General features: G+C 39.7%; 2 long non-coding RNA genes and 1 other non-coding gene across 3 annotated transcripts; 2 read left to right on the top strand and 1 right to left on the bottom strand.

The window, feature by feature from the left end:
• Window positions 1-3,776: 3,776 nt before the first annotated feature.
• Window positions 3,777-7,416, top strand: LOC129643280 (uncharacterized). The gene is made up of 3 exons (XR_008710215.1): window positions 3,777-4,038; window positions 4,494-4,568; window positions 5,630-7,416. It is a non-coding gene; the product is annotated as an uncharacterized LOC129643280 (long non-coding RNA).
• A 5,821-nt stretch (window positions 7,417-13,237) lies between these two features.
• On the top strand, window positions 13,238-42,702 carry LOC129643281 (uncharacterized). The gene is made up of 5 exons (XR_008710216.1): window positions 13,238-13,389; window positions 35,454-35,571; window positions 37,376-37,426; window positions 38,472-38,865; window positions 42,255-42,702. It is a non-coding gene; the product is annotated as an uncharacterized LOC129643281 (long non-coding RNA).
• A 1,090-nt stretch (window positions 42,703-43,792) lies between these two features.
• Window positions 43,793-43,939, bottom strand: LOC129645185 (small nucleolar RNA SNORA81). Its single transcript, XR_008711272.1, has one exon. It is a non-coding gene; the product is annotated as a small nucleolar RNA SNORA81 (small nucleolar RNA).
• Between the last annotated feature and the right edge of the window lie 27,118 nt (window positions 43,940-71,057).

Genomic DNA, 71,057 nt, shown 5'->3' with positions numbered 1-71,057 from the left:
GGCATACATAGGCATCAGAAGAGGGCAGAAAGAGTACCCTCCTGCTAGTCTTCAGTTGGATGTTATATAGTCACTAGCAGTCTGTTAATGAAAGAAAGGAATGTCTTAAAACTCAGAATGGCACCAGGCCCCTCACCCATAAGATGCATTTTGGGATAATCTTGGCACAAATGGTTCATCCTGGGCCATAAAATGATTAACTTGAATTTTGTAGAAGGACAGATTACCATACAAATAGTTTCGTTTATATAGATTAGGGGAACAATATCTGAGTATAACATACTGGTTTGTCAAGTAGATTCTGAGCCATGAAGCAGAACTGGCTTGAAGACAGAGTTTGGGGTAAATGCATAGCACATTAACATAGCTTAAGACAACATTTCCATAAGAAAAATGCATTGGTTATCTCTAGGTTTGAGAGTAACTTCAGGTAAAAACAGGTATCATTATGGCAACACAGTATTTTAAGAGAAACTTCCTTTTAAATTGGTATACAGAAGAAAAGAAATATCGCTAGTTTGTTTCCTCCTGCCGCTTAAGAGATAGAAAAATGTCTGACGCTTGCAGGCCATTTCCTCCGTTTGGAGACCCCTGGCCTTCCTGCCTGTTACCCTCTCAGTAGTCTCTTTCTGTTTTAACCAAGGTCCCAAACAAGCAAAAGTAAGCAATATGCTGCTTGAGGACACATTCACAAGTGATCCAGCTACCAGGAAAACAAAGGATTGTACTTATCTAACACTAGGTGAAAACATATATTAACTTTCTTTTTTCATCAATCAGTATATATGTTAGTAGTCTTTCCCCGTCAAGTAATGTGGCCTCCTATTGTTATTATTATCAGTTGTAGAGTATTCCTTCAGGGCTTCCTAGGTGATGCTAGTGTTAAAAACTCACCTGTCAGTGCAGGAGATGCAAGAGACACAGGCTGAATCCCTGGATTGGAAAGATCCTTAGCCTGGATGTATCACTGTTTATCTAACTCCCCCCAAAATAGCGAACATTTAAATAGTGTTCATTTTTTTTTACATGTATGTGTTTCAAAAACAAACAAATATAAAATCAGGAAAGGATATTTATCACAGTGCTAGGAGTGATGATCTCTGGGCAGTTGGATTGGAAATAGCTTTATTTTTTATGGAATGCTTTTTGAATTTTAATAGCAAATACATATTTTTATTTAATAAAACTTATAAACAAATCAATAAACATAGTGACATCCTTTGATTCAACAACTTCACCCAGAGGCTATCAAAAATTCTTCTCTGTAAGTTAAACAAACAAAACACAACATCTGCTTGAAGTAATTCATATTGTTGATGATGTACTAATATCATTTAGTCATAGACTTGATCAAATAGACAGGGGGATAGAATTTCATATACCCCTGGATTATTATGTGGTCATGAAAATTTATTTCAGAATGTGTAACAGCATGAAAAAGAAATCTACAGGGGTCAGGATTTCCATTAAATAATTATATTGGCCAGGTATTGTCAAAAATTTTTGGTGGAGAACCATGTAGTAAATATATTAGTCTTGTGAGCCATATTGTCTTTGTTATGGTTACTCACCTCTGCCTTTGAGGGCACAAGCAGCCTCAAATGAATGAGTATGACCTTAGGGCCCTCGTTTGTAGACTCACTCAAGTTGATCAGTGCATTTATTTAAAATTTTCTTTAATATTAAAAAAATAGTTTGGCCAAAGAATTCCTTCAGTATTTTTAAAGTAAAAGACACATTTCTCATTTTCACCAGGAAGTTTATTCAATAATGTATTCACCATTTTGTTCCATTACCTTCTTCCATTTTCCAGGCAACTTCATAATCCCATATTCTCAAAACTTTTAATCTTTTTGAGAAGAGAACTGTTCTAGGTGCTTTTTACAGTCTTCCAAGGAATTGAAAAATTTTCCCTGAAGCAAACATTGTAAAGACCAAATTGAAGGGACATCTAAAGCAGCAGTGTCTGGTGAATATGGCAGATGAATCAGAACTTCCCAGCCAAGATGTAACAGTTTTTGCCTTAGTCATCAAACATGCAATCTTGCATTATCCTGATGGAAGATTGTGTGTTTTCTGTTGACTAATTCAGGACACTTTTCATCGAGTGTTGTCTTCAGTTGGTCTAATTGGGAGCCTTGTTGGAATTAATCATTTGGTTTTCTGAAAGAAGCTTATTATAGAGGACTCCCTTCCCATTCCACCATATCACCCAATATCGCCTTCTTTGGATGAAGACTGGCCTTTGGTGTTGTTGATGGGTTCTTTTCCCTTGCCCCATGATCTCTTCTGTTCCACATTATTGTACAGAATCCCCTTTTTATCGCCTGTCACAATTTGTTTTTTAAAATGGGATTTTTGTTACATTTAAGAAGAGAATCACATGCAGAGACAAGAAGATTCTTTTTGCTTAACTTATGTGGAACCCAAAAATCAAAACGATTAACATAACTAAGCTGGTTTGGATATTGGAGTATGTTGGTTATCTCTGTATGGTATAACGTAGATTGTTCTCAATATCTCGATTTGATTGCTATCAACTAACTGATCTACTGGATCACAGAACATTGTCCAGCTAGAAATTTGAGCACAAAACTTCACAAACCACTTTTGACACATTCAATTAATCACAGCACCTTCTCCATACACTGCACAAATCTTTTTTTGCTTCTCAGTTGCATTTTTACCTTTCTTGAAATAATAAAATATATAAAGCATGATATGCTGAAAATGTTGCTTTTTTTCTTCCATCTTTATTATTAACATGGCTACACAAAAATTCACCAGTTTTGGTTATTTTTTTTTAATGCACACTGATATGACAGCTGTCTTAATACAGTCTAACAAAATTGTTTCTAATGAAATTAAAGACAACTAAGGACTGCTGGGAGCCAGCATATTGCGTATTGCATATTGAGTGCAGCACTTTCCACAGCATCATCTTTCAGGATCTGGAATAGCTCAACTAGAATTCTATCACTGCCGGGAGCAGGAGCTCCGCCCATGGCAAAGGTCATGAGGAAGGAGGCTCGGCATACACAAAGGTGGGATCGAGCCTCAGGAGTCCCCCTGAAAATTCTCGAGCATCTACCCCCAAACCAGAGTCTGCCTACTTTCTGCTTTGTGCTCTCACCAACACCTCTGACTTCACAGGGGGGCTGTCCCCCATTACCTCTCTCTGAAAAAAGAGTTAGCTTACAGCTCCAGTTAATAATTCCTGGGTGTGACAGTGTTTCAACCTACAAACTCCTTTGGATATCCTCTAGCCTGCCTGAATAGGTTTTTCCGGCTGCATGTGATTGTTCAGAGCCTCCCAACTGTGAGAGGCAGGAGATGTTCTAAACTGTCTAAACACAGATTCCTTTGAGTAGTTAAAAGATTGATTAGAAATTGTACTGGTGAAGGGTTTTTCACTTATTGGGCCAATGTTTGCTGCTAAGTCTCCATTCTCCTTACCTACTGTGTCCTTGGCAGTGTATTGATTGATATAATGGGTGTATAGAAATGTAAGTAGTAGCCTCAATGTTTGTAACGTTGGACCCTTGAGTTAATTCTTTTCTTGCTTGAGCCCCTTCACCTTTGCCCTATAGGAATGCAGCTTTGTCCAATGCTTTTTTGGAGGCTGGTGCCTGACTTTGGAATAATCACCTTTAGAGAAAAATAAGTTTCTTAAAATGTTAACAGGCCTCCTGGCCAGAAGATGATGTAAATCACCTGAACTTTTGCATATGATAAGTTTGAAAGCCTGGCTTCGATTAGAACCAGGAACTACTGTCCTTGCATGACTCCACCCCTTCCCCCATTATCCTCTATACATAACTTAAGGTATAAAAACTACTTTGGAAAATAAAGTGCAGGCCTTGTTCACCGAAACTTGGCCTCCCCATGTCGCTCTCTCTCTCTCAAATTCTGGCTGAGTCTCCATCTGGAGCACGGAACCGCCATGCTTGCTAATTATGCCTGGGCTTCTAAGATCCAATCGGGGAGGCCTCAGTGTCTCCTCTCCTTCGGGAGAATGGAAGGACGCCTGCGGCCTATGTAAGTGGTGCAAACTTCTTGTCGTGAAGTTTTATTGGTCTCCCACGTAAACCAAGCTACTCAGCCTCTTGTCTCCACTGAATTTTCCTACTGAGCTACCCTCATCCTATTACTCTTTATATCTTTGATGAAATATTTAAATAAATAGGTCGCCTATGCTGTCTCTCCTTTGAATACCCTGGATCAGCCGGGGCTGGACCCCGGCAAAGGACTATTAGAGCCATCTTACAGAGAAAAACGAATGTTTTGGCCAACCCAGTATTTAAATGAAATTATGTGAGTATATTAATATGCCTTAGACACAATGACCAGTTTTTGAAGGCTTCCTGACTGAAGATGGAAATGAAATACAATTAAGAACACTTTATACATGCCCTTAGTTTTGATTGAGTGGCTTATTTCAATGGGGCTTTAGTGCAGAAGTTTTATTACATTTGTCTTGTGTTCTTTCATAGGGGAAGAAAATATAATTGCTGTTCCTTTGGGAAGTCAAAGTGTGAGAATTACAGTGAAAGCACCTGCACATCTCTGTAAGCAAGATTTAATCTTAACATTTTTCTTCTTTTCTGAAAGCTTATTTAGTAAAGAAAATGTATGTGTGAGTGTATATATATACATACTTCTTTGTATTAATGAGTAGGTCAACATCTTAATGGTTTTGCTTATCACTTTGAAATAGTCTAGGTCTTCCCAGGTGGTTCAGTGGTAAAGAATCCACCTGCCAATGCAGGAGCCTCAGGAGACGTGGGTTTGATCCCTGGGTCAGGAATATCCCCTGGAGAAGGGAATGGCAATCCACTCCAGTATTTTTGCCAGAGAAATCCCATGGACAGAGGAGCCTGGTGGGCTACAGTCCATGGGGTTGCAAAAGAGTCAGACACAACTGAGCATACCCACTGAAATAGTCTATATCTCTAGGGAATGATATATGATCCTGATTTTTTTAGTTCTCATGTCCTAGTGGGAAGTATACCAGTTTGGGATTAATCCCCTCACAGGAGAGAAAATCAAGTTATATGTGAAACGAACTATTTTTTTATGTGGAGAGTAAACTTAGATTCAAGAGTCTTCTGGAGATCTCAACAGTTTGGGATAAAAAATAGCAAAACAAAATTTAAACAACAAAGCTGCATCAGTGAATACAACTGACAAGTACAAGCTCTGTTGATAGCACATCACAGCCTAGATCTAGAGGGCACTGAAAGTAAATACTGGTTTCCCAGAATCCTAAGAGTTTGAAACAACAAAGGGTTGGGATTGTATGTTTCTTTAGTCAAAGTTACATGGCATCTCCTCTGTCTTAGCTTTTCTGGTCTCTCAGTGGTCGTTTAGTTGCTAAGCTGTGTCTGACTCTTGTGACCCCATGGACTGTAGCCTGCCAGGCTCCTCTGTCCATGGGATTCTCCAGGCAGGAATACTGGAGTGGGTTGCCATTTCTTTCTCCAGGGGATCTTCCCCACCCAGGAATCAAACCCGGGTCTGTTGCATTGCAGGCAGAAGATTTACCAACTGAGCTATGAGGGAAGCCCTTTCTGGTCTCTTAGAACCCAAAGAAACTGAGAATAAAGAAGTTTGTATATTTCTCTCCCAGGGTTTCCTGTGGCCATGCAATGGACTTTCTTAGTCTTTTTCTGGGGAAGTTGAGTCTCTGCCAAGACTGGGTCCCTGGCCTTGAAGAAGCTCACTGTGTTCAACTCTATCTTTCTGTAAAAAGTATATAACACTAAGGAGTTATAAATATAACTATTTTAAAGCCACACAAATCAAGGTCCACTGGATTAAAAATGTGCATATTTTGCCTTTTTGTTTCTCCTGAGCCACAATCTTAGATTTTCAAGTTGTAAGAATTTCTCAGGGCCACAAGTGTCGTACATTTTCTGCAGCTTTCAAGTGTGTATGTGCATGTGTGTGTATGTGTTTGTATACTTTAGATTCAGTACTGATATTCTAACCAGCAATGTCCTTTGAGGAATGTTTATATCAAAATGTGTTTGTCACCAAGGATATAGATTAAAAATCTTAAAAAAAAAAAAAAAAAAAAAAAAAAAGAATTTCCATAGTACCTTATGGCCTAAATTAGGGAAGGAAGAGAATATATTTAGGATGGTGAGAGTAAGCCATTATTGGAAAGTCTTTTTTTTTTTTAACACTACTTTATTGTATGAATTATGACTAAAAGAGTGTGACAGATCTATTTAAAATATTAAAATGTTTACAACCATATAGTGGTCAGTTCACTCAGGGCTTTCTCTAGAATGATGCATCAAAACACTTTTAAGGCTTCTTCTTAAAATGGCTTAAAGCCCACAAGAGCTATTTCTTTTTTAAAATTTATTTATTTGGCTGTGCCAGGTCTTAGTTGTGGCATGTAGGATCTTTAGTTTTGGCCTGCGGGATCTAGTTCCCTGACCAGGGATGGAACCTGGGCCCCTGCATTGGGAGCACAGAGTCTTAGCCTCTGGGCCACCAGGGGAGTCCCAGCCCACAACTCGATGAGAATAAATCTTCATCCTTGTAAATGCCAACTTGATGTTTGAAAACAGGTGAAAATCATTTAGATCCAAATTCTGTGAATGATCATGTTGTAAAATAACATTTTGGTTCAAAACTATGAAGTACTGAATAATCATAGCAGTATAATTCATATTAGCTAAGATGTGAAAACAGCTCAAATGTCCATTAACAGATGAATGGGTAAATAAAATGTGGCATATGTAGAATATTATTTGAATATAACAAAGAATGAAGTCCCTGACATGTGCTACAATAGATGTCTCTGTGCTCAGTCATGTCTGATTCTTTTTGACCCTGTGGACTGTAGCCCGCCAGGCTCCTCTGTGCATGGGATTCTCCAGGCAAGAATACTGGAGTGGGCTACCATTTCCTACTCCAGGGGATCTTCCCTACTTAAAAATGGAACCCAAGTCTCTTATATCTCCTGCATTGGCAGGCAGGTTCTTTACGACTAGCGCCACCTGAGAAGCCTGCTACAATAGATATGATCTTTGAAAACATTGTGCTAAGTGAAAGAAGTCAGTCACAAAAGGGCCACATATTATTAATATATGATTGTCTTTATATAAAGTGTCCAGTGTAAGCAAATCTAAGCAGACATAAAGTTGGTTGCACTTGCATAGGGCGAGGCTGAGTTGGGTTGGCTGCAGGTCTGAGGACTGACTGTTAATGGATATGGGGTTTCTTTGGAGGAGTGGTGACAAAAATGTTCTAAACTTAGATTGTGGTGATGGTTTCACAATTCTGTGAATATACTGAAACCACAAAACTATATTTTAAATGAGTGAATTTTATGACATGTGAATTTTACAGCATATCAAAAAGATATTTTAGAAAATAAAAATATGCAATGACTGGGCCTGATTTTCTCATGATACTAAAGACAGTTCTTTAAAATTCAGCTCTAAAGAGAGCTTAATAAGCTCAAAAAGCAGAATAAGTAGGCAGTAAACAGGTTTAGTAAAGATGAATACTTTGAGGTAAAATACTCATTTACATACATACCTGTTCTGACATATTGAATATAACTTTAATACTCAAGACTGGTGCTGTCCCAAGAACAGAGCTCAAAAATATTCCCATTTCTCCAAAGGTGATAAGATCTCTTGCTTGGAGTATTTCTCCTTCTGAACATTCTCAAAACTGGCTCAGAAGTGTTTCTGAAAGTTACCTATCTCTGCCAGTGAAGAGAATGAACTGGCGTCATTTACAAATGAATTAGTTAGCATTTCTTAACATCTTAATATAGATGTGGCTTTATTTTCGTGATTTGTACAAGTGTTTTCTTAATTTTATTCCAAAGATATAGTCCTGAAATTAAGCTGACTTTGCAGTAATAAATCATTCTTTTTAAGATCCCTATTAAGTGCTACCCTCCAAAAGCCTACATCATTAAAAACTGAGGACACTCAGTAACATAATGTTAGTTTCTTTGCTGGGTAATTTAATTACAGAATACCCATATTGCATATTGCCTCGAGGCGATTAGAGCTTGAATTTCCAGTCCTTTTGCAAGCTTGGCCTCAGTATTATATCAAGCACACAGCTCCAGATTTCCCTAAAATTTCAAAAATGGAAATAATAAGAGGGTTACTGCAAAAGAGATTTTATTGAAGCAAAACTTCAACATGAAATATGTTGACTGGCAATAAATTGGAGAAGGCAAGATGCCATAAACAGAAAACCTCCATTATAGATTGTAAGAATTGTTTTTTTTTTGGGGGGGGGGTCCCTCTAAATGCTGTCTGATGACCATATACAGTAAGGTCCTTACATACAAACCAGTTCCATCTGAAGAGTGTTTTGTAAGTCCAATTTGTTTGTAAATCCAACAAAGTTACCCTAGGTCCCCAACTAACACAATTGACTACACTGTACCAGCTACATCTCTGCTATTTTATGCTTGCTTCTGGACATCCTGGGCTTGAAATAAAGATGCTGTACTACTGTACTTGCACACAGCACGATCACTTGTAGAGGATGCAGACATGGGACAATGTACACCAGACATGTGAACTAACTTAGTGATTGGACATGCGAACACACATTCTGATCTCTGAAAGTTTGCTACTTGAAGGTTTATATTTAGGGGACTCACTGTATAGAGACGTATAACTATAAGCATGAGCATAATGACTCATCAAAGGAAATGGATGCTGAGCGAAGTGTGCATACACTATAAAATACAACTCGAAGCATAAGTTTGATATATTTATAACCAAGGCAGCCATGCTAAATGCTCATTACATGCTTACCTGACAATACTTTGTGGCCTTCTTAGAATTTGAGACCTCTTGGGATAATTAGCATGACCCTGTCTCTTTCGAAAGAAGCCTGGACTGATACTTCTCAGGGCAATCCTTTCAGCTAGAAGCAGTTAGGAGCATTCATCATCTTTCTAGTCATTTCTTTTAAAAATTAACTAATATGGATCAAAATATGTAAAGGTACTACTGTAGACTTGAGTTGTGAAGATTTGGGGATAAAAGAGCGTCTTGGTTTCTGATCCTCTTTTTTTTTTCCTGGTATGTGATTTTATTTATTCTTGCAACAACACTAACTTCATTCTTCAGATTAAGCAGCAGAGGATAAAGGGATTTCCAATATATTTCTTTGTTAAGCCAGCTAACTAATGCCAAAGCTTGTTTGTATCTTTCTTTAAGATTCCATGTAAGCAATATCATAGGATATTTCTCTTTCATCTATTTGACTATGCATAGCATCTCTTCCTTGACTCTTCTTTGCAACCTCAGTCATTTAAGCCTGAAGAGGAGAAAGAAGACAGCAGTGGCAGCAAGAAAAGAGGCTGTCATCCTCTGCCTTTCACAGTGTGGGAGCATTTATACGTTTCCTGGGGTCTTTACCCAGCACTAGCTGTCCTACTGTAGGAACACAGAAGGTCCTTGAGAGCTCTGAGGATTGAAAGGCTGTGAGTGCAGTTCTCATGAGCTGTGGATTGCACATCACAATGTAAGCCTGCAGCACATACACCGGGTGTTGGACCTTAATTTGAAAAAATAGCACTGAAACCTGTACAGTACCATATGTAGGATGGATGACAAATGTGGGTTTGACACATGAAGAAGCGCACCCAGGGCACTCTGGGACAGCCTGGAGGGATGGGGTGGGGAGGAGGTGGGGGGTGATTCAGGATGGGGGGACACATATTTACCTATGGCCGATTCATGTTGATGTATGGCAAAAATCATCACAATATTGTCATTATCTGCCAATTTAAATAAATAAATAAATAATAACAACTTAAAAAACATATCCATAAATCAATACATTGTCTGAATTGTTGATTTTCAAAAACCCCTTTTCTGCCAATTACTTTTAAGAGGCATAGGCACTAAGGAGAAGCAAGTTTATCCCCATAAAAATGACGACTCCTGAAGAACAGCACTGGCCTCTGCTTCACTGTGAATTCATCACAGTGGCCTTGTTAATCTGAAGTGTCAGCAGTGTTGGGATCCACAAGCCATCAAAAGGTGGCTTCATCAGAGCACTTCCCTTAGCTTTATGGACCACTCATTTCTGAATCAAGTCATGCAGTTGACTTTGGGGCACCTGCTATTGACCTCCTGTTTATGCGGCCAGGGTTTGTGACCCAGAGAGTGGGAAACCTTTTGAAATAATTGGAATAAAGATATTTAATGAGAAGTGGAGGAGAGGAGTAGTTTGGGTAATTCATATGCACTTGAAAACTGGTTATGCACCTTGTATTCTCACATCTTCATCACTAAAGATCTTGGACACCATTGAAGTTAATAGAATGGGCTCAGAATCAAAAACCAAAACATCAGGGACTTCCCTGGTGGTCTGGTGGTTAAGACTCTGCATTACCAATGCAGGGACCATGGGTTCAATCCCTGGTTGGGGAACTAAGGTCCCATATGCTGTATGGCATGGCCTAAAAATAAATGAAAACAAAAGAACCATGAAATGTCATGAAAAAAAATAATTAAAGGAGGCAGAAAATGCAGTAGATACTTGCATGCATGTGTGCTAAGTCACTTCAGTCATGTCCAACTCTGTAACCTTATGCTCCTCTGTCCATTGGATTCTCCAGACAAGAATACTGGAGTGGGTTACTGTGCTCTCCTCTAGGGGATCTTCCCAACCCAAGGATCAGATCAAACCCAAGTCTCTTTTATCTCCTGTATTGGCAGGCGGATTCTTTACCACTAGCACCACGTGGGAAGCCCAAGTAGATAACTAAATAAACATTAAAAACAATGAAAACCAAATGAACAGAAATGGGTCAGAAGATAGATGTCATATTGGTCTTCCCTTCCCCCTAAATCGCCTTTCCAGATTCTGATCCCCACAGCCCCTACCCCTCGCCACCGCTGCCATAACTCTGCAGCTAGATGGAGCTTGGCAAGCTGTGATGCAGAAGGTCAGCTCAGTGGTAAAACAATCACTGCCCCAACACAGCTGCTGAATCCATTGGACACTATTTAAATTTAATCAAGTCACTTCAGGCTCAATCTCTGTCTAGAAACTTGGTGTTTTGTATGCCTTCTTCTTTGCAGCAATGGATTTTGCCCAAGTTCATTTCATGTTTTGATATTACCTGAATGCTCATGATTTTTTTCTCCTTTAATTTAATTCATCCAGTGTAGGGCGCTCTTACCATTTCTGGTTTCCCATCTCATTTTTACTGAGAACTCGCTTTATAGCATTCAGTTTTATATCTTCATTGGAACTAGGAAATGAATTTAATCTCACACTTTCCAAAAATCTACTGTGGTCATGGAGATCAGGGCCAAAGTGGTTGGGGTTTTGTGTGCCTGAGAGTAAGCTAGCATTATTCTTTGACTGCTAATGACTCCTGCAGATCAAGGAGCCCATGTCCAGTCTTTGAATTTTCCCAGAAAAGCTCCCAGCCTGCCTGTCAGGGATAATCAGGGATGTCTCCTAATGCCTGTCACACAGTCTGTCCAGACGCTTGAATTCTTGCAGCTGCTCCAGTGGCAGAGAGAAATTGGCAAAAAAAAAAAAAAAAAAAAAAAAAAAACACACACACAAAAAAACAATCAACCTGCCAAAGCACAGCAACATGTGGATTGCTGTTGCTGCTGCTAAGTCGCTTCAGTCGTGTTCGACTCTGTGCGACCCCATAGACGGCAGCCCGCCAGGCTCCCCTGTCCCTGGGATTCTCCAGGCAAGAACACCGGAGTGGGTTGCCATTTCCTTCTCTAATGCATGAAAGTGAAAGGTGAAAGTGAAGTCGCTCAGTCGTGTCTGACTCTTAGCGACCCCATGGAGTGCAGCCTACCAGGATCCTCCGTCCATGGGATTTTCCAGGCAAGAGTACTGGAGTGGGGTGCCACTGCCTTCTCCGAGCATGTGGGTTGCAGCCTCTTAAAACCAGATCATTTTGTTGCTTTTTATTAGCTTGAATGGAATTGTAGCTCTGTTGTGTCCTTTGTTCAAGGTGGTTAAAGAAGCACTGAATACCAGTGAGTCAAGAGTAGTTTTCAGAGAAGAGGACCTGAGAGATTGTCTGCTCTGACTCCTCATTTTAGAAATAGGCCATAAAAAGCCAAGGCAGTGAGTTGGGAGTAGAGCTTCAGCCAGAAATGCAGGTGAATCAGCTGCCCTAAATATGGAAACAATTATAAAATGGGAAAAAAAAAAAAAAAGGAAAAGGAAAGAAAGAAATCATTTAAATAAAGTAAGAGTGTTATTTTAGTTAAACCATCAGCAGTGTTTTGTTAGAGATCGGAAAGAACTACTGTTCATTTAAAAGCCATGTGAGGGACGTCCTTATTGATCCAGTGGTTGAGATTCTGTGTTGCCACTGCAGGGAGCACAGGTTCTGTCCCTGGTCATGGAACTAAGATCTTGCCTGCCTTGTGATACGGGCAAAAAATAAATAAATTTTGAAAAAAAGCCACTGTGACGACAGAGGTGACACATAAGAGAGATCTTTGTAGTGATGTCATAGTTCTGTGTTTTGGTTGTGGTGATGTGTGACAAAATAGCACAGGACTATAGGCACACATTGTACAGATGTCTATTTCCTAGTTTTTATATTGTATTGTCGTTGGATAAGATGTAACCATTCCATTGAGTAAAACCGAATGAATGGTATACAGGACCTCTTCATTACTTTTGCAACTTCCTGTGAATCTATAATTATTTCAAAATAAAAAAAATAATCTTAAAACAAATGCAAATTTTATTGTAGTTTATTAAAGTCTAGGCCTATGATTTGAAGGGGTGAGAAATTAGTAACATACCTTTAAGTAATAACTACATCATGAAAAAATATAGAGAGAAGTTTTCTTCTTGCTCTTATAACTCCAAAGAGTTAAGTAGACCTTACTGGAGCTAGCAATCTTGTTTGCTCCTTTTTATAGACAGCTAAAAAATCCCCTGGAGGAGGTCATGGCAACCCACTTCAGTATTCTTGCCTGGAGAATCCCATGGATAGAGGAACCTGGTTGGCCACAGTCCACAGAGCCGCACAGAGTCGGACATGACTGAAGCAACTTAGCACACACACACTAAACGCTTATATGTTTGTTTCACCAATTTGAATCAGTGTTTGTAAACTGAGTGGATGTATTGATGTGTTGATATCAGATGCAATTACATGTACTAAAATATCTTTTGAAATGAAATTCTTTTAAGATACTTTCATTAAAACTTTATTTTTAAATTTTAGTTATTGAATCAAAAACACTTCAAGGAAGCAAAGGAGAGCACAGCTTTAAGATCCCTGGAGTTTTTGTTGTAGAAAACACAACAGTGGAATTTCAGAAGGGCTCAGAGAGGCAAACCTTTAAGATTCCAGGACCTCTGATGGCGGATTTCATCTTCAAGGTAGGACGAGTCTCTTCATAAAATGTCATGCATCAGGGGCCCAGCACATCTTGAATTTGAAAAAGAACACGTTTGTTTGGTTGGCAGCCAATGACTGTTATTATACAGGGTATATGTCATTAATATTTTCACCTTGACAGTCAGTTCTTAAAAAGAACCTCTCTCAAGGTTCTGTTCCTCAACCACAATAGTTAAGAAACAAACTTCACTCTTACAGGGGAATGATTGTTTTGAATTTGTAGTCTCTGGTTGCTGTGTTCAGTTTTAAACCTCTCGATGGAGTTCGGTGAGAATGGTCTGTGGTTAAATGCTCCATGTCTTAAACCACGAGTCTTCTGTTGCTCTCCTTGCAAAGCAGAGCAGAGAAGACAGAGGCCCCTCCCTTACCTTCCTTTCCTGTTTCCTCAGTAATGTCTCATCATGAGCACTTGTCTGGCTGTCACGAGGTCCCCTCACACGTACTCTTCTTTCCTGTGACCAGGGCTCTGTGTCCCCTCTCTTGGGTAAATCGGGGGATCTTATTTCACTCAGAGGACATGAAATGCAGTGGCCAATGTATTTCCAGGTGACACAATCTGAAATTCTTCTTCTTTTTTTTTTTTTTAAATTTTATTTTATTTTTAAACTTTACATAACTGTATTAGATTCTGATACAACCGAAAATACCTAAGACATGCAGAAAGGGGTGTTTCAGAGGATGGTTTTGTCCTATCTATCCCTTTTGGGAAACTCATTCAAAATGGAAAGGGAAGAAAGACAAGCACTCCAATTGCCAGGAATATATTTACCTGTGAGAAGACCCAGTGCCTTCTAAAGAGCTGTTCCGTGTTAACTTGTCAAAGTTTCATCAAAGCATTGGTTGTGCCAGCAGAGAAAGACATTTGGAGTTGGAGGAGAGTTGCAAACTGCTGTCCTGTTTGCAAAGTCAGCCTCCAGTGTGACCAGCCAAGTGTCAGTCTGGGTGGAGTTGTTGTTTTGAAACTTTGGGTTTTAAATTGTCAACATTTAAAAAAATCAAGAGATTTTTATATTAAAATACCAGTGTTCTTTTTTTCCTGCTTCAATTTAAAAATGGGAAGGTCTGACCACCAGCTTGCGTTCTGCCATGGTGATAATTGGCTGCAGCTGGGTAACAGCTGCCTTCTCCACAGGGCGCATGTCATCACTTGCCATGGTCCACACCGGGCCCTCATGTGATCCTGATGTTAAAGGTATAGACATTTATAGACGTTTAAGTTGCCACTCCTGGATGTCACTTGCTATTCCTAGACATTGAAGTGACTTTTGTGTCAGACCCTTGAAGCATCAACCCAATGTTGTTCCTTGACAGCAGCATTGGGAAAGTCTTCTGGGGAAGCCCTAACTGTCATCTCTCTTTCCTTCTATTCTCTCTCACCCATTGTTGTACATAAATTCTGGGCTTGGGTTGCTTCTCTTAAGGTTTTCCCATTTGATGCTAAAGTAGTAAAACCCACACACACAAACACAAACATACCCTCTTAAAAAATTCTCTTTTCATTCCTACTCAGAAGATCTGTATTCCTTTCAAGTCAATTTAGAGACCTCTGACCAAGTAGGAAACATTAGTACAGTGATGGGATGAGAAAAATAGCCACAAAGGTTAAAATTTTATGGAACTGTTTGGTGAAGGTATTAACATGGAAAATGTGTTGTTTATTGACCTCATGCATAAACACACATACACACATAAACTATTTACTTCGAGTGTGTCTGTATACACACACATGTACATATATGAATATGTGTATGTCTGTGTGTATATATATTTTTTAAAGGTTTGAGAGGATATATTCCAAACTGAAAACACTGAGAAAATAGTGGCTATTTTAGAGGGTATCAGTACTTTGGGGGAGTGATCTTAGTTTTACTTATAATATTCTAAAATTTAATTCTTAGAAATACAGTCATATATTATATGTGTAGTTAAAATTGGGCTTTCCCTGGTCATCTCAGCAGTTAAAAAAAATATCCACCTGCCAATGCAGGAGACGTGGGTTCGATCCCTGGCTTGGGAAGATCCCCTGGAGAAGGAAATGACAACCCTTTCCAGTATTCTTGCCTGGGAAATCCCATGGACAGAGGGGCCTAGAGGGCATGGGATCACAAAAAAGTCAGATACAACTTAGCAACTGAAAAACAACACTCAAAAATTACTTTACACCTTTATGTCCAAATTATATATTCACCTCTTAATAGAATGCATTATAGCAGCATGTTGCCACTGTATGAATTTGTACTCAGTGTTCTATTTTCCTGTCTCTTGAGTTCTAATTTTCTCAGATTTAATAAACAATTCTGGGTTTTAACTTCAATTTCTGGAAAGCTTTTGATCTCTCTTGACTAGAAAGGTATTTTTTTAAAAATATATTATTTATCAAAGAGGGTGTTACACACAACTGTCTGACTCATGCATAAATAAAGCCTCACTTTCATGCCCAAACCATTTTCCTTCATGAATGTGGTGTACTTGGTGGGAGAGAATTTGGCAAATCAGAGATGCTGTGATGAAGCAAGAATAATTCTGATGGTTTTCCCTGACTTACAAGCTTGTCCAAATTCTGTGGGTTTCTAGGAAGTATCCTTTTCCATGGGTTACTTTTTTTTTTGGTCAGAGCACTGTAGTACTACCCATCATGTGCTGTTACTAAGATTGGGAACTCTGCTTCTATTCATCTCTCCTTGGCCTATGAGGCAATCAAGTGATGGCTCTCCTAGTGGGAGGTTAAGAATGGGTGTGAGGTCCCTGATGATGGTCAGCCTTGTATTTCACTGTATCTCTTTCCATTCCAATCAACTAAGAACAGCTGATCTTCAAAAAAAAAAAAAAAAATAGGAAGAGCTGGCTTCAACCTGAGAGAGAATGTGAAGACCAGCTCTACCCCACAGTTCAGTTCATCAGATCAGTTGCTCAGTCATGTTCAAATCTTTGTGACCCAATGGACTGCAGCATGCCAGGCTTCCCTGTCCATCACCAATTCCCAGAGTCTGCTCAAACTCATGTCCATCGAGTCAGTTCTGCCATCCAACCACCTCAGCTTCTGCTGTCCCCTTCTCCTCCTGCATTCAGTCTTTCCCAGCATCAGGATCTTTTCCAATGAGTTGGTTCTTTGCATCAGTGACCAAAGTATTGGGGTTTCAGCTTCAGCATCGGTCCTTCCAGTGAATATTCAGGACTGATTTCCTTTAGGATTGACTGGTTTGATCTTGAAGTCCAAGGGGCTCTCAAGAGTCTTCTCCAACACCACAGTTCAAAAGCATCAATTCTTCAGTGCTCAGTTTTCTTCATGGTCCAACTCTCACATCCATACATGCCTAATGGCTAAATCATGGATACATGGACCTTTCTCGGCAATAATGTCTCTGCTTTTTATATGCTGTCTAGGTTGATCATAGCTTTTTTTCCAAGGAGAGAAGAAAGCACTTTCTTTTAATTTCATGGCTGCAGTTGCCATCTGCAGTGATTTTGGAACCCAAGAAAATAAAGTCTGTCACTGTTTCCACTGTTTCTCCATCTATTTGCTGTGAAGTGAAGGGAGTGAATGCCATGATCTTAGTTTTTTGAATGGTGAGTTTTAAGCCAACTTTTTCACTTTCCTCTTTCACTTTCATCAAGAGGCTCTTCAGTTCCTCTTCACTTTCTGCCATGAGGGTGATGTCACCTGCATATCTGAGGTTATTGGTATTTCTCCCAGCAATCTTGATTCCAGCTTGTGCTTCATCCAGCCTGGAATTTCGCATGATGCACTCTGCATGGAAGTTGAATAAACAGGGTGACAATATACAGCCTTGATGTACTCCTTTCCCAAACTGGAACCAGTCTGTTGTTCCATGTCTGGTTCTAACTGTTGCTTCTTGACCTGCATGCAGATTCCTCAGGAGTCAGGTAAGGTGGTCTGGTATTCCCATCTCTTTCAGAATTTTCCACAGTTTATTGTGATCCACACAGTCAAAGGCTTTGGTGTAGTCAATAAAGCAGATGTTTTCTGGAACTCGGTTGCTTTTTTTCTATGATCCAATGGATGTTGGCAATTTGATCTCTGATTCCTCTGCCTTTTCTAATCCAGATTGAACATCTGAAAGTTCTTGGTTCACATACTGTTGAAGCCTGGCTTGGAGAATTTTGATCATTACTTTGCTAGCATGTGAGATGAGTGCAATTGTGTGGTAGTTTGAACACTCTTTGGCATTGCCTTTATTTGGGATTGGAATGAAAACTGACCTTTTCCAGTCCTGTGGCCACTGCTGAGTTTTCCAAATTTGCTGGCATATTGAGTGCAGCACTTTCACTGCATCATCTTTTTGGATTTGAAAGAGCTCAGCTAGAATTCCATCACCTCCATCAGCTCTACCCCACAGAGTGCTGTTAATAATTTCGCTCAGTCCTGGGTACACTGAAATACAAAGGCACCCTTTGCATACAGTTCCTAGATTAGACCTCATTTCATGGATGTCTCCGCTATCTCCAGGAGATAGTGAAGGACCAGGAAGCCTGTTGTGCTACTTCCATTGGGTCACAAAGTGTCAGACATACCTTAGCAACTGAACAACAGCAACAACATGGACTTTTAATAAATGGAAGGTTGAAAACAACTACATTCTGACGTGATGAGTAAAATATGAAGGCATCCATGGGATTCTGGATTATTTTGTGGCTATTGTGCCGAACTTTGAAATCTGGCAACTCACTGCACCAATGAGATGGAATTTCTTTTATTCTACTTTTTCAGAAGCTGTATTTTCATGAACTTTTCTTGGAAAAGTTCACTTTTTCTTCTTCCCAGTGGATTTCTCACTAAGTATCCTTATTTTCCTGAATGATCTATTTCTAGTGGATGATTCTTATTACTCTGTTACTGAGTCACAGTATTTTGTGTGTAAGCCCCTGAGATATTCTTATTTTGCTTCTGCAATACGCGTATGTGGCCACCACGTAGCAGTAGAGAGTCTCGAGCCTGTAGCTGATGCTGTGTGCTTTGATGGTTGGACCCTGAGGCGCTATCCTTTCAGTAAGAATTTACTAAGTATCTGTAAGTAGATGTTTGTGAATATCTGCTTTCAGTATATGTGTATGAGAATAATCTAGTGAAATAAACATAAGTGGCTTTGAGAAAGGTATCTGTTTCCATGGTTAACTATTTTAATAAAGATTGCTGGTGGCTCTTCCCCTCCTTAAAAAGTATGTCCCTCTTCAAGGAAAAAAAAAAAAGTTTTTCTCATAGTCTGAAATCTTCCTTTTTATGTTAGTTGTCTATCTGCTTTCTTCTATTTGGATATTTTGTATTTCTGTAGAAAAATATTTTCTGATTTCTTTTTTTAATGTTTTTTATTGTGGTAAAATGAAAAATGTTTTTATTTCACCATGTTTTACTGTTCAGCCCAGTGACACTAAGTACATTCCTGTTGGTTTTCAGCTGGGCAAGCCTCTGTCTCTGGTCTCCTCCAACCACAGCTCTGGATACTGTGTATGTTTTCTACTTACAGGGTCTCTTTTTTCTTTCTGGGGAGTTATGGCAGCATATCTAACTTACCCAGGGATGAGAGGGTTTGAAACTGTTTTCCTCTCTCTCAAAGAGAAGATTTTAGCCTTGCAGTGTGGTGCGGATGGTGGCTAAATTCCCATGTCCACAGGTGTTTCAAAACACAGCAGAACAGTTTTCAGAGTCGGTGCATGCATTCACTTCCTGAACCTACGGTAACAAAGAACAGTAAACTGGGTGGCTTAAACAATATGTTTGTTGATCTCACAGTTTTGGAGGCTAGAAGTCCAAAATGAAGATGTGGGCAGGACTGATCCTTGGAAGGGATATGAAAGAGAATTTGTTCATGCCTCTCTCTTTGCTTCTTGAATCCTCAGCTTTCCTACCTTTTCTTTACACCACTTTCCCTCTGTCCATGTCCACATCTGTGCCCAAATGTCTCACTTTATATAAGTGAGACAGGCTGGGACCTGGAACCTTTCACTGTGATGATTGCACCTGGACACACCTCTCATATGACAAAATGCAAATAAATTATATGGGGCTAAAAATAACTGTGCATGCACAGTTGGGGCAGATTCTGGACAAAAGATCCAAAGAGACTGAAAAGCCCAACTGCCACTTTTGAAGAGCCTGGAGCAAAACTGGGTGTCAGGAACAGAACTGGGTGTTGGGAACAAGGCAGAGTACTGAGCATGCCCCCTGCACATGCCACTACCTAAGGGATGGACAAACCACCTAAGTCACCCCTCCAGTCTGACCCCCTGAACACACCCCTACCCTCACCCCATTTAAGGATTGCTTCTCGCCCCCTCAGGGTGCAGGGGAATCTGTTGTTTGTTCTCTCTCCCAGCACTGCAGAAGGAACTGCAATAAAGTCTCGCCTGAATTTATTATCTGGCCTCTGATCAATTTCTATTGATCAAGGAGGCCAAGAACCCTGGTCGGTAACATAAGGACACCAGTCACACTGGGTTGGGCCCATCCTAATGACCTCATCTTAGCTTGACTAGACCTGCAAAAACCCTATTTCCAAATAAGATAATTTCTGAGGTTCTGTGAGTTTGAACTTCAATATAACTTTTTGTGGGGGATACAGTTCAGTGTCTAACAGAAAATAAAATCTACCTATCTCATCATTCCTCTCAGCCAGAATTCCATCTCATTTTAAATGTGTGCCGTGAATCACAAAGGTAGAAACATTTGCAATTTATTATTTCTTAAAAAGTGTCCAATTCATCTAATTTTTCAAATTTAACTTTTGAAATGTAATCATAACCTTCCTTTATCACTAAAACAAAACAAAACAAAACAAAACAAAACAGCAACACAAAAAACTCACCTGTACCTATGTCTCTTTCATTCCTAAATGTGTTCTCTGGTTTCTTGTCTAATTTTTGTTTGTTCAAACCATCCAAAGGCTTGTCTCTGAGGTACCTAAGAACTAGATTTTAGTCTTGTTAACTCTCAGAGTTTATAAAGAATTCTATTCATGTAAATTTTAGTTTTTGTTTCTTTTCTCTTTACATGGGTTTTATTTTGGTATTGTATTTTTAATTTCTAGAGTTAAATTCTTAATTCATTTTCAACTTTTGTTCTCCATTAGATGTATTTATGGCTACCAGTCCCCATACAGAAGTTCTTAATTTTGTTGTGCTATAGGTTAATTTTAAACTTTATGTGTAAGCTATTTGTATCCTGGCTAGAAAATCTTTGCTCTATTCTGGATCATAAAAATATTCTTGTATATTTTTGTCTAGAAACATTACTATTTTACCTTTCACACTGAGAGCTATAATCCAACTAGAATTGATACTTGTGTGTGAAGTAGAATCAGTATCTTTTCCCCCATGACTATCCAGTTGAGCCAAAACCATTAGGTAGAAAAGACAATCCTTTCCCTATCTATCTTAAATTCCAAACTATATATGTGGGGCTCGATTTTTACACTCTCTTCTGACCTATTCATCTCTATGCAGCAGTACCATTGTGACTTAATTACTGTAACATTAGAACAAGTCAATATCTGGCAGTGTAATTTCTTCAGCTTTGTTCTTGAAGATTATCTTTAATATTCTTGCCTCCTTTCCTTTCCATGTTAACTTTGAAATATGCTCCTAAATTTTTATTCTGCTGATTTTTATTTGAATTGCTTTGAATCTGTAGGTCAATTTGGAGAAAATTCACCTTCCTATATCGTCTTCCAGTCCATAAATATGGTATATTCATCCCTTTATTTAGTTCTTTTGAGTCTTCTCAATAATGGTTATAATTTTCAGTGTGTATGTTTTGCATATCTTTAATTAATTTCCAAATATTTGATTATTATTTTGATGCTATTGTAAATGTTTTAAAATTTTTTCTATTTGTTTTCTGCTGGAGAATGAAAATCTAATTGGTTTCTATATACTGACATTATATTTTCACTGCATTCACATGTTAATACCAATAGTTTGTGAATTCTTTGGAGTATGTACATGCACAATTATGACACCCACAAATAATGAGTTTGGTTTCTTCTTTTCCAATTGTTGTGTACTTTAAAGAAATTTTCTTGCATTGTTGTTATTGTTCACTCTCTAAGTCATGTCCTACTCTTTGAGACCCCATGACTGCATGCAGCATGCCAGGCTTCCCTGTCCTTCCCTATTTCGTGAAGTTTGCTGAGATTCATGTCCACTGAGTCAGTGATGCTATCTAACCATCTCATTCTCTGCCACCCTCTTTACCTCCTGCCCTCAGTCTTTCCCAGTATCAGGTTCTTTTCCAATGAGTTGGCTCTTCGCATCAGGTGGCAAGTATTGGAGCTTTCTTGCTTTACTTAGGACATTTAGTACAATGTTCAATAGAAGTAATGATTATGTTTTTTTCTTTCTTTCCTTTTAATATAGTGAACTACATTGATTTGGGGATGTTAAACTGATCTTATGTATACCTGTGGCGGATTCATTTTGATATTTGGCAAAACTAATACAATTATGTAAAGTTTAAAAATAAAATAAAATTTAAAAAAAAAAAACTGATCTTACCTTCCTGTAATAAACTTTATTGGTCATTATTTTTTATTAGAATTTATTGTCAGTATTTACTTACAAGTATTTGTTATTTTATTATTAACAAAAGGGTTACCCTTTTATATATTACTAGTTATGATTTTAAATTATTTTTATTTATGATTATTTTTTGGTATTTATGTCCAAGAGAGGTGAGTTTTTTCCTTGTAATGTCTTTGTCAGATCTTGGTGTTAATTTTATGCTAGCTTTACAAAATACATTGAGAAATACTTGCTCTATTCTGTAACAGTTTGTGCAAGTTTGCTGTTATCTAATTAATCAGATGTTTGATTTCCTTATGTGTCAGTTTTGTTTCAAGGAACCTGTCTATTTCAACTAGCTTTTTGAAAGTTATTGACATAGATTTTTTTTATAGTATTGTCTTATTTCTTCCATTATGTAAAGAATCTGTGGTGAGTCTCATTCCTAACATTCATTATTTGTCCCTACTCTTTTTGTTTTTTTCCTTTAATTGTTCATGTTGGAGGGCTATCAATTTTGTTAAACTTTTCAGAGAAGCACTGTTTGGCTTTATAAGGCACTAATATGTAATTTCATTCTCATATCATTAATGTCTGCTCTTGTCTTTATTATTACCATCTCTGTACTTTCTCTGGATTCAATATGCTTTTCTTTTTCCAACTTTTTGAAATGGATGGTTAGATCAGTTATTTTTCATCCAATTTTCCCATAACATACAATTTTAACTCTATAAATTTCTCTCAAAGCATGCCTTAAATTTCATTCCACAAAGCTTAATATAAAATCTTTTCCTTCATCATTCAGTTAAATTGTATTATAATTTTCATAGTGATATATTATTTGACTTATAGTATATTTACAAGTGTAGTGTCCAAGTATGTCAGAATTCTCAAGAAATCACATCATTTTATACCTTAATTCTACTGTAGTCAGAGAACATTATATCATTTCAATGTTTTGAAATTTGTGAAAACAATTTGTGGTAAATTTTGGAAGCGTATGATATATAGTCTTCTGTTGTTGGGCACAGTGTTCTACATATATTAATTAGGTCATGTTTATTAATGGTTTTATTCAAAATTATAGCCTTACTGAATTTTATCTCCTTATTCTGTTACCACATGACATCTGATAAAACTACCACTATGACTGTGGAGGTCTGTATTTTTTCTATTCTTGTCCACTTGTGAATTACGTATTTTGAAGGTTGGTGTTTAGGTACACTAACTTTTAGAATCATTAGCTCTTGTAGTGACTTGACCTTTTTGTCATTGTGAAACTCTTTCTTGAAGATATCTCTCCACTGTCTCCTGGCTTCCATTTATTCTGTTGAGACGTCAGCTGTCAGACTTATTTTTGTCCCTTAGAAGGTAATGTGTCTTATTTGTCTGTTTTCAACCATTTTCTCTTGGTTTTTCATCAATTTGACTATGACGTAATTAGTGACTTTCTTCTGCTTGAGCTTCATGGTACTTTGTGAATCTAAAAAACTCTTAACTTCTTAAATTCCTTAGAAGTCTTTTCTGCCTCTGTAACCTCATCCCATCCCTTTAACTCTCCCTTCTTCCACACACATCTCCTGTCTGGAATTTTTCATTTGATAATTTTACATCTTTTTTTCTGTTTTATAAGTAAGTACAACACACTGTTCTTTTTCAGTCAATTCTTTTTTTAAATTTTATTTTATTTTTTTAACTCTACAATATTGTATTGGTTTTGCCATATATCAACATGAATCCACCACAAGTATACACGTGTTCCCCATCCTGAACCCTCTTACCTCCTCCCTCCCTGTACCATCCCTCTGGGTCATCCCAGTGCACCAGCCCCAAGCATCCAGTATCGTGCATTGAACCTGGACTGGAGACTCGTTTCATATATGATATTATACATGTTTCAATGCCATTCTCCCAAATCATCCCACCCTCTCCCTCTCCCACAGAGTCCAAAAGACTGTTCTATACATCAATGTCTCTTTTGCCGTCTCGTATACAGGGTTATTGTTACCATCTTTCTAAATTCCATATATATGCGTTAGTATACTGTATTGGTGTTTTTCTTTCTTTCAGTCAATTCTTATTTATATTTACTAATAAGCTTTACTGATCATTTCATCATTACTGCTTCCTGCATCTCATTACTTTCTCATGCATTTATATTAGTTCTTTTTTCAGTATACCCTTAAGTAGTTTATTTTTCTAGTCTTTGGTCAAGTTTCTGTCATTTTGTCTCTGAGAAAAACTTCATTTCACTGATTACTGATTGTTAATTTGATCTTAGATTGTTTATAAGTTGACAACTGATCGTTGATTGGTAGTGAATAATTTGGTTGTAGAATTCCAGATTAAAAACTATTGGCCCTTATCATCTTAAAGGTGTTTGTTTTCTTGTATCCATTATTGCCTATGAGAAATATGATGCCATTCTGATTCTCACTCCTTTTTAGGGAATCATCTTTTTTCTGATAACTTTTAGAATTTCTCTTTGTCCTTGTTGTTGCATTTTTTATGTCTGCTCAGAACTTTATGAATATTTTTAGACTGAGTACTCTGTCTTTCCCACATTGCACAGCTCATGGGATCTTAGTTCCCTGACCCGGGATCAAACCTGCACCCCTTGCAGTGGAAGCACAGAGTCTTAACCACTAGACCACCAGGGAAGTCCCTCTGTTCTTTCTCTTTAACTCCATGTAATACTGGCATTTCTGGTTCTGTTGCCCACAAGCTTAATCTTTGTTTTCCCTCTATTTTTCTCTTTGTGTTGCATTCCAGGACTTTTCCTCAATTCACTTATTTGTTCAATCAGTAGAGAAGAAAAGAAAGAAGAAGGGAGAGGACTTGCTGAAATAAAATAACCTGAAAGTGCCTTCTCACACTCAGTGGTGCACCTTCTCTCTGTTAACTAGATTCAGAAAGGCTCATGTGCAAACACTGTGGATGTGTGTATGTTTTGATTTTCTGTAATTGTGCTTTCAGAAGGATCTGCTAAAAGATGCTTAGGGATGTTGTTACTAAAAATGTAAGATTCCTAATTATGTGCCATGTTGTAAGCAAACCCAGATTACATCTCAGTTCCTGTTATCATAGAAATTAAAATCATATGTATAAGGAAGAAAAAATGTTAAACAAACTAAAAACTCTGAAAAAATTGCTACAGATGAACTTATTTGTAAAGAAGGAATACATGGACGTAGAGAACAAACTTATAGATACCAGGCAGGGAAGAGGAGGTGGGATGAATTGGAAGACTGGGATTGACATTTGACAGAATGTGGTCTACTGGAGAAGGGAATGGCAAACCACTTCAGTATTCTTGCCTTGAGAACCCCATGAACAGTATGAAAAGGCAAAATGATAGGATACTGAAAGAGAAACTCCCCAGGTCAGTAGGTGCCCAATATGCTACTGGAGATCAGTGGAGAAATAACTCCATAAAGAATGAAGGGATGGAGCCAAAGCAAAAACAATACCCAGCTGTGGATGTGACTGGTGATAGAAGCAAGGTCTGTTGCTGTAAAGAGCAATATTGCACAGGAACCTGAAATGTCAGGTCCATGAATCAAGGCAAATTGGAAGTGGTCAAACAAGAGATGGCAAGAGTGAATGTCAACATTCTAGGAATCAGCAAACTGAAATGGACTGGAATGGGTGAATTTAACTCAGATGACCATTATATCTACTACTGTGGGCAGGAATCCCTCAGAAGAAATGGAGTGGCCATCATGGTCAACAAAAGAGTCTGAAATGCAGTACTTGGATGCAATCTCAAAAACGACAGAATGATCTCTGTTCGTTTCCAAGGCAAACCATTCAATATCACAGTAATCCAAGTCTATGCCCCAACCAGTAACACTGAAGAAGCTGAAGTTGAACGGTTCTATGAAGGCCTACAAGACCTTTTAGAACTAACACCCAAAAAAGATGTCTTTTTCATTATAGGGGACTGGAATGCAAAAGTAGGAATTCAAGAAACACCTGGAGTAACAGGCAAATTTGGCCTTGGAATACGGACTGAAGCAGGGCAAAGACTAATAGAGTTTTGCCAAGAAAATGCACTGGTCATAACAAACACCCTCTTCCAACAACACAAGAGAAGACTGTATACATGGACGTGACCAGATGGTCAACACCGAAATCAGATAGATTACATTCTTTGCAGCCAAAGATGGAGAAGCTCTATACAGTCAGCAAAAACAAGACCAGGAGCTGACTGTGGCTCAGACCATGAACTCCTTATTGTCAAATTCAGACTCAAATTGAAGAAAGTAGGGAAAACCACTAGACCATTCAGGTATGACCTAAATCAAATCCCTTATGATTATACAGTGGAAGTGAGAAATAGATTTAAGGGCCTAGATCTGATAGATAGAGTGCCTGATGAACTATGGAATGAGGTTCGTGATATTGTACAGGAGACAGGGATCAAGACCATTACCATAGAAAAGAAATGCAAAAAAGCAAAATGGCTGCCTGGGGAGGCCTTACAAATAGCTGTGAAAAGAAGAGAAGTGAAAAGCAAAGGAGAAAAGGAAAGATATAAACATCTGAATGCAGAGTTCCACAGAATAGCAAGAAGAGATAAGAAAGCCTTCTTCAGCGATCAATGCAAAGAAATAGAGGAAAACAACAGAATGGGAAAGACTAGGGATATCTTCAAGAAAATCAGAGATACCAAGGGAACATTTCATGCAAAGATGGGCTTGATAAAGGACAGAAATGGTATGGACCTAACAGAAGCAGAAGATATTAAGAAGAGGTGGCAAGAATACACAGAAGACCTGTACAAAAAAGATCTTCACGACCCAGATAATCACAATGGTGTGATCACTCACCTAGAGCCAGACATCCTGGAATGTGAAGTCAAGTGGGCCTTAGAAAGCATCCCTATGAACAAAGCTAGTGGAGGTGATGGAATTCCAGTTGAGCTATTCCAAATCCTGAAAGATGATGCTGTGAAAGTGCTGCACTCAATATGCCAGCAAATTTGGAAAACTCAGCAGTGGCCACAGGACTGGAAAAGGTCAGTTTTCGTTCCAATCCCAAAGAAAGGCAATGACAAAGAATGCTCAAACTACCATACAATTGCACTCATCTCACATGCTAGTAAAGTAATGCTCAAAGTTCTCCAAGCCAGGCTTCAGCAATATGTGAACCGTGAACTTCCAGATGTTCAAGCTGGTTTTAGAAGACTCAGAGGAACCAAAGATCAAATTGCCAACATCCGCTGGATCATAGGAAAAGCAAGAGAGTTCCAGAAAAACATCTATTTCTGCTTTATTGACTATGCCAAAGCCTTTGACTGTGTGGATCACAACAAACTGTGGAAAATTCTGAAAGAGATGGGAATACCAGACCACCTGATCTGCCTCTTGAGAAATTTGTATGCAGGTCAGGAAGCAACAGTTAGAACTGGACATGGAACAACAAACTGGTTCCAAATAGGAAAAGGAGTTCGTCAAGGCTGTATATTGTCACCCTGTTTATTTAACTTATATGCAGACTACATCATGAGAAACCCTGGACTGGAAGAAACACAAGCTGGAATCAAGATTGCCAGGAGAAATATCAATAACCTCAGATATGCAGATGCACCACCCTTATGGCAGAAAGTGAAGAGGAACTCAAAAGCCTCTTGATGAAAGTGAAAGTGGAGAATGAAAAAGTTGGCTTAAAGCTCAACATTCAGAAAATGAAGATCATGGCATCTGGTCCCACCACTTCATGGGAAATATATGGGGAAACAGTGGAAACAGTGTCAGTCTTTATTTTTCTGGGCTCCAAAATCACTACAGATGGTGACTGCAGCCATGAAATTAAAAGACCCTTACTCCTTGAAGGGAAAGTTATGACCAACCTAGATAGCATATTCAAAAGCAGAGACATTACTTTGCCAACAAAGGTTCGTCTAGTCAAGGCTATGGTTTTTCCTGTGGTCATGTATGGATGTGAGAGTTGGACTGTGAAGAAGGCTGAGCACTGAAGAATTGATGCTTTTGAACTGTGGTGTTGGGTAAGACTCTTGAGAGTCCTTGGCCTGCAAGGAGATCCAACCAGTCCATTCTGAAGGAGATTAGCCCTGGGATTTCTTTTGAAGGAATGATGCTAAGGCATAAAGGAATGATGCTCCAGTACTTTGGCCACCTCATGCGAAGAGTTGACTCATTGGAAAAGACTCTGATGCTGGGAGGGATTGGGGGCAGGAGGAGAAGGGGACGCCAGAGGATGAGATGGCTGGAAGGCATCACTGACTCGATGGACGTGAGTCTCAGTGAACTCCGGGAGCTGGTGATGGACAGGGAGGCCTGGTGTGCTGCGATTCATGGGGTTGCAAAGAGTCGGACACGACTGAGCAACTGATCTGATCTGATGTATAAAATAGATAACTAATAGGAACTTACTATATAGCACAGAGAACTCTACTCAGTTCTTTGTGATGACCTAAATGGGAAAGAAATCCAAAACAGGGGATATATGTATACAAATGGCTGATTTACTTTACTGTATGGTAGAAACTAACAACATTATAAAGCAACTATATGCCAATAAATTAAAAAAAAAGTCTGCCTACATTTTTGTGAACTCATTCACAAGCATGGAATTACCTGTAAAAATGACTCCAGGGAGGATGGTTGAAGATCTTCTGAAATCCCGTTTATGACAAATTTAATTGAAATTCTATCACATCTTAACATTCTGGGAATCTTCATGTATGAGAGTGTGTTGTGATAGATGCATTTATCTACCTAGGTGACTTGTATTCAGCTCATGTTGAAAGATGTGGAAGGCACTGTTTCATTGCATGCAGATACGTTATTACAGTTCTCTTCTGTCCAGACCAGGTTCACTGTGACCAAGGACAGTGTGGTCCGGTTCTTCTTCTACCAGCTGATCAGCCATCAGTGGAGACAAACTGACTTCTTTCCCTGCACTGTGACATGTGGAGGAGGTGAAGCACAGGCTTTGTTCCTAAATATTTAGAGCTCAGATTTAAAAATGACACGTTTGTGTTTTTGAAGCTGACTTTAAAGTTGGTGTGCTAATTAGAGATGTGTAACCACGCAGCATCTTACTCCACAGCCTGGGATGCAGTGGGGTTAATGAACATGCATCTGCCTTATTCTTGAAAACAGGTGAAAACTGGATTTAGAGAACACCCTTTCCTTTGAGCAAAGAACTGGAAACATGTTTGCATGTGTCTCATGGACCCCAAAATAAGAGCAAAGAGATAGGGAGGCTTTCAAATTCTATGTCTTTTAAAATTCTAATCCTTTTTTTTGTTTGTTTCTTTTTTTAAAATTTTATTTTACTTTTAAATTTTACATAATTGTATTAGTTTTGCCAAATATCAAAATGAATCCGCCACAGGTATACATGTGTTCCCCATCCTGAACCCTCCTCCCTCCTCCCTCCCCATACCATCCCTCTGGGTCGTCCCAGTACACCAGCCCCAAGCATTCAGTATCATGCATCGAACCTGGACTGGCAACTCGTTTCATACATGATATTTTACATGTTTCAATGCCATTCTCCCAAATCTTCCCACCCTCTCCCTCTCTCACAGAGTCCATAAGACTGTTCTATACATCAGTGTCTCTTTTGATGTCTCGTACATGGGGTTATTGTTACCATCTTTCTAAATTCCATATATAAGCATTAGTATACTGTATTGGTGTTTTTCTTTCTGGCTTACTTCACTCTGTATAATAGGCTCCAGTTTCATCCACCTCATTAGAACTGATTCAAATGTATTCTTTTTAATGGCTGAGTAACACTCCATTGTGTATATGTACCATAGCTTTCTTAACCATTCATCTGCTGATGGACATCTAGGTTGCTTCCATGTCCTGGCTATTATAAACAGTGCTGTGATAAACATTGGGGTACACGTGTCTCTTTCCCTTCTGGTTTCCTCAGTGTGTATGCCCAGCATTGGGATTGCTGGATCATAAGACAGTTCTATTTCCAGTTTTTTAAGGAATCTCCACACTGTTCTCCATAGTGGCTGTACTAGTTTGCATTCCCACCAACAGTGTAAGAGGGTTCCCTTTTCTCCACACCCTCTCCAGCATTTATTACTTGTAGACTTTTGGATCACAGCCATTCTGACTGGTGTGAAATGGTACCTCATAGTGGTTTTGATTTGCAGTTCTCTGATAATGAGTGATGTTGAGCATCTTTTCATGTGTTTGTTAGCCACCTGTATGTCTTCTTTGGAGAAATGTCTATTTAGTTCTTTGGCCCATTTTTTGATTGGGTCATTTATTTTTCTGGAGTTGAGCTGTAGGAGTTGCTTGTATATTCTCGAGATTAGTTGTTTGTCAGTTGCTTCATTTGCTATTATCTTCTCCCATTCTGAAGGCTGTCTTTTCACCTTGTTAATAGTTTCCTTTGTTGTGCAGAAGCTTTTAAGGTTAATTAGGTCCCATTTGTTTATTTTTGCTTTTATTTCCAATATTCTGGGAGGTGGGTCATAGAGGATCCTGCTGTGATGTATGTCAGAGAGTGTTTTGCCTATGTTCTCCTCTAGGAGTTTTATAGTTTCTGGTCTTACGTTTAGATCTTTAATCCATTTTGAGCTTATTTTTGTGTATGGTGTTAGAAAGTGTTCTAGTTTTATTCTTTTACAAGTGGTTGACCAGAGTTCCCAGCACCACTTGTTAAAGAGATTGTCTTTAATCCATTGTATATTCTTGCCTCCTTTGTCAAAGATAAGGTGTCCATATGTGCATGGATTTATCTCTGGGCTTTCTATTTGGTTCCATTGATCTATATTTCTGTCTTTGTGCCAGTACCATACTGTCTTGATAACTGTGGCTTTGTAATAGAGCCTGAAGTCAGGTAGGTTGATTCCTCCAGTTCCATTCTTCTTTCTAAAGATCCCTTTGGCTATTCGAGGCTTTTTGTATTTCCATACAAATTATGAAATTATTTGTTCTAGCTCTGTGAAGAATGCTGTTGGTAGCTTGATAGGGATTGCATTGAATCTATAGATTGCTTTGTGTAGTATACTCATTTTCACTATATTGATTCTTCCAATCCATGAACATGGTATATTTCTCCATCTGTTAGTGTCCTCTTTGATTTCTTTCACCAGTGTTTTATAGTTTTCTATATATAGGTCTTTAGTTTCTTTAGGTAGATATATTCCTAAGTATTTTATTCTTTCCGTTGCAATGGTGAATGGAATTGTTTCCTTAATTTCTCTTTCTGTTTTCTCATTATTAGTGTATAGGAATGCAAGGGATTTCTGTGTGTTGATCCTAAAGAATTCTTTTTGATTCTAATTATCCATGAGAAAAACAACAAATATCTTTTTAGTTTTAATTTATTTTCTAGCTTTCACACACAGTTAAATATGTGTTTTCATTTGGACACTGAAGTTAAAAGAGACGCTTTCCATTCTGGGAGGGACATGTACTCAGCTTAGTTCACTTGGTTCAGTTCTTTGGAGGAGAATAGGTTTTCTCATATCTGAATGCTCAAGGAAAGCCACAATCAGCCCTGCTGGTCGGGATTCCAACCTTCATGGGACTCGCCTGGCTGTGAGTCCGTCACCAAAGATGGCATTGTCTGTGAGGACAGAAGGAACATGTTAGTCTCCTTTCAGAGGTTCCCCCAACATCCTGCCATTTTCTGTACATTGGCAGAATTTTAGTACATTTGTTCTTAATGTAGGAAAGCAGTCTGTCTTATGTCTTTCTCTTTCAGTTATCTGTGTACTGTGACAAAATTAAGGAGGAAAATTAATTGTCTCTCTCCCCAAATTATAAACACCTGTATGGTCTTTGTCTCCTTCTAGAAATATGTTTCCATTTAGAACAAAGAAATTTTTCTTTGACTCGAGGAGCTATAATTTCATTCTGTTATTATTTTGGGGAAAATACATGCCGGTGCCAGCCGGCAAAGTCGATCAGGTCCCGAGAACATGCACGGCGGGGCTGAGAAAGGAAACTAAAGCAAGAGAAATATACAACAAAGATGGGGTAGAGAGGTTCAGACACGTCTCCATGAAGGGACGCAGTCTGACACCAACTTTATTCAGCATCTCATATTTATACAGAAGAGCGTGAGAAAGACAAGACAGTTAACATTTTCTTTGTTTGACCCACACATCTTACAAACAGTCACAAGAAATCTTGAGAGCATGGGAATGGCACCCTGTTATTATTTCTTACACCAGATAACATTTCTCTGTGCATGAGAAGTTTGCGCAGAACTCCAGGTGCCTGCAGTAAATAAGCGCCTAATCTCTGGGGTGGCGGGACAGAGAGCTATGTTTGCAAGCAAACCCTCAAGGACTGAGGCAGCTCCCAGAGCTGTGTCCTTCGGACAAAGGACCCCGTTCTCACGGGCAGCTCCCCGCAAACCCACAACTTGTAGGAAGCTCTAGTGTTTTATAAAATCAGATTGCTCTCAGCCATTGAGCCTTTAAATGTATTTTTGGAACTTTATACCAGTTGACTAAGGCTGAGAACTTAATTTTTTACTTTTTTTTTTCTTTTGAAGTGCTCATTCTGGTTTTGAAAAATTACCTTTTTAAAAAACTTAACATGACACTTATATAGTGACAGGAAACTTGGAATCAGATCTTTCAGGAAATAGAAGCATCATTTTGTGAGTTGTTTTTTGAATTTACAGCCCTCATCCATATGGAATGTTCACTTTCCTCAGAGACTGTACAAACTGATTGAATAGAATTAGGAATAAGTTTTCATTCCTTCTTTGAAGGCTTATGAGGCAGGGGGAGATGTAGATGGGAGGGTTTTGTTCCCCTGTATAGAAAATTCTATTTCCCCAGTTAGAAAGTTCATTGTTGTCAGAAGTAACCTAGGTACTCCAGGGCAGGAAATGAGTAAAGCAATGGAATATTATACAGAAGAATGAAACAACAGCTCAGTACAAGGGTACTTCTCAGAAATGTAACATTGAGTGAGAAAATTAGAAAACAGAAGTTGATTTAAGACACTATCATTTATTTAGTCAAAGCAGATAGACATGAAACAACATTACAAAAGACGAATGTATATTTAACACATTAACAATAAATAGATGTCTCTGGGGGATTGTAATGGAAGAAGGGGAAATATAAGGAAACAAGAGCCTTGCACAGTGCCATTTACAACAGTAAAGAGATATGACACTGACTATCTATCCTGTACATGAGCTCCAAAAATTTTCAAAGGAGTCTATTATAACTTTCTAATCATAAGTGCTAAAAACAGGGACTTCCCTGGTGGTCCAGTGGTTAGGACTTTGCCTTCCAATGCAGGAGTTGCAGGTTTGATCCCTGGTTGGGGAACTAAGATCCCACATGCCTTGTGGCCAAAAAGAAAAAGAAAAAAGCCAAAACATAAAACAGAAAAAGTACTGTAGAAAATTCAATAGACTTTAAAAATAAAATGGTCCATATCAAAACAAAAATCTTAAAAAAGTAAGTGCTAAGTATAACACAAATCAGTTATAATATAAGTTATAATGCAAGTAGTCATTCTCAATCTTGGTCACGCATTTCAGTCATCTTAGAAGAACCTGAGAGTCTTTTTAAAAAAATCTTCTTCTTTTTTTTTTTTTTTTGCTGGTCAGTTCAGTTCAGTTCAATCACTCAGTTGTGTCTGACTCTTTGAGACCCCACGGACTGCAGTGCTCTAGGCCTCCCTGTCCATCACCAACTCCCAGAGTTTACTCAGACTCATGTCCATTGAGTCAGTGATGCGATCCAACCATCTCATCCTCTGTCGTCCCCTTCTCCTCCCACCTTCAATCTTTCCCAGCATCAGGGTCTTTTCAAATGAGTCAGTTCTTTGCATCAGGTGGCCAAAATATTAGAGTTTCAGCTTCAGCATCAGTCCTTCCAATGAGTACTCAGGACTTATTTCCTTTAGGATTGCCTGGTTGGATCTCCTTTCTGTCTCCTTTCTGACTCTCAAGAGTCTTCTCCAACACCACAGTTCAAAAGCATCAATTCTTCAGTGCTCAGCTTTCTTTATGGTCCTACTCTCACATCCATACATGGCTACTGGAAAAATGATAACTTTTACTAGACAGACTTTTGTTGGCAAAGTAATGTCTTTGCTTTTTAATATGCTGTCTAGGTTGGTCATAACTTTTCTGCTGTTGCTGTACCATATCACCCAGGCTTTGTTTAAAGATTTACATTTTTAACAAAGCTTTGACACTCATGATCTTATTCACTCCCCACAGTAACTGTTAACCTAAAGGAGTCTGGGAAACTGGAAGCAGCACTCAGTGCAATTGCTAGCTCTCCATAAGGGCTTTTGCTAAAGCGCTTGAAACCCTCTTCCGATTAAGCAGTGGGCATCTGCTGCAGGATGATGGAATTATGAAGGAACAGCATAAGTTACAGTTGGAGAAGATGGACAAATAAAAATATGGTCAAAGATTGGAATGCTAAGATAGACTTTAGCTCATCAAGGAACACCAGTGTATTCGGTAGCATGGGGCCCTGATTCAGAAAAGGTTCTTTATACAGCAGGCAAGCAGCTGATCATTAAACCGCTTCAACCAAATGCTAAAATTTTACAGTGGAAAGCTCATGATGGCATTATTTTAAAAGTAGATTGGAACTCTATCAATGATTTAATTATATCTGCTGCCAAAGACTGTAAATATAAGGTATGGGATAGTTATGGCCGTCCTCTCTACAGTTCTCAACTTCATGAGCATCCTATTACCTCAGTAGCCTGGGCTCCAGATGGAGAATTATTTGCCGTTGGATCATTTCATTCTTTATGCTTGTGCAATAAAACTGGGGTAAGACATAGTGGTGACCAATCACAGATGTGCTGTCATAAATGTGATAATGCACAACACACCTAGTTCTTAATCTTTAAAAACATTTTCAGTGATGCATTTGACTGCATCTTTCTAATTTGTCTTCTTAATATATTGGTTCAATCATTTTCAGATTTATGGGATCATTCAAGCTCTTTAAGTTCAATCTGAAGACTGAGTATGTTCTCTACTGTCTTTCTGAAAATACTTATTTTAAACATATTTGTGAAAGATAGTAAAGTGTTAAAATTTATGCCCAATCAACATAGAGAATTGAGTTTTGAACTTTTTTTTTAATTGTCAGTGTGCTTCATACACGGAGAACGCAAAAGCATCTCACAGCTATACATGACCACAGGAAAAACCATAGCCTTGACTAGATAAACCTTTGTTGGCAAAGTAATGTCTCTGCTTTTGAATATGCTATCTAGGTTGGTCATAACTTTCCCTCCAAGGAGTAAGCGTCTTTTAATTTCATGGCTGCAGTCACCATCTGCTGTGATTTTGTAGCCGAGAAAAATAAAGTCTGACACTGTTTCCACTGTTTCCCCATCTATTTCCCATGAAGTGATGGGACCGGATGCCATGATCTTCGTTTTCTGAATGTTGAGCTTTAAGCCAACTTTTTCACTCTCCTCTTTAATTTTCATCAAAAGGCTTTTTAGTTCTTTTTCACTTTCATTGCCAAGGAAGTCCCAAATGGATGCACTACTCAGACACTCCTGTTCTGCCACTTTAGGGTTTCAGCTCAATTCTGCTCAATATGTGGATATCCACTTGAAGAGCGTGGTTCCTGACCATTACTACCCTGAAAATGTGAAACCAAAACCCAAACTGAAGGATCCTTGCCTATCAAGGTTTGTATCACTGCCCTTTGGTACATGTATACAATGGAATATTACTCTGCTATTCTAGTCTAATGAGGTGTATGAACCTGGAGCCTGTTATACAGATTGAAGTAAGTCAGAAGGAGAAAGACAGATATCATATATTAACACATATATATGAAATCTAGAAAGATGGTACTGATGAACCTATTTGTGGGGTAACAATGGAGATACTGACATTTGTAGATGCAACGAGGAAAGGAGAGGGTGGAATGAGTTGAGAGGGTGGGATGAATTGAGAGAGTGACATGAAAACATACATTACCATATGTAAAACAGACAGCTAGTGGGAATTTGCTGTATGACACAGGGAGCCTGTATGACACAGGCTGATTCATGTTGATGGATGGCAGAAACCATCACAATTTTGTAAAGCAATTATTCTCCAATTAAAAATTTTAAAAAAGAAATCAACAGCAGCTGTGACTGATCCATTCTTATCAAGCAACATAGTTCCGTTGCATGACCTTGAATGTACCCTGGTGGCAGGTACCTGTGAAACCATTTGTAACTGTGGTCAAGAGGCATTAGGCTCATCTGCTCACTCATCTGGTTTGCACTTGTGGGCTCTGTGTCCATGTGCTGTGACCTTTCACTTTTTGTCATAACCTCTCTGAGCATGTCTTGTGTATACAACATGAAAGGTCTCTTCATTCAAGTACATCTAGTCCACCCCACTCCAGTACTCTTGCCTGGAAAATCCCATGGGCAGAGGAGCCTGATAGGCTGCAATCCATGGGGTCGCTAAGAGTCGGACACGACTGAGCGACTTCACTTTAACTTTTCACTTTTCAGTTTCATGCATTGGAGAAAGAAATGGCAACCGACTCCAGTACTCTTGCCTGGAGAATCCCAGGGATGGGGGAGTCTGGTGGACTGCCATCTATGGGGTCGCACGGAGTCAGACATAACTGAAGTGACTTAGCAGCAGCAGCAGCAGCAGTCCACCTACCAGCTGTGAATATCAATAATTCACCATTTTAGCTTTTTAAACTGGGTTACCGATGACCACATTTCGACTTTTGAAGTGTTCACCTTAAACTCAGTATAAATAATGCATAGTACAGGAAGTGCAGAGTTTGACTGCCAGAGGAGAAAAGCTATGCATAAACCATCCTGCTGCATAACTTAGTACCTGGTGACTTGGATTGCCTGGGGAAGTTTCCTGGCTTTGCAACAGGATCCTAAAATAACAGCACACTACTAAGTCCCAGAATCCCCCAGCTCCCTGCCAGCTGGCTGAGACAGTGTGCAAGCGGAAAGGGAAGTGTTCTCAGTGGATTTCATTTCCTATCACAAAGCTGTGCATTTCCTGTAATCTCAGGTGTACACAATCACGAATAGAGATCTTTTCAAAAGACAGATTCTGTTAAACAAAGTGGTTTTCTAAAGATCCTGCTAATAAGACAGTGTGTTAATATCATGAATATATTTTATCACAATAATTTAAGAGGATAAAAGGGAATAAATAGGTTTATCTAAATTAAGAGATGAACATATACTACTTTAATGAGTATATACTACTAGCTTCATTTCCTTCATTTTCATATAGAATTGGGTAAGTTTTATATCAGAGATGTTCCTAAAAATTAAGGAGTTGGTAGCATAAGTGTGCAAGTGGAAAGAGAATTTGGGAGGAAATGGTTCAGAACAGTTGGTATATTCAGTGTCAATATAATTTGAAAGAGCTCTGTCTTTTGTCATATGACATCTGTACTAGTCAAATGAGTAAATGTATTGAGTAATAATTATATTCTCATGATTTCATTTCTAGCGATGGATTTAAAGAGATCATGCCCTATGACCACTTCCAGCCTCTCCCTCAGTGAGTTACGTGTTTCCTTTTCCTTTCTGTAATATGCTCTCAGCAGTTTGCAAGGAGCTTTAGTATCTGTGAAAGGTGAAAGTGAAGTCGCTCAGTCAGGTCCAACTCTTTGCGACTCCATGGACTGTAGCCTACCAGGCTCCTCCGTATATGGGATTTTCCAGGCAAGAATACTGGAGTGCATTGCTATTTCGTTCTCCAGGGGACCTTCCTGACCCAAGGATGGAACCTGGGTCTCCCATACTGCAAGCAGACTCTTTACTGTCTGAGCCACTAGGGAAGCCCATAGTATCTGTAGCAGTAGTCTTAAATTTATGAGACTAGACCCTTTACAGAGAGCTAAGGGAACAAAAACTTTAATTACATAATAAGATTTTTCTAAGAATTAGATGAAATAGGCTGCCTCAAAGGTGATATTTTCTGTCACTGGAGATGTCATTCATGCATTTATACCTAGGTATTATAGAGGGGAACTTCCCTGGTGGCTCAGTCAGTAAAGAATCTACCTGCAATGTGGGAGACCTGGGTTTGATCCCTGAGTTGGGAAGATCCCCTGGAGGAGGGCATGGCAACCCACTCCAGTATTCTTGCCTGGAGAATCCCCATGGACAGAGGAGCCTGACAGGCTACAGTCCATGGGACCGCAAAGAGTCAGACATGACTGAATGACTAAGCACAGTACGTTACAGAGGGAGCTGACACATTGCAGTTGATTAGATATTTACATTCCCTTTTATACCTAGACATGTTAGGATGATTCTTTCTGACTCTGAGTGTGTACGATTCCCTGGTAATACTGTCCACTGGTGTTTTATACTCTAGAATCAGATTGAAGATGCTTTCACACAACAGCCTCTTGTTATAATACACTGGGGCAGGTGTGTTACTCCCATCTGACAATAACCTTCAGGACCAAGGAGTTAAGACAACACAGTGTGTGTAGTAGTTAAGATTAAAGTCTTATGGCTGTACTTGTTGCAATCAACTTTGCAAACTTGAAGCAAGCAACAAATGAATAATGTGTTTTCACTTCTTTGCTTTTGAGCTGGGAACACAACCCTTGGACTGCATGTTCAGTGTTCTGTGGAGAAAGTATTCAGAGACGGACCTTTGTGTGTGTGTAGAAGTCCATGCAAGGAGAGATACTTCAGGTGTAAGAATGGAAATGCATGTATGCACCCAAACTCAAGGTGATGCAAACCTGTAATCTGTTCGACTGTCCCAAGTGGATTGCCATGGAGTGGTCTCAGGCAAGATTTGAGAACATGCCACTTTTTAATTCAGTCTCAGACTTTAATGATTATTTGCTCTGTGGCCAATACTGTACTGGGAAACATGGCGGATGCAGAAGTTGTATGTGAACATGGTTCCTACTCCTGAAGAGCTGAGAAGACAGTTGAAGGATGATGTGAGGGGAAATGTTGGAGGCATCAGAGCAGGTAAGATTGAGAACCATGGTACATCTGAAAGGAACAGGCATTGAAACAGAATTATTTGGAAAGTCTTTGTTGCCCTTGTAGTGCTTAACCCCTGTTTCAGATTCGCAGACTTTAACCATGCAGGAGCATAGAGAAGGCATCCCTGTGGGGTATGGCTAAGCCAGGATGGTGGAGTAAAGCAGAAATGACACAGAATGACTGGAGGTTGAAAAGGCCCTAATTCATCTGGATTAAAGAGAGAACTCATGTTATTAAGAATTGGAAGATTAAGACAGAGATGCTAAAACTGACACTGGAAGTGTGTTCTTTTTTAAAATATTTATTAATTTATTTGGCTATACCAGATCTTACTTGAGGCATGTGGGATCTTTGATCTTTCCTGTGGTATGTGGGCTCTTTTTAGTTGTGTCATGAGGAATCTTTAGTTGTGGCATATGGGATCTTGTTCCCTGACGAGGGATTGAAACGAGGCCTCCTGCATTGGGAGGGCTGAGTTCCAGCCACTGGACCATGAAGGGAGTCCCTAGAAGTGTATTCTTGATCTGGTGGTTACTGTGAAGCTTCACTGTTTTTGTTGAAGAGAGTAAATGTGTTATATTTGAAGTTAATGAGGTAAGATAGACTGATGCTGGGAAAGCCCAGAGGCAGGCAGCCTATTTGGAAGCCATTGAGATACTGTTGTTCAGTCACTCTGTCGTGTTTGACTGTTTGGGGTCCTGTACACTGCAGCATCCCAGGCTCCCCTGTCCTTCACTATCTCCCAGTGTTTACTTAGACTCAATTCCATTGAGTTGGTGATGCTATCTAACCATCTTATCCTCTGTCATCCCCTTCTTCTCTTGCCTTCAGTCTTTCCCAGCATCAGGGTCTTTTCCAATTAATCAGTTCTTTTACTCAGGTGGCCAAGAGCTTCAGTTTCAACATAAGTCCTTCCAATGAATATTCAGGGTTGATTTCCTTTAGGATTGACTTGGCTTGATATCCTTGTTTTCCAGGAGACTCTCAAGAGTCTTCTCTAGCACCACTGTTCGAAAGCATCAGTTCTTTGGTGCTCAGCCTAACCCTCACATCCATACATGACTACTAGAAAAACCATCACTTCGACTAGATGGACATTTGTCAGCAAAGTAATGTTTCTGCTTTCTAATACAATGTCTAGGTTTGTTAAGGATTTCCTTCCAAGGAGCAAGTATCTTTAATTTCATGGCTGCAGTCACCATCCTCGGTGATTTTGGAGCCCAAGAAAATAAAATTTCTCACTACTCCCACTTTTTCCCCTTCTATTTGCCATGAAGTGATGGGACTGGATGCCATGATCTTAGTTTTTTGAATGTTGAGTTTCAAGTCAACTTCTTCACTTTCCTTTTTCATCCTTGTCAAGAGGCTTTTTAATTCCTCCTCACTTTATGCCATTAGGGTGGTATCATCTGTGTGTCTGAGGTTGTTGATATTGATCCTGGCAATCTTGATTCCAGCTTGTGATTCATCCAGCCCCAGCATTTGAAATGATGTACTCTGCATAGAAGTTAAGGAAGCAGGGTGACAACAGACAACCTTGATGTACTCCTTTCCCAATTTTGAACCAGTCCATTGTTTCATGTCCGGTTCTAACTGTTGCTTTTTGACCTACATACAGGTTTCTTAGGAGGCAGGTCAGGTGGTCTGGTATTCCCATCTCTTTAAGAATTTCTTGAAGATGGGTCTATGCTGCAAAAGGCCTCTATATCCTCTGAAACTCTTCTCTGACATTTTAAGAAGCATCTATGGTCTTAGGAAAGAATCTTAAAGCTTTATGAAGCAGTGATGAAGTCATTATTTTTACAGCAGGAGGCTCTGGGATGGAATTCCACTTGGCCTCTTAGGAACTACTTGACTTTGAGGAAGGTCCTTAGTTGGCGGTTGTTGATTGGCTCATCTGTTAAATAGGAATGAAGCTGTTGACCTGCCAGTGTATCAGAACCCTTAGTGAGATCATGTCTGCAGAGCACTGTCTGTTCTGTTGCATGTGCCCAAGGATTCTTGACTTCTCCCAGGGGTGGATCCAGGATTGGTGGGGCCTGAAGTTTAAACAATATGGAGGTGACTTTTTTAAATTTTTATTTTGTTCAAGTATAGTTGATTTACAATGTTGTGTTAATTTCTGCTGCACAGCAAAGTGATCAAGTTATACATATATATACATTCTTTTTCATATTCTTTTCCAGTATGATTTATCACAGGGCATTGAATATCGTTTCCTATGCTATACAGTAGGACCTTATTGTTTATCCATCCTATATGCAACAGTTTACATCTGCTAATCTCAAACTTCCAGTCCATCCCTCCCCTACCAAGGAGGTGATTTTTTAAGAAAAAAGAATACAAAACACAAATATTGAGTATCTAAATACATGTTTATTTAGAATAATGAAATTGTAAGAAATTACAAGTATTTTAAAGTTGGCAACCCTAATGTGACTATGGACGTGAGTTAAGAATAATGTATCAGTATTGGTTTATCAGTTGTAACAAAGGTACCACACTAATGCAAGATATTAATACTGGGGGATACTGTGTGCAAGGGAGGGGGGCATGTGGGAACTCGTATACTAACTGGTCAGTTTTTCTTTTTTTAATTATTTTATTTTATTTTTATTGCACTATAATCACTGCTCAATTTTTCTGTAAACCTTAAGTAGTCCTAAAAACTAGTCTTGATTTAAGAAAAAGCATGCATACATGCATATGTACTTACAACTTAATGTACGTAAACTGCAAAGATATCCTGGATATTCATGACTTGAGAAAATTCCATTCATAGGCAAAAGTACCTTCTAAATCATAAACAAATTATTCAAGAAAAGAAATGCTGGCAACACAAAATTCACAAAATTTGGAGAAAATAACATAATGTTTTCATTCATTTTAACTGCCTTATTACACCTATCGTGTTTTTTCCTACATTTTTGGCTGAATACTCTTAGAAGGCCTTTTCATATGACATTTTTGCAAGATAAGTTTCTATACACAGAATAAAAAGGTAATCCTGTAGCATGGTTGAGCAAAATTTGATATCTTTTTAATTAACTGTTTAGAAAGGTTTCTTTTGTCTTCATAGATTGTTTTGGATGATGATGTGTGAATTTTTGATCAAATTTGAGAAAAACCTATATTAAGTTTCTTTTATATTTGTATAGAAAGATTTTAGGGCATTTCAATATTTCTTGTGCTGTGACCTCACCTGAAATACTTTTCAAAGTGAGAATTGGAAGTGATCTTGCAAGGGAGGGGTCCTGAAGCATAAGAATCATGGGAAATTAGCCTCCACCCCCTTCCTTATGTAATGTTTATGATCTTTTGTGTTTAATATTCATGTAGAATTTCATTGACTTCTCTTTTCATCTCTGAAGTGCACAGTGACTTGTGGCCGAGGGTTATGTTATCGAGTTGTGCTGTGCATCAACCACTGTGGACAGCACGTTGGCGGCTGTAACCCACAACTGAAGTTACACATCAAAGAAGAATGTATCATTCCCATCCCTTGTTACAAATCAAAAGGTAAATTTGTGGTGCATTTTAAAGTGAAATCAGGTGGTGCTTTCCAGCTCTCTTACTAATACTGCAGCATTTACATTTAAACATACTAACTTTCTTACAAAAACTGTTCACTGACAGATTGACCTGTCCACCTAGATAAAGAAGTTAAACCTATGTCATTAATTGATCTTGAAGAGAAACTTAGATCTTGTTGATTCAGTGCCGTAAGCCCCCTGTATATGAATGAGTTCCATTCTGAGAGCTGGTTCATAAATCCAATTTGTTTGTAAGTCCAACAATATTAGCCTAGGTACCCAACTAACACAATTAGTTATATAGTAGTGTACTGTAATAGGCTTATCATGCTTTTCACACATATAATACATTAAAAACAAAAAAATTAAAGGAAACACTTTTAATTTTACAGTAAGTACCTTAATAAGTACAGTAGTGCAGAACATGGTCTGGCATCGATTGAACAGGCAAGAAGAGTTACTGACTGGAGGAGGGAGAAGGGGTGGGAGATAGTAGAGCTGAAGGATTGTTGGCAATAGGATACAGAAGACAGGCTGCAGTGTCACTCATGCCTGACGTTTATGGCACAGGTTCTGGTTCCTTGCTAAACCAGATGCACATTCAGATCTTTGGAAGTTCACATCTTGAAGGGTCATATGCAGGAGACTTACTATAGGTACAGTGGCTCCTGTCTGTGTAGGCTTATATTAACATTTCTTAGTGGACATAACACATGGACCACAGCCTTGTCTAACTCAGTGAAACTAGGAGCCATGCCGTATAGGGCCACCCAAGATGGACGGGTCATGGTGGAGAGTTTGACAAAGCATGGACCACTGGAGAAGGGAATGGCAAACCACTTCAGCGTTCTTGCCTTGAGAACCCCATGAACAGTATGAAAAGGCGAAAAGATAGGACACTGAAAGATAGACCCCTCAGGCCAGTAGGTGCCCAATATGCTACTGGAGATCAGATGAGAAATAACTCCAGAAAGAAGTGTACATAAAATTATGTGATGCAGTGCCTGCTTTGAAGAAAAAGGAGAAGGAGGATGAAGAGAGAGGAATAGGAAAATTCCCACCTGCCTTCCACCAGAGTGGAAGGAACAGTGTCCTCTTCATCATATGTCCTATTGTCTACCATGAACAAAGAAAACTTTCTAGACTGAAAGTCTAGATTTATAGACTAAATCTCCAGTCTAGATTTATAGATGCACTCAGAAATTTTTGAGTGGTTCCATTTGTTCCACATGAATTAGATCATCCATGGGTGAGCAAACCTTGGCACCACCTCTTGGATATGTTGTGTTCCCCTCTAGACAGGATTATTTCCATACACGCATTTTATTTTATTTTTTTACATTCTTTAAAAACTCATTTATTAGATTGGTCTAATGACATATTGCACCAAATCTTAAGACAAAGGACACTGGACATTAAGAAAGAGGTCCACCCCAGTCTTTACAATCTAGTGCAGTTCCTCTTCTTGTGTAATACTCTGCTAGCATCATACACGCATTTTAGTAAGGTATTACCAATCCTGTGACAAGTATTTCCTTTTGCAAATGGAGAAAGAATTACTCCCAAGTGTCAGTGCCAAGGAATCGTCCTTATCAGCCCATTAGAGAGGATAGTTGGAGAAGGCAATGGCAACCCACTCCAGTACTCTTGCCTGGAAAATCCCATGGATGGAGGAGCCTGGTAGGCTGCAGTCCATGGGGTCGCTAAGAGTCAGGCACGACTGAGTGACTTCACTATCACTTTTCACTTTCATGCATTGGAGAAGGCAATGGCAACCCACTCCAGTGTTCTTGCCTGGAGAATCCCAGAGATGGGGGAGCCTGGTGGGCTGCCGTCTCTGGGGTCGCACAGAGTTGGACATGACTGAAGTGACTTAGCAGAGAGGATAGTAAGATTCTTTTTCATGATTTCTGGGTGCATTCTTCATACAAATAGCCTCATAAGCAACTAATTCTTCAACAGACATTTCTTTCATGATGTCTGTCTTCTGGAAAAATCACTGGTTTCCATGCAAGGTACACATACTGATTATATAATTTCTTCAGGAAAGTCTTTTCTCCTTCTTTTCTGCAGTCAGTGGTACTTTTATAGCCACTTTCTTAGCGTCTGTGATTTCTCTAAAGCAGTCCAAAATTATTTCCCTTCTCACTTCATAATTAGATGGTTTCTTCACATCTTAGGAAGCTTCAAAGGACAGAGAAGGGCACCAGCTTGCTCCTGAAGGCCAATTGTAATTGGTAATCATCTCCCTTAACAACTACAACATTTTTTTTGTTTTTTTTTTAATATAAATTTTTAAAGTTTGAATAAACCATAGTACAGAGCTTCCTCCTCTCAGTTTTCTAAGCCTTCTATGTTATTTGCTTGTCTCTATTAATTTCTTCACTCAGTGGGCAAAAAATGTGTGGCAAAAGAAAGCAAACTGATCTGGTTGAAATCAGAGATTTAATATGCAAACAACAGAGATTGGTACTGATTTATAAAAGGTATTTTTTATGCTAACTTGGAGAATGTATTCAACTGTGTCATGGGATTGTTTGGTTGCATTCTGATAATGTATAAATTTTAAAAATACATGACAGAAGTTTTTGGTTCCATCCAGAAGCCACTTCATGCACTGTTCATTTGAAAAAAAAAATTTATGAAATCTCCAGTAAATAACAATCACATGTCCAACTCTTGAATGATTAACAATAATTAAGCTTGTTGTTTATGTTCCTTTTTCCTTAGAAAAAAAGTCCAGTGGGAGCTAAATTACCTTGGCTGAAACAAGCTCAAGAACTAAAAGAGACCAGAATAGCAACAGAAGAACCAATGCGAGTCCAGGACCTTTTATGGGAGTATTCAGGGCCTAGCCAGTTAACATGATATATGTCATTTTTGTACTCACTGGACTATAATGATACATTTCAAATCCAAATGACCTGGATTTGCAGACTCTAGAGAGCCTGAACTGGCTACAATTCTCCTCTGTTGTACAATTCAGCAGTCTTACTTTGGCAGCATCTACGAGAAGCACAGAAAAAAAACTGTGCCTTTTAACTCAAAGCAGACTCAGTAGTCTGTTACAGTTTCCAGATTGGGGGTAATATCTAGATCTAGATTAACACATATGATTTGACCAAAGACCATCACAGTGTTAACCAAATAAACTGATCATTCCATGGATAAGACATGGCCAATGTTTATCAAACCAGTTAAGCTGAAACATAACATGATGGCCTGAGTGATTATCAGGAGAACTCCCAGAGCTGCTGTGGTATGGGGCATGAAAGAACACGGCACCAGGAGTCTTGGAGCCTAGAATCACCACTTGTAACCATGTGATCTTAGACAAGTCTTTCATTTTTCTGGGTCTCATTTTCCTTACTTATAAAATGAGAAGGCCAGGCTTAATCTGTAGAGAGATCAAAAATCCAGTGGCTTCTGTCCACATGGGATTTGGCAAGTTTGGGCTGTCATGGTATCCATGGAGATATAGTATCAAGAGCATGTCAAGAAACATTCTGGAGGTGAAGGTATGGGGACCTAAAGAGAGCAAGGAATTAAAGATGTTGACTCTCACCCAGGAATCTAGAAGCAAAACAGCATCAGTGATAGACTTGAGGAATTGGACAGGACAGCTGATTCCACATCAGATATGTGAAGCCTGCAGTGCTGACAGGCTGTCACAGGGAGAACAATTCACAGGCGGTCAGAGGAAAGCGGATCTCAGAGGCTGGGTGGCCAGTCTCTCTCTTCAACGCCTTCGGCAAGGGCACAGTTCACTGCGTTGAGAGCTCTTTCTTGGATTGAACAACCTGGGTTATTTGCAGTATTTTTTTCCTTTTGAGCCAAAATATAACCTCCTTCCAATTTCTGCTTTCTGAAACAGAAAAAAAACACATCTGTGCTTCATCCCACGTGACAAGTTTTCACAAATTTGCAGAAAACTGAATCCCTAGAGCACTATCTTTCCCAGGTTCATCATTCTTAGCCTTTTCAGCAGTTTTTGTGTATTGTTTTTAAATCCCTTACCAACCCTGTTGCTCCTCTCAGAACAGGCTTTCATCCATCAATGTCCCTTTTCACTGCGGTGCAACCCAGCAGTGAGCCCCATGGGCACATGGATTCCTTTTCTTTGAGAAGCACCTTGCTTCCAGTGACCAAGGGGACCAAGAGAACTGGCACATCACACTTATGGCACGTGCAGAACATCTGGATGTGAACCCAGAAGACATTGTGAACACTGTGAGGTGAATGACCCCAGAGTAATTGACTGAAGAGAGGACTGCTGGCTCATGATGGAAGTGCGGAGATTTAGAGGAAAAAGTGGAGTCAAAAGTCGATCTTGGGAACTGCCCTAGTGGTCCAGTGACTAAGACTCCAAGCTCCCAATGCAGGGGGCCCAGGTTTGAATCCTGGTTGGGGAACTAGATCCCATATACCACAACTGAGAGTTTGCAGCTGACACTAAAAAGATCCTACATGCCGCAAGTAAGATTGAAGACGAAGATTAAAGATCCCCCATGCTGCAACAAGGAGACAGTGCAGCCAAATCAATAAATATTTTTTAAAGTGGATCATGAAAGTGTTGTCAACGGAGGAAGGAATAGATCCAAGGAAGGCTCACTGTTAGAAAGAGCAAGGGAGCAAAGCCTTAAAGGAGAGGTGCAGCAGGTAGTATTCAGACTTCACAGGAAACCAAGGAACAGCTTCGGGAACTGAGGAAGAGCTGTTTTATTTGACAAAGCCTTCCTCAGTTAATTTTAGAGCAGTAGCGTTCAAAGTGTAGAGAAGTAAAATGCTGCAGATCTTTAAGGAATTAATTCTGAATTACAAGGAAATGGGACAATGGGTATTTTACTACTCAAGAAGGAAGACTGGTAGTCAAGTTGATGAAAAGGAAGGGTTATAGGTATGTATTTGATTTTTGTTGTTGTTTTTCATTTAAAGTTAGGGCAACCTTAAACATATTAAAAAGATCATAAGGATTTTAGACAGTTATCATCTCTAGACTTTTCAGTTGTACAAGGAGGGTGCTGTTAGGCTAAATGCTACTGGAACCTTCTCCCAGCTCTGATCTCCTATGGTTCTGTAAGGGATGGAATCTAGAGAAGAAAAGGAACTTGGATGCCTGCAAAGGGAGTCTGTAGCTGTCACATAAGGATGGTCAGGGAGTTCTCAGTCTTGAATTATACATCCTGCCAGGATCTCTTCTCAGAACACAGTTAGATGTTATCTAGTATTTTTCTCTATGTCTGTGTCTGTATTTCTGTTTTGTAAATAAGATCACCTATACCATTTTCCTAGCTTCCATATGCATGTGTTAATAGATGATATTTATTTTTCTCTTTCTGACTTCACTCTCTATGACATTCCCTAGGTCCACATTCTACATGCCTCTACAGATGATCCAATATTGTTCCTTTTTATGGCTGAGCAACATTTCATAGGGCTTCCCTGGTGGCTCAGATGGTAAAGAATCCACCTACAATGCAGGTGACCTGGGTTCAATCCCTGGGTTGGGAAGATCCCCTGGAGAAAGCAGTGGCAACCCACTCCAGTATTCTTGCCTGGAGAATTCCTTGCCTATACAGTCCATGGGGTCACAAAGAATTGGACATGACTGAGCAACTTTCACTTTCACTTTTGATCTCCTCAGATCCACCCCGTCTGGCTAAGGCACAAGTCTGGTCTTTTCTTACAGTGTTCAGCATATCCCAGTATTTCCCCATTTCCTGAAGACTTATGCTCGTTCACCAGCCAACAAGTCATAGTGGGGTAGGTATCACCCTTCCTGGCTCCCAGCCTCATCTCTGACCAGACCCCCTCCTGCCCCCAACTTAGACTGGAATGGGGTGCTCCAGCACTCACTGCTGTTGGCTGTTCCTTGACTGTAATGAGCTGCCACTCGCCTCCTTCACTTTAACCATGTTCTCCTTTCTGCTGGGAATGGCACCCACCTGGATTTTGAAAAAGCTTTTCTTTTTGGTTGTTATAGAAAATATCAAGCCTGTTGAAAGAAGAGAGAACAATATGACAACCCCACTCATGTGTCTGTCTCTCCACTGCAACAGTTATCAACTCAGGGCCATCTTGTTTCATCCACACCACTGCCTCCACCCACAGTGGGGCATTTTTGAAGCACACCCAGACAGCATGTCCTTTCACTCATAAATACTTAAGTGTGTATCTTTAAAAGAGAAAAATCTGTTTTTGATAATCAGATTACCACTGTAAAAAAAATTTTTTTGGCCATGCCACATGGCATGTGGGATCTTAGTTCTCTGACCAGGGATGGAACCTGTGCCCTGTGATTGCAAGCTCAGAGTCTTAACCACTGGACCACCAGGGAAGTCCCCAAATACCACTTTTTTAAGTGTGGTCCTCAGATTGCTTCTTTTAGAAGCACCTGTGATGCTATTTAAAATGCAGATTTCTGGACCTCACCAAGTCAGGTATTCTGGGAGTATATATATATTTTTTCTTTTGGCTCTGCCAGTTCTTTTTAAAATTGTGGTAAAATAGGCATAACATAAAATGGAGCATCTTAACCCTTTTTAAGTGTTCAGTTCGCTGGTATTAAGTACATTGATACTATTGTGCAACTCTCACCGCCATCCATCTCCAGGAGTTTTCATCATACCCACCACAAATTCTGTACCCAGGAATCACTGACTCCCCATCCCCTGTCCCTTTCCCTGCAGCCTGTGGTCATCTCTGTTGTACTTCCAGCTCTATGGATTTGTCAGCAGCATGTTTTAGCAAACATCCTGGGTGACTGGCAGGGAGGGTGGTGTATCAGAATTTGGGAACTATTGGATCAGATAATCTCTAGGGTCCCTCTTGGTGGTGGTGGTTTTAGTTGCTCAGTCATATCCGACTATCTGTGGCCCTGTGGACCATTGCCTGCCAGGCTCCTCTGTCAATGGGATTTCCCAGGCAAGAATACTGAGTGGGTAGCCATTCCCTTCTCCAGGGGATCTTCCCAACCCCGGGATTGAACTCATGTCTCCTGCATTGGCAGGCAGGTTCTTTACTGACTGAGCCACCAGGGAAGCCAGGTTCTTTCTTAAGTTTTACCTAACTGGAAAAGGGCCATATCGTGTAAGCTGCAGCAGGGTCTGGCCCCATGTTCATCCTCAAGCCTGCATGTGCTGTCAGCCCCACCTGACTTTGGTAGTGGCTCTTCCTGTTCACATTCACTGAGCAAAGCTAATCTGCTCTCTCCTCCCGTAGGACAACTTCTTCCTTCCCAGCACCTGTTCCTGGGCCTGAACAGCTGCCTCTCCCCGCCATCCCTCTCCCTCTCTCTATGGTCTCTGCAGTTTTCCTTTATAAGTCATGCTGCCTGGCAGTTTCTGCCCCGTTCCCACTGTCTAGTGTGAAGTTTATGGTTTCCTCCCACCACTCTGACTCTAGTCAGTCCCTTGTTTTCCAAAAAAACCCACAACATATCTCAGCTTCCAGTTCATCCTTTAATTCTCCATCTTTGTGGTTTGGGAATGCTTGCCTGTTGACAGTGAGCGAGAAGATGAACATCGCTGTATTTTGGATCCCTGAAGAATGCCTGCCAAAGCCACCTGGAGAAGATAAATATTTCTGCCTCTGTGGTTTATTGTGGCTCGAGCTCTGACTTTACATAGAGAATGGATGTTCAAAAGGCTTTTCTTTTTAATTAGGAAAATAAAAATTACAGGTTATAAAGCAAAGCCAGGGGAACTGCAGTTTTAACCTTGTTAGCTTTCAGCTGTGGAATGTGTTGACAGTTGATATGGTTCATCATTGCTTTAAAAGTTCTTCCCTGGAGCCTTGCTAGTTTCTATGGGACACACAGAGCTTCCTTAGTCATGCTGCCCTCCCTCTCGTTTAGCATGTATGAGAACCAAGGAAATAAGACAGATTCAGAACAATTTTGTGTATTTTCCACTGCCATTTTAGCCTCTCCTTTTGTATTTGCTCAAATGGAATCAGGTTATATTTTAGACATTCTGCTTTTCTCACAACAGTAGTAACAACTAATATTGAGGACTTTATGCCAGACTGTGTCCTCAGTGTTGTATGTGGATTAATTCTGATCCAATTCTCACAATGACCCCATGAGGAGGCATTATTATTAGCTTCATTGTAGGGATGAAGAAACAAATGTTTAGATTATGGAATTATCTCCAACATTTCAGATCTACTAAGTGGCGGATGGTGATGCTCTAGCCTGTGATTTGAGGAAGAGCTCCAATTTTATGTTGCTGCTGCTGCTAAGTTGCTTCAGTAGTGTCTGACTCTGTGCGACCCCATAGACGGCAGCCCACCAGGCTCCCCCGTCTCTGGGATTCTCCAGGCAAGAATACTGGAGTGGGTTGCCATTTCCTTCTCCAATGCATGAAAGTGAAAAGTGAAAGTGAAGTTGCTCAGTCATGTCCAACTCCTAGCAACCCCATGGACTGCAGCCTACCAGGCTCCTCCGTCCATGGGATTTTCCAGGCAAGAGTACTGGAGTGGGGTGCCATTGTTAGGAGACCTGAATTCAAGGCTCTCCCATCCTTGGGTTGGTCTCATAAGGCAGACAGAGAAGTTAGTGATTAGATTGCTGTGTTGTGAGGCTTAAAGCTCAGGGATGGCTTCCAGGGAGAGATGGTACATGAAATGATGCCCTAAGTTGTACATGGGTGTTAGAACAGCACATCAGGCATTGGGGTTGTATGTAGGCCAACTGGTCCATGGGGGCCACCACACCTGGACACTGAGGGAATTGAATGTGGAGAGGAGGCTGGAGGCTAAGGAGGTGGTAATGACAGCAGGGAAAGTGGGCAAGTCTTGGAGGCCTTCCATGGCTCATAAAGGATTTGGACTTCATCTGGAGGCAGTGAGAATCATTTAGGAATTTTTAACAAGTGATGTAATCACAACAATTACATTTTAGAAAGATGTTTCTGGCCTTCTGCAATTTGTATCTAATTATTCACTATGATAAATAAAACTGTAGCAAATCTCAAATTGCACCTCTCTACATCTCTACGTCTCCTTAGGACACATTTGCTGGAGTGGAATTTGGGGGCCAGAAGATGGACACATTGAAGGCATTTAATTCCTATTATCAAATTTCCTCTTTAAAATTTAAACAAAAGATACTGTAGTGTTCAGGAAGTGCTGAATCTTATTTCTGTTTTTCTCCCATGGTAATTTTAAAAATTAAATTCTCATTAAATGGGACTGTATCTTTGTACATTTTTTTTTCTGGGAGATTATATAGATGGCATAAATCTTTCAGACCTTCTGCATTTAAGAGTTCCTTTCTTATACCCTGAAATGAGCAGAAGTATGAACTCTTGTTCAATATCTGTCTTCTTTGTGGTTAAACTGTCCTTTATATTTGTGTTATGAATTTTTTTTTTTTACTTAGACATAAGATTTTTCTCCATATACTTAAAATTAGAGGATTTTTAAAGAATAAATCCAGGTATTCTTTTCTTTTCAAATTTTGGTAAACAGTAAGAATTTTCGCAACATGGATTCAAATCTTTCTTGGGTGCATGAAAGTTTTCTTCTGTTGTATTTGTGCCTCTTTTCTATTGTTTTTCTTATTTATTCTGAAGGTTCATCACTCTCCATATTGAATATCTTCTCTGTTTTTAACATGTGATACTTCCCTCACCTTTTTGTGTTTTTTTCCTCTATGTTTTGGGTGCACATCTGCCCTTCAAACAACCATTTGCTATCCTTACCGTGAATGTATTTCCTACTATTCATTTGGATTTTCTTCTGTCATAGAGCAAACTTTGCATTATTTTTGTATTTTTCCAGCCTTTTCTCAACCAAGCCAGAGATTATTTCCAGCCATGTTTTGAGTGTTTTATTTTTTTCCTGCCTTGGTCTTTGCTGCTGCGTGCTCTCTTTCTCTAGTTGCAGTGTGCAGGCTTCTCATTGTGGAGGCTTCACTAGTTGCAGAGCATGGGCTCTAGGGTGCAGGCTTCAGCAGTTGTGGCACACGGGCTTAGTTGCTCCATAGCATGTGGATCTTCCCAAGCCAGAAATCGAACCCTAGTCCCCTACTTAACCACTGGACCACCAGGGAAGTTCATGTTTTGACTTTCTTAATCTCTTCATTTATCTTTTGTTTTATAGAATGTTTCTTTGAATTTTATTGTCATTAAATTTTAAGGAGATGCTGTAGCATTTCCTTCTGTTTCTGATAATATTTTTTCCCAAAATATGCTTTCCTTTCACAGATATATGTTACATTCTTCTTCTTTAATAGCAAAAAATTATTTTAACAAGTGGATATTGGTGTTTGTTTATTCACTTTTGAAATCAGAAAAATAAATGCCCCGAAATAATATTGTCAGATTTTCCTGGCATCCTTTCATTGTCATCTTGGATAATCTTAAATTGCATCTCTCACCTATGATACTGCTGAGGCAGGGTAAAATAATGCCAGTAGCTACTATGTTATCTTTGATAAATTATCCTCAGTTTCCTCATCTGTACAATGGGAATAATAATAATACTTCCTGGATGGGGTTGTTGCTATGAGTAAATGATAAAATACATGCGAAGTACATGGAACGGTGTCTCACACAAATAACAATGTAATGAATGCCAGTTGTTGTCATTTTTGTTGTAATTATTGATCTTTTCACTCTGACATCTCATTTAATCCCAACCTAACCCCATTAGGTTGGTACTATTACTGTTGCTATATGACAGGAAATTATTGCCTTTGTATTTGAATAACAGTTTGACTGGACATAATATTCTTGGGACCTCAACTCTCCCTTTCAAAACTTTTGTTCATCTTTTTCTGGTTTTGAATGTTGCTGAGTCTGAAGTCCACCTGACTTTTTATTATAAGGGACTTGATTTTTGTACCTAGATGCCTATACAATTCTTTTTTTCATCCTCAAAGTCTTAGTTTTTAAGTATATTCATTTACATAAACTTAGTGCTTTAAGACAGCACAAATGTATTATCTCATAGTTTGGTGGGTCAGAAACCCAATAGATTTAGCTGATTTCTATAGATCCCAATAGGGTAAAATCATGGCGTCTGTCAGCCTGATCTCTTCTCTGGAGGCCCAGGGTAGAATCCACTTCCAGGCTCATTCAGGCAGTTGGCAGAGTGCAAATCCATGCAGTTCCAGAGATGAAATCTCCATTTCCTTGCTAGCTCTTGGCTGGGAGATGTTCCCATTTCTGGAGGCCTCCTGCATTCCTTGTCTCCTGGCCCCTTCCATCCTGGAGCCAGCCACAGCAGGCCGAGTACCTTTCATGCTGTCATTCTCTCTTGCCTCCTGTTATGCTGCATCTCTCTAACTCCAGCCAGAGAATTCTTTCTGTTTTTAAGGACTTGTGTGATTAGGCCCACTGAAATAATCACCCTATCTTGAGGTCCATAATCTTAATCACATCTGCAGAATCCGTTTTGCCATGTAACAGCATATTCATATATTCTAGGGATTAGGGTGTGGGTATCTTTAGGGAGGGCATTCTGCTGAAAGCTCTAGGTTTTTATGTTAATCATTTTTAATCACTTTTTCCTGGAAGACAGTGTAACCTTTCCAGGCTGTATTTTAGGCACATTTTTCACATATTTTATTTATGAACTTTTGTTTTCTGTTTCATGTGTTGAAACCTCTACTTGAAGAATCCAACTATCTTCAACATTGGGTTCACTCATTTTATCTCTAAAAACTGCATTAAAAATCAATTTTAGAGAGATATAATTTACATACAAAATGTGTGTCTGTCTAAAGTGATGAGTTTTAACAGGTGGACACAAAACACAGAACGCCAGCTCCATTCTTGATACAGAACATCTCCCCCACCCAGAAGCTTCCTTTGCAGCCCAGCCCTCCATTCACCCCTCTAATTGCTTTAAAACTTTTCTTTCTCTCTCTCAACACTGCATTCACTTCCAAGTCTTGCTTCTATGTTATTAATTTGACCTTCAGCCATGTTTCTTCTGTTCTTTTCTCTTGGTTCTGAATTGTTAGTTTCTAATGATGTTCTGTTTCACAGTTTGTTTCCTCAGCTCTGTAGTTTTTCATTTTATTCTGTGGTTTTATCATCTCGTACCTAGGCTCTCTTATAGGTGAACTGTTGGGTTTTTTTTTTTTTTTTATGTTTTGGGTTTTTGGCCTTAAGGGATGTGGGATTCCCTGACCAGGGATTGATCCTGCACCCTTTCATTGGAAGATGAAGTCTTTTAGTCACTGGACCATCAGAGAAGTCCCTTGAATTGCTCTTTTTTTAAAAAAAAAAAAATCTTTTCTGTTGTGGAGTTGGACACAACTGAACAACTGAGCATGCATGCATTGTGCAAAGACACAGGGAATATGCTCTGTTTCTCTGGTTGTTTTGCCCAGACATTACTCTTCAAATATTTGTGTGCAGCTGTGTGCCTTTCTTTTCTTTAAAGAAAAAATTACTCTGTGTGTGTGTGTGTGTGTGTGTGTGTATGTATGGAGGGGGGAACAAAGACAAAACAAGATTCAGAACTGCATGAACATGATAATGTCCTTTGTTTAAATAAAACATAATGTGTAGAAGAAAATCATGTGGGATGATGCATACATTTTTGAGTTGCCATGACTCCCCATCTCACTTCCTCCAAATCACTCATGGATAATTTGGACAGCTCTGATATTTGTTTTTTAAGAAGACACTTAAAAGGATCTTTGAAAACCAACTTGACAGAATTCCCTGGTGGTCCAGTGGGTAGAATTCCAGAGTTTCACTGTTGAAGGCTGGGGTTTGATCTCTGGTTGGGGAACTAAGATTCTACAAGCTAAGAAAAAAAAATGATAGCCAACTTGAAACATCCAGGACACCTGGAAAACATCAAGTGTAACCATCATTTGCCCTGTTGGGAATTAAGATGGGCCTTCTCACTTACTCCACCTTCTCTCAGGATTCTGAATCTATGAGACATAAGAGTCCAATCTGATTGAAAAAAAAATCTACTTCCCATTGAAACATAATCCCAAATTTTAGTTTTTATTGTGAAGAAGAAAAGAGAAAAAAATTAATGACCATAGAAGTATGCTATGCATATGGTTAGAAAGTTAAAGTCTTTAAAAGGTGCAAAATGAAAATGAACAAAGACAAATAGCAGGTATTAACACATACATATGGAATCTATAAAATGGTATAGATGGTCCTATTTGCAAAAGAGAAATAGAGACACAGATGTAGAGAACAAACGTATGGACTCCAAAGCAGAAACAATGGGGCGGGATGCATTGGGAGATTGGGATTGATGTATATATACTATTGATAATATATATAAAGTAGATAACTCATGAGAGCCTACTGTATAGCACAGAGAACTCTACTCATTGCTCTGTGGTGACCTAACTGAGAAGGAAATCCAAAAAAATAAAAAAAGAGGGGATACATGTATACGTATATCTGGTTCACTGTGCTGTACAGTAGAAACTAACCAACATTGTAAAGCAACTATCCTCCAATAAAATTTAATTTAAAAAAGGCAGCAACAAAATATAGTAAAAGCCTCCTTTTATAAACTCCATTTCCTGGCTCTTGCAATCCTGAAAAGAGAAATTATATATTATATATATATATATATATATATATATATATATATATATATATATATCAGCATAGATAACATAGAAGCTATAAATATATACCGTTAGAACCAGATGTGAAACAACAGACTGGTTCAAAATTGGGAAAGAAGAACGTCAAGGCTGTATACTGTCACCTTGCTTATTTAACTTATATTCAGAGTTCATCATGAGAAATTCAGGGCTGGATGAGTCATGAACTGGAATCAAGAGTGCAGGGAGAAATAATAAAACCTCAGATATGCAGATGGTACCACTCTAATGGCAGAAAGCAAAGAGGAATTACAGAGCTTCTTGATGAAAGTGAGAGAGGAGAGTAAAAAAGCTGGCTTAAAATTCAACATTCAAAAAACTAAGATCATGGCAGTCAGTCCCATTACTTCATGGCAAATAGATGGGGAAAAAGTGACAGATTTTATTTTATTGCACTCCAAAATCACTGTGGACAGTAACTGCAGCCATGAAATCAAAAGACACTTGCTCCTTGACAGAAAAGCTATGACAGACATTGTGTTAAAAAAGCAGAGATCACTTTGCCAACAAAGGTCTGTATAGTCAAAACTATGGTTTTTCAAGTAGTCATGTACGGATGTGAGAGTTGGACCATAAAGAAGGCTGAGCATTGAAGAACTGATGCTTCTGAACTGTGGTGCTGGAGAAGACTCTTGAGAGTCCCTTGGACTGCAAGAAGATCAAACCTGTTAATCCTAAAGGAAATCAACCCTGAACATTCATTGGAAGAACTGATGCTGAAGCTCCAATACCTGATGGAAGAACCAACTCATTGGAAAAGGTCCTGATGCTGGGAAAGATTGAGGAAAAGAGGAGAAGGGAGTGACAGAGGATAAGATGGTTGGATGACATCACTGACTCCATGGAAATGAGCTTGAGCAAATTCAGGGAGTTAGTGAAGGACAGGGAAGCCTGGTGTACTGCAGTTCACAGGGTTGCAAAGAGTGGGACATGACTTAGAGACTGAGCAACAATATGTAACATATACACTATATAGGCATGTCTGTGCCCTTTTGTGTAGTTAGACAAAAGATCATAGCGTATGATACTTATTTCATAAGACCACATACTTATTTCATTTAACAGCCTCCAAAAGGAGAATATTCCTTGCCAATTTATATACATTCACCTTCTTTTCAGTGACCTCATCCTATTATTGAATACATTGTATGGATGTGTCTTCTTAAATTTAATCAGTCTCCTTTCCAGTTTTCCCATGGGAAAGCAGCAAGGACAGAAAAGAGTAAAGATGCAAATATTGCTCCAGTACTACTCCATCCTAAGGAGCTGAGTCATAGAAAATGAAGATTAGAGAATAGTTTGCCACTAACAGTTTTCAACAAAACAAAATGAAAAAAGGGAGGTGTTATTGATATTTCTTTATTGCTCATGGACAGCAATAGTGTTTTGATTCTGCTGTGCTCTTGTGTACAACTGTGGTGAAGCCTCATGTAGGGAGAGATGCTTAGGTGATTCTGAGAGATCTTTACAACCAGCTGATTCTGAGATTTTAAACATTAAGCCTTGGAACTGTATTTGAAGCAAACAGCTCAGCAGCATTTTTTCTGAAGTATTTAGTACAACATTTTCCCATGAATAGAGGTCTATAGTCACTTAAATTTAGGAAACCATACACGTCGTATCCACCCCCCTTGAGTATGTATGGTATGTGTTCATATATCATAGTTTTGGGAAAAATCTTGCAGTAAATAAACCTATTGAACATTATTGAAAACAGTGTTTTCCACACTCAATCACTGCTCCCTTTCCAGCCTATCACTTATTAATATCTCATGATGCAAGCATTGCTTCAGATTGTCTTAAAAATATATGTCCCAATGGAGTCTGTGTCTTAAATTCAGTGCAGGAATCAGTAAACATTTTCTATAAAGAGCCAAATAATAAATATCTTAGGTTTGCCAGCCAAACAGTCTATATTGCAAATCCTCAGACCTGGCCAGCCATAAACAAGGCTGAACAAGTGACCGTGACTGAATTCCAATAAATATTTAGTTATGGACATACATTGAATTTTATGTCATTTTTACATGACACAAAATATCCTCCTTTTTTCTTACCATCCATTTAGAACTATGAAAATCATTCTTAGCAGGTAGGCTGTGCAGAAATAGGTGGACAGGATTTAACCTGTAGGCCAAAGGAGGACACCCTGTAATTTAGTGGAGAAAGATTCAGGATAAGAAATACATGCTTTATTCAGTCAGAATGGGCAACAGCTGTGATAGTTTCAAGAAAATTCGGAAGTTTTGTGTGTTGTTATATATTAAAATGTTGCATGTTGTTTAGTTGCTCAGTCATGTCCAACTCTTTGGGACCCCATAAACTGTAGCCCACCAGGCTCCTCTGTTCATGGAATTCTCTAGGCAAGAATACTGGAGTGGGTTGCCATTTCCTTCTCCAGGGGTTCTTCCTGGACCAGGAATCAAACCTGTGTCTCCTGAAATGGCAGGCAGATTCTTTACTACTGAGCCACCCATATACTAAATATGGGTGGGAAGCCCATATACTAAATAAGAAAGAATAACAAAGCTTCATCTACTCTGCAGAAGGAGAAGGAAATGGCAACCCACTCCAGAATTCTTGTGTGGAGAATCCCATGGACAGAGGAACCTGGTGGTCTATAGTCCATGGGGTTCTAAGAGTTGGACACAACTTAGTGACTAAACCACCACCACCACTCTGCAGAAAGCATTTGTTATCCTACAGTTTTGCTCCTAAATATCAAGACATTTTAATAAAACTCTGCCTTTTAAGACAGGGTAAGCTCCAAAATTTCTTGAATAAATACTGGTGAACATCTCCATGTTATAAAAGAACTCAGAGTAGAAATTATCTCTACACAATTTATTATGTCCAAATCTTACAGAAAACCTTTTAATGATGATATGCAAAGGTCAGAGCACAGAATTTGAATTAAATAAAATAGGTGCAAAAGTTCAGTGTATCTCTGGTAAAAGCTTCTTTCTGTTGCTGATGAGGTTGGAACGTTTGTCCACGACACATTTTCAGGCACCAACAAAAGGACAGCCTCCGAAACATATTGAATCCCCTCTGAATGAAGTTACTTTTTCCCTTCATAGAATGCTTGTCGCTCCCCCTTTGTGATCTCCTTGGACTGATGGCCTGTGTCCTCCTCTGCTCTGACCCCTGGGGCTCCCTGGTTGCCTGCAGGTTTGTTCCAGAGCCGTGGTCCACCTGCAGTGCCACATGTGGGCCAGGTGTTCAGGTGTGAGAGGTGAAGTGCCGCGTGCTCCTGACCTTCACGCAGACTGAGACCGAGCTGCCAGAGGAAGAGTGTGAAGGCTCCTGGCTGCCCACAGAGCAGCCCTGCCTCCTGCAGCCCTGTGATGAGAGCCCTGCCACCCGAGACCTGGCCTCTTCTTTGCAGGAGCAGGATAGTGAAATGACCTATGACTGGGAATATGCTGGCTTCACCCCCCTGCACCCCCACCTGTTTGGGAGGTATTTGATATTTTACTTAAAGGACAGGTGTGTCTGGCATTGCTGATGGTTTGAGAAATAGCAATAGTAAATCAGTAAAGCCTTATCTACAAACCAGCAGAAGTCCAAAGGAGAAGTCATTTGAATAATTGAAAACTGTGCCTTTCCTTTCTTTCAGTTTTCATCATCATTATTTTAGAAAGATAAAGGACAGTGGGACTAGATCCTGTATTTCCGTGTTCCTAAGCATTAGCCTTACTGAGATGGTTACAGAGGTCACTGATTGATAGAGAATAAATAGGAAAATGCAAGAAATGATTAGTTGAGGTAGTATTGTGCATAAGTCAGAATTACAGAATGAAGCAGCCTGGGACTGCCTTATCTGACGCTCTCTTGGTCAGAAGTTATCCTCAGAAAATAATTTAGGTTCATACCTGCACATTGAACCAGAAACCAGTATGGAGCAAACTGATCACTGTGGTTTATGTGTGTGTACAGGTGTGTACACATAGCCAGGGACCCTGATAAGACTAGGAAGTGATCATATTGTCAGGTGGCCCCCTTGGGGTGGAAATTAGCCACAAGGTGCTTCAGGCATTCCAGGATCCAAAAGGGAGTGAATGAACAGAGAGAAGTCCAGATAGTCATTCTCTCTCTGCTGGAAGTAAAAGGACAGAAATAATCAGTGGGAAATCAAGACCCTCTAATGACATGAAGGGGACTCCTCTCTCAGGAATCCAGGTCCCTGACATCCTCTCCCTGACTCCTGACTGTGCCTTCCAGCCAGCTGTCATGGCTAAAATTGGGGGCTAGAAATGCTCTAACCAGACTTCCCTGGTGGTCCAGTTGTTAAGACCATGCACTTCCACTGCAAGGGGCATGGGTTTGATCCCAGGTCAGGGAACTATGATCCTACGTGCCATGTGGCATGGTCAAAGAAAAAAGAAAGAAAGAAAGAAATGCTCTGACTTCAGTGCCAGCCAGTGGTGGGAAAGCTAAGGAAGCTGCTGCCTTAGGAGGCAGTTGGCTCAGTAGCCTGCTCCACTCCTGCTGGCAGCCCTGCACCATTTACTAGGCACTCCCCATCAGGTCTTGAGAGCTCGTGTACCAGTCATTGTGTTCTGGCCTCTTCCCTAGGCAGGTGGAGTACATTCTCCATTCTTGCCATCCAGTCACCGTGACTTGAGGTATCTGTCTTTCTCTTTCCCGAGTAGTTCAACCTGTAAATCCACCTATCCTGGACACCAGCCCATCAGTAAACCCAGGTAAAATGGTGTGTCCTTTACCCCTAGGCTTCAGTTAAGCTACTGTCTTTCATATAGCGGTACCCCTGTGCAATTAGGAAAAGAACTCTTATCTGCCTCCAAATTATTTCTCTCTCTTGCTTGCTTCTCCCTGCTACCTAGAAGCCCACCTCAACTAGCAGGAGTTTAGCCTGCTTCACCCAACACTAAATGTCTGCTGTGTCTCTTTCCTCCCAGGAATAGAAGTCTCACTTTCCTCCTCACTTTCATGTCTGCTTTGGCCCAAACCTCTGGGTTCAGGGTCCTGGACATGTCTTCTGTTATATCTTGGAAGCCTTAAGACTGATATGCCCTTCATAATCTGGGAACTGGTACTTTCCTGATGAGTTGGGGGAAGCCCTCCAGAGATAGTCATGCATGCCTGCATGCTTGCTCAGTCAATTATGTCTGACTCTTTGTGACCACATGGACTATAGCCTTCCAGGTTCCTCTGTCTATGGGATTCCCCAGACAAGAATACTGGAGTGGGTGGCCATATCCTTCTCCAGGGGATCTTTCAGACCCAGGGATCGAACCTGAGTCTCTTATGTCTCCTGCATTGGCAGGCAGGGAAATGGCAATCCACTTCAGTATTCTTGCCTAAAGAATTCCATGGACAGAAGAGCCAGGTGGGCTGCTATTCATGGGGTCTCAAAGAGTCAGACACTACTGAGTGACCACACTTTCTTTACCACTAGCATCACCTAGGAAGCCCCCAGCTATTGCTTGCATATCTCCAAATCTACTGTATTACTCTCAGGCTTTTGAATACTGCCATTGATAGAATTAGTCTTGCATCTAGTACTCTGTCATCCTTGACTTCAGTTTTCTCCTGACTGAGAAGGCCCTCCAGATTGGAAAGCATGGCATGTTGGGTCCTTGGAACTTAACAGACCACATAGAGTTGCCCAAGGAAAATTGACCAGATGAATTCTGATTCAGTTGAGAGAGACCTCATTTTTAGAGCCTGATGCCAAAATGTTCAGATCTGCTGTGTTCCCAGTGCCCACCAAGATGGCCCTGGGTTCCACCTCCAGGAGGCCTGGACCCCCTGGCATGATTTTCTGTCTTTTTTTTTTGGTAACAACTTTATTAAGATATAATTCACATACCGTACAATTTATATATCTGAAGTATACAACATAGTGTTTTTGGTATATTCACAAAGTTGTGTACCCATCGTCACAATCTTCTTTTAACACTGATGTATTTGGCTGCATTGGGTCTTAGTTGTGCCATGTGTGATGCAGCACACGGACTCTTCTGATTGCAGCACACAGGCTTAGTTGCCCAATCGTGGGTCAAACTCGGGGAAAACTCCTGTGCAAGATGGATTCTTAACCACTGGACCACCAGGGAAGACCCCATCAAAACAATTTTAGAACACTTTGACCCCAAAAGAACCCTGTACCCTTAAGAAATCACCCCCCCCCCGCCCCATTTTCTCTCAAACCACCATTTTCCTGCTACCAGCAGCCTCACAACTACTGATCTACTTTTTATTTCTTCTGGACGTTTCATATAAATGGAATCACACAATAAGTAATCTTTGTGACCACCTTCTTTCATTTTGGAGAAGGCAATGGTAACACACTCCAGTATTCTTGCCTGGAGAATCCCATGGACTGAAAAGCCTGGTAGGGTACAGTCCATGGGGTTGCAAAGAGTCGGACACGTCTGAGCGACTTCACTTTCACTTTTCACTTTCTTTCATTTAGTGTGCTCTCAAAGTTCATCCATGTTGTAACATAAGTCGGCACTTCGTTTCTTTTTAGGTTTGAATACTATTTCATTTTATGGATATGTCCATATTTATCCATTCATCAGTTAGATTTTGGTTTATTCACATGTCTTGGATACTATGCCTAAAACTGCTCTGAACATTCATGTACAAATTATTGTGTGGACGTACATCTTCATTTTTCTTGGACATATAGTTAGGAGTAGTAAAATGATCTCTGGATCTGTTTAAGGCATACAAGTGTTGTGAAACTTGACCAGTTCAACTTATCCTTATTGGCACTGTGGGCCTTTTGGCCAGCTGTGAGGAGAGAAAGGCCTTTCACATGTCAGAAGTGCATTTCAGTACTCACATGGTGGATGGGATGGTGTCCATTTGTTTCTGACATCCTCTTGTGTAACTGGAACACATTTTGAAAATTTTAACAGGGCTCAGCTTGCTAATCTTTCAACTCTCAGTTAAAAAGAGTTTAGCCTTGTGAGGCTATCCTGTGTTGTGTAATTCAGGATAATGTCATTAGATGAACTTTGCATGCCCATGAACCCAAATGGTATGGCTAGGGAAGCTGAGAGTCAGAGTGTACCACACAGTCCAAAATAGAGAGTGGAAAACTTCTCTATTGAGGGGTTGAACTGTAAGTGCTTACAGTAAGATTCTCCACTTTGCAAAAAGCAATGGTTTAATTTCTTGGGTTCAGGCTTAAATCTTCTTAATGTTTTTAATTTATTGAGTTCAAGTTTAAAATTTCATTTTAAATACATACCTCAATTCTATTGAATGCTTGGAATGCTTAGTTCAGTTCAGTCGCTCGGTCGTGTCTGACTCTTTGCGACCCCATGAATTACAGCATGCCAGGCCTCCCTGTCCATCACCATCTCCCAGAGTTCACTCAAACTCACGTCCATTGTGTTGGTGATGCCATCCAGCCGTCTCATCCTCTGTCGTCCCCTTCTCCTCCTGCCCCCAATCCCTCCCAGCATCAGACTCTTTTCCAATGAGTCAACTCTTTGCATGAGGTAGCCAAAGTACCGGAGTTTCAGCTTTAACATCATTCCTACCAAAAAGCACCCAGGACCGATCTCCTTTAGAATGGACTGGTTGGATCTCCTTGCAGTCCAAGGGAGTCTCAAGAGTCTTCTCCAACACCACAGTTCAAAAGCATCAATTCTTCAGCGCTCAGCCTTCTTCACAGTCCAACTCTCACATCCATACATGACCACTGGAAAAACCATAGCCTTGACTAGATGGACCTTTGTTGGCGAAGTAATGTCTCTGCTTTTGAATATGCTATCTAGGTCGGTCACAATTTTCCTTCCAAGGAGTAAGCGCCTTTTAATTTCATGGCTGTAATCACCATCTGCAGTGATTTTGGAGCCCCCAAAAATATAGTCTGACACTGTTTCTACTGTTTCCCCATCTATTTGCCATGAAGTGATGGGACCAGATGTCATGATCTTCATTTTCTGAATGTTGAGCTTTAAGCCAACTTTTTCAGCCTCCTCTTTCACTTTTATCAAGAGGCTTTTTAGTTCCTCTTCACTTTCTGCCATAAGGGTGGTGTCATCTGCATATCTCAGGTTATTGGTATTTCTCCCAGCAATCTTGATTCCAGCTTGTGCTTCTTCCAGCCCAGTGTTTCTCATGATGTACTCTGCATATAAGTTTAATAAGCAGGGTGACAATATACAGCCTTGACATACTCCTTTTCCTATTTGGAACCAGTCTGTTGTTCCATGTCCAGTTCTAACTGTTGCTTCCTGACCTGCATATAAGTTTCTCAAGAGGCAGGTCAGGTGGTCTGGTATTCCCATCTCTTTCAGAATTTTCCACAGTTTATTGTGATCCATACAATCAAAGGCTTTAGCATAGTCAATAAAGCAGAAATAGATATTTTTCTGGAACTCTCTTGCTTTTTTTTTTTTTTTGATGATCCAGCGGAGGTTGGCAGTTTGATCTCTGGTTCCTCTGCCTTTTCTAAAACCAGCTTGAACATCTGGAAGTTCACGGTTCACATATTGCTAACGCCTGGCTTGGAGAATTTTGAGCATTACTTTACTAGCGTGTGAGATGAGTGCAATTGTGCAGTAGTTTGAGCATTCTTTGGCATTGCCTTTCTTTGGGATTGGAATGAAAACTGACCTTTTCCAGTCCTGTGGCCACTGCTGAGTTTTCCAAATTTGCTGGCATATTGAGTGCAGCACTTTCAGAGCATCACCTTTCAGGATTTGAAAGAGCTCAACTGGAATTCCATCACCTCCACTAGCTTTGTTCGTAGTGATGCTTTCTAAGGCCCCTTTGACTTCACATTCCAGGATATCTGGCTCTAGGTGAGTGAGCACACCATTGTGATTATCTTTGAGGGTTATAAAATCCTCTAAATGCAGAAAACTGAACACCTGCGCTATGCTAGACTCCATGCTCTCCACTCAGTTCCAGGCTCAGTACCATGATATAAAATGAAGGCACAGTCCTTGTCCTGAGGGAGCACAGCTCTCAGTTATGTTGGTTTTACTGTCTCTACTGCATTACTTACAGGCAGTGACACTTGCCTCTCTCTAATCCATTTTAATGTGGTTTTAGAGGCTGAGCCTCTGCAAGCCCATTTATGTGTGGTTTTGAATGTGGATTTTAACCCTCATCCTAGATAACAGGGAGGGTAATTCTGCAATGACTGGAAACCACAGGAAAATAAAATTTCCACAGGCATGCAGTTATTTCTTCAGCATTCCTGTTTCTGGTTGAAAAATAAGATAGGCAAGTGATATATTTTAAAAAAAGATAAACCTCTGATTCCCATTCCAATATTTTATATTTGTATAGTCTTAACTTGCCTTCACATCATACAGGAAATAAAAGTAAATCAATTTGTTGTAATCACTGATGTTTAAGAATCTTTTACAAGTCTGCTTTCACAGTGGAGTTGCAACAATTCTTTCTCAATTTCCAAAAGTATAAAGAATATAGACATAATCACTTTCCAGTCTCCAGAGTGTATGTAAGTATATGGTATACAGCATTATGTTATGTGTGTATGTACATCCTGAAAGTTATGCTTGCCTTTTGAATACCCACTGATAAGGTTTTGTAATTTACTACACTATCAACATGGGCTTCCCAGGTGGCACTAGTGGTAAAGAATCCACTTGCAATGCAGGAGATATAAGAGATGCAGGTTTGATCCCTTGGTGGGTAAGATCCCCTGGAGGAGGAAATGGCAACCCACTTCAGTAATCTTGTCTGGAGATTCCCATGGACAGAGGAACTTGAAAAGCTACAGTCCATGGGATCGCAAAGAGTCAGACACAACTTAATGACTGAACACACACACATGCACACCATAAACATTCCTAACGTTTTCTCTTGTGTCTTATATTATTTGTTACATTTATGACCTTTAATTTCTCCCTTTGTGTTTTCTAAAATCACAGGCTAGTAGCATAGATGTGGACTTTGTCTGGCCTCATTTTGAACCATAGTTCTGCCCCTCCCTTTGGGTTAGTTGTTTAAATTTGCAGAGGTTTATTTTTGTAAAATGAGCAGAGCCACACCTACATTATTAGGATTAATGAAAGGATTAAATGTGATTCTTAAGCAAAGTTATGTTGGAAAGTGTTTAATCACTGTGCCTGACACATGTGTGTTATAAATGTTGGTGAAATAATATGAGTTTATAATATAAGTTTATAATATAGTTTATAATGTAAGAAGTTATTCATCTTAGAATATTGTTTTTTCCTTAAAAAAAAAAAAAACAGACTAAATTGCTGAACCCCTTAATGCATCTAACTGTGCCAAGTGCATTCTTTGAATTCCTCAAGTAAATAATAATCTGCAATTAATGATGATTTTCTCTTTCCAATAGTTGCTTTTCCTGTTTAATTTTTATCTCATTGCATTGTCCAGAATTGCCAGAACAATAGTAAATAAGGTAGATGATGCCAACTTTGCCTTGGTCTTGACAGTAGCAGGAATCTCTCTTATTGTTTCATTTGAAAACAACATCCTACAAATATTTATTGTGTGTCTTTTTGTGCAAGGTACTGACCTAGGTGATAGAGACAAATAGTTCCCACCTCTGCAACTCAGATCTAGAGGGGGAAATGTGTTTATTGCATAATCACACACACATATGTGTAAACCTACAGCTGATTATTGCAGCTACAAAAAAGTATATGGCTGGGACTTGTCTGGCAGTCCAGTGGTTAAGAATCTGCACTTCCATCACAGGGGGCACAGGTTCGATCACTGGTCAAGGAACTAAGATCCCACATGCCATGTGGTGTGACCAAAAAATCACTAGAAACAAATTTTAAAAATAAGTATATGATGCTATGAAAGCACATAATAAGAGGAATTTTACCTAATCTGGGAGGTCAGGGAAAGATTCCCTAAGAACATTACATTTGAACTTAAGTCTGAAAGATGAGAAATTAATTAAGCAAAAGAGAAGTTTGAGACAGTGGTACAAAGAGAATTTCCAGCAGGAAAAGGATCATGTGGAAGGGCTCTAGGTGGCAAGAGAGCACATGGGAAATTCCAGGAGCTGAAGAAATTGGGCACAGCTAATGTACTGAGAAAGATGGGGTTTAATGTGAGATGATGCTGGAAAGGAAAGCAGGGGCCATATAGTGAAGGTCTTATGGGCCATGTTCATTTGGTCTTTGTCTTAAGAACAATGAGAAATCATCCAAGTCATTAAAATGGAAATTAATGGTCAAATGTTTATTTCAAAAAGGTTAGTCCAGTTGTATTGTAAAAAAGGGATTAAAAGGGATAACAATAGATGTCAGGGGGGCCACAGAGAGGAAGATGGCTAGAAGGCATGGTTTGTTAAGGGAGGGCTATGTGTGTGCTGTCACTTCATGGCAGAGAGTCCAGGTGCATTTAAAAGGCAATGAGAGGGGATTTCCCTGGTGGTGCAGAGGCTAAGACTCCACACTTCCAGTGCAGGGAGCCCTGGTCAGGGAACTAGTTCCTGCAGGCTGCAACTAAAGATCTTACAAAGACCCAGCACAGCCAAATCAATAATTTTCTTTTAAAAAAAGGCAATGAGACAGCAAAAGAGACACTGATGTATAGAACAGTCTTATGGACTCTGTGGGAGAGGGAGAGGGTGGGAAGATTTGGGAGAATGGCATTGAAACATGTGTAACATCATGTATGAAATGAGTTGCCAGTCCAGGTTCGATGCACGATACTGGATGCTTGGGGCTGGTGCACTGGGACGACCCAGAGGGATGGAATGGGGAGGGAGGAGGGAGGAGGGTTCAGGATGGGGAACACATGTATACCTGTGGCGGATTCATTTTGATATTTGGCAAATCTAATACAGTTATGTAAAGTTTAAAAATAAAATAAAATTAAAAAAAAAAAAAAGAAAAAAAAAAAAAAAAAAAGGCAATGAGAAAGTTCCAGAATGAAAGTGAAAGGCAAAGTGTCAACAAACTTCCTATGATGGAAGGGAGTGAAATCTAAAGCCAACTTGTGGAGTTCAATCTTAACTAGTTAGAGGTGCATCTCTTAATGGAAACTGGCAAGGGAAAGGCCTGGGTGGATGGATTTATCTTCTGGATGGGCTGGTGGGTTTATTGACTGGATCATAGGAAGTTCCTATCTGTTTCTGGTTGAACATGTGTGAATACTTGTGTGTGAATGATTTGATTGGTGAATGACCAGGGTTTGAAGTCACACTGTAGTATTCTTTTATTATACTCTTGACTTGACTACAGTGTGCTACTATTGGGTTCTCCAAAAGGTTCATTCATATTTTTCTGTAAGATGTTATGGAAAAAACTCAAATGAACTTTTTGGTTAACCCCATATTTAATTTAGGATTATGCATTTAGATATGAATGATATTGATGCAAGTTGGTAGCCTCCACTGAGCATGGTAGAATACAAGAATGCTTTCCTGAAAATGGGAAAGGGGTCTGAAGCTCAACTGGTGCACGATGGGCTCATTTGGGCCTACTCCTCATGGAGATGTGTTTCTGACATGGTACATTAGCAGTCATCATTTTGTTTTCTTCTGCTGCTGCTGCTAAGTCGCTTCAGTCGTGTCCAACTCTGTGCAACCCCATAGACAGCAGTCCACCAGGCTCCCCCGTCCCTGGGATTCTCCAGGCAGGAACACTGGAGTGGGTTGCCATTTCCTTCTCCAATGCCTGAAAGTGAAAAGTGAAAGTGAAGTCGCTCAGTTGTGTCTGACTTTTAGAGACCCTATGGACTGCAGCCTACCAGGCTCCTCCATCCATGGGATTTTCCAGGCAAGAGTACTGGAGTGGGTTGCCATTGCCTTCTCCTTTGTTCTCTTCAAATCCCTTCAAATCTTAACAGGCCTTGAGCTGGAGTTTCTTTCAGCTACTCTTGATATAATTGATCACTTCCTCTAAGGCTCCACTGATGTTTATGATGCCCTTCATGAGACCAAATGGCTTTTAACAATCCTTAATTTTTACCAGCTGTCTCAACTGGCCCCTAAAAAGAACTCATCTATTTGGAGTGCTATAAAACTTGCATTTTAACGCCAAAATGGCATTCCTCTGGGTCCATACGATATTATGCTTCTCTTTTTTTTCATTGCCTGGGAGATTATAGTAGTATTTATTCTATCATACTGGTTAATCAGCAGAGAGGAAAACATATGATAACTATCCTTTTCAATACGGCCCTAGGCATGCATCTGTCATGTAAAATTGTGTAAGGCAACACTATGTTAAGTAGATCTGTTTTTTTCTCTTTTATAGATTTTTGTCATCAGGTTTATACTAGTTTTTTTTTTTTTTTAATGAACTGGAGTTTTCCATACCTTTCAATAATCTTAAACAGTTCCTATCATAGATGACACTTCCTTAAAAAGTCTGAAAGAATTTGTTTCTACAACTGTATAAATTCAGTTCTTATTTTTCCCTCTCAGGGGCAGGATTGGGAGGGGAATTGTTGCTGGATCTGTAAGATCATTTTCAAGTCCCCTCCCCACTTATTGTCATATACCAACTCTTAATTTTAAAGTGATTTAGGTCACACCTGAATGGTCGAGTGGTTTTCCCTACTTTTTTAATTTAAGTCTGAATTTGGCAATAAGGAGTTCATGATCTGAGCCACAGTCAGCTCCTGGTCTTGTTTTTGCTGACTATATAGAGCTTCTCCATCTTTGGCTGCAAAGAATATAATCAATCTGATTTTGGTATTGGCCATCTGGTGATATCCATGTGTAGAGTCTTCTCTTGTGTTGCTGGAATATGGTGTTTGCTATGACCAGTGCTTTCTCTTGGCAAAACTCTAGTAGCCTTTGCCCTGCTATATTCTGTACTCCAAGGCCAAATTGCCTGTTACTCCAGGTGTTTCTTGACTTCCTACTTCTGCATTCCAGCCCTCTAAAAGGGCATCTTTTTTGGGTGTTAGTTCTGAAAGGTCTTGTAGGTCTTCATAGAACCGATCAACTTCAGCTTCTTCAGCATTACTGATATTACAGCATTCATGATATTGAATGGATTGCCTTAGAAACAAACAGAGATCATTCTGTCATTTTTGAGATTGCATCCAAGTACTGCATTTAGGACTCTTCTGTTGACTATGATGGCTACTCCATTCCTTCTAAGGGATTCTTGCCCACAGTAGTAGATATAATGATCATCTGAGTTAAATTCACCCATTCCAGTCCATTTTGGTTTGCTGATTCCTAAGTGAAGAGGAACTAAAAACTCTCTTGATGAAAGTGAAAGAGGAGAGTGAAAAAGTTGGCTTAAAGCTCAACATTCAGAAAACGAAGATCATGGCATCTGGTCCCATCACTTCATGGCAAATAGATAGGGAAACAGTGGAAACAGTATCAGACTTTATTTTGTGGGGCTCCAAAATCACTGCAGATGGTGATTGCAGCCATGAAATTAAAAGGCGCTTACTTCTTGGAAGGAAAGTTATGACCAACCTAGATAACATATTAAAAAGCAGAGACATTACTTTGCCAACAAAGGTCCGTCTAGTCAAGGCTATGGTTTTTCCAGTGGTCATGTATGGATGTGAGAGTTGGACTGTGAAGAAGGCTGAGCACTGAAGAATTGATGCTTTTGAACTGTGGTGTTGGAGAAGACTCTTGAGAGTCCCTTGGACTGCAAGGAGATCCAACCAGTCCATTCTAAAAGAGAACAGTCCTGGGTGTTCTTTGGAAGGACTGATGCTGAAGCTGAAACTCCGGTACTTTGGCTACCTGATGCGAAGCGTTGACTCATTGGAAAAGAGTCTGATGCTGGGAGGGATTGAGGGCAGGAGGAGAAGGGGACAACAGAGGATGAGATGGCTGGATGGCCTCACCGACTCGATGGGCGTGGGTTTGAGTGAACTCCGGGAGTTAGTGATGGACAGGGAGGCCTGGCGTGCTGCAATTCATGGGGTCGCAAAGAGTCGGACACAACTGAGCGACTGAACTGAACTGAACTGAAGGAATGTAGACAAATAAAGTTTGTCTTTTATTTACATTTATAGATGCATGGAGCAAAGAACAAAAACAGAACAATCAGAATTATTGTAATTAAGATAGTTTTCCACCATGGGGAACTAGTTAACATCTCCCAAAG

Source organism: Bubalus kerabau, chromosome 2, assembly GCF_029407905.1.
Source record: "Bubalus kerabau isolate K-KA32 ecotype Philippines breed swamp buffalo chromosome 2, PCC_UOA_SB_1v2, whole genome shotgun sequence".
Lineage (NCBI taxonomy): Eukaryota > Metazoa > Chordata > Mammalia > Artiodactyla > Bovidae > Bubalus > Bubalus kerabau.
The sequence above is the reverse complement of the archived record's forward strand: the minus strand, read 5'-3'. Positions and strand labels throughout refer to the sequence as shown.